This window comes from Procambarus clarkii, chromosome 62 (assembly GCF_040958095.1).
Source record: "Procambarus clarkii isolate CNS0578487 chromosome 62, FALCON_Pclarkii_2.0, whole genome shotgun sequence".
Taxonomy (NCBI): domain Eukaryota; kingdom Metazoa; phylum Arthropoda; class Malacostraca; order Decapoda; family Cambaridae; genus Procambarus; species Procambarus clarkii.
Window position 1 is genome coordinate 18,753,612 of NC_091211.1, and position 65,000 is coordinate 18,818,611.

Below are 65,000 nucleotides of genomic sequence, written 5' to 3' on the forward strand. Positions count from 1 at the left end.
GGGCCTGGAGGGACCTGGAGGGACCTGGAGGGGCCTGGGTTCACGGTGACGATTCTCAAGTCTGAAACTGACCGAATCTGAGGTCTGACTCACTCTTAACAGACTTAGAAGCACACCAGACTGTGAATATGACAGGCCGGAGGGAAGGAACGGTACCCAACCACTTGGACTCTCGGGGGATCGAACACCGACCAGCAAGAGATGATACCACCGCTGTTCCGCCCAGTTAGTGGTTGAATCCCGGTGACCTTACTCTGGAACCGTGAATTTAAAAATCAATGCTAATTACCATTACTACAAGCGCTGACGAAGATAAAGTTCGTGCAGTGACGAGACGCCCTTAACTGGATACTTGGAATTATTAAGGAATTACTCTCACAAAGAGGGTTGACAAGCTGTTTTAATTCCACTTGAAATCAGCTTTATGTTATAAGAGCTCTGTGTTCAAAGAGGACTCTTAATAAGAGCTCTGTGTTCAAAGAGGACTCTTAATCCTCCCTGAATCAATTGATGTAAAATGCTTAATAGGCTTCTTATTGGTTTGCTGCTTCAGATGTATTTTTATGTCTCATTCTATAATGTATAAGTTAATGTTCGTAAATTGTAAACAATTTATTCCACTCGGCATCATCGCTTTATTACTTAGTTTGGCAGGTATAAATATCATGATGATTAGTGCTAGGCTATTCGTATCACATTTTCTTTACCAAATGATTAATTTGAATTTGTGGTAAACTATTATAAATGCGCAGTTATTTTTACGAATTATATTATATTGAATATGTCCCACTATAAAAACATACACCAGCGAATGTAGTTTTTAATTCACTATAAATTTGTTATTGCTACTACTGTTGCCAGTACCACTACTGTTGCCAGTACCACTACTGTTGCCAGTACCACTACTGTTGCCAGTACCACTACTGTTGCCAGTACCACTACTGTTGCCAGTACTAGGCCTACTAATGTTACTATCACTACTACTATTAGTATTATCGGGAGACATCTCCCGTCACGCAGGGTGCAGTCGCACCTCCACTGATCTCCAGTATCAGCTATTGATACTGGTAATGGCTCAAAAGGGCCACCACCTACGGGCTATTCATGCCCGTGCCACCTTTTGGGTGGCTTAATCTTCATCAATCAATCAATATTAGTATTAATATTGATTGATTGATTCATATTGTCTTTCCCAACTACACGTCCAAAGGGAAAACGGTTGACACATGACTAGTGCCAGAATTAAAAGGACTAAAATATAAGGACAGGGGTTATGTGAACTCACAAAACCCTAAAGAGAAGGAACAGATAAGACATGATCACTATATACAAGATACTGATGGAATGGACAAGGCGGACAGTTTTCAAGTGGGAGAAAAAAAGAGCAAGCGCACGTAAGATGTAAATGAAAACAAATAGGTAAGATTCAATTTCTTTCTTTATTATGCACCCCATACCCATCCCGTGGGGGGGGGGGGTGTAAAGGGGTTACAGAGGCACATAATCGGTTCAGGAACTGAACCCTCTAGTTCGTTTAGCTAAGGTAATAACAATCTTTAGACGCTAGTTACACAATTATTAATGTTATATATATATATATATATATATATATATATATATATATATATATATATATATATATATATATATATATATATATATATATATATATATATATATATATATGTGTACATACAAAAGAATGGGGGTGGTAGGAGAAGATAATATTAGTGTTCAGTGAGAAACCACAAGGTCTCCTCTGAATACTTTTTATTTTCTTCTCCGAGGCTATGGGTCCCCACATTGGCACCAGAGGTGGTACCCTCACAAACTTTTATATATATATATATATATATATATATATATATATATATATATATATATATATATATAATATATATAATCACCTACACAAATCAATAATCTTTTACATCACATGTGATTCAACAAGAGGTTGACAAGTCACTAGACTAGGCGCGTGATAGGTTCACGTGAGCATGGAGTGATATCAGGAGAAAGCGCCAAGCCATTACGACTATACAGCACTGGGAAGGGGTCAGGATAAGGATTTGGGATGGGACGGGGGGAAAGGAATGGTGACCAACCACTTGTGGACGGTCGGAGATTGAACGCTGATCTGCATGAAGCGAGGCCGTCGCTCTACCGTCCACCCCAAGTGGTTGAGCGCAGGTCACAAGGAGTAACAGGTCACAGGTCAGAACACACGGGTAATGTCACCAGGTCACTGTGGCACTACTATGGGACACACCAGTTATTTTTTAAAAGTTATTTCCAGTTATTTATTTTTAAAGGTATTTTATTACACTGAACTAGTGCTCCCAACCATTTTTTATATTAACATGAACACGAAAGATAATTCTAAAATGGGACTTTGATTTAATTAGATCTGTATCAAGGCCGCTATATTAAACAAATGCTATTTGAACGTGTTTTGCTGGAATTACATGTCATTAGAGTCTTAATTCACTAAGCCGATTCGATAGCACTTTCTCACTGTGTGAAACAGTCTTAGCTATGAGCTGGCCTAGTTACGAACTGGGACCATGAGGTGTGAGGTGAACAGAAACACTGTGAGGACTCATACAGCATGGCGGAGCTGGGCGCAGACGACACCTGTTGAACGTGGCGCCTTGTCCACCACGCACACCCGCCCCGTGTCCGCATACCCTCACACAACTCTGACTTCTGCTTCACCTCCCCCCGCAATAACCCTTTATCCTAAGTTACGCTTGTTACTCTTCTATATACATGCTGGGATTAGAAATATTAGATGTCATTATTTGATATTTATCATGTCTGATGGAATTCTGAACTGAGAAAGTTAAAAATGATTGTCAAAGGGTGGAGTGTGGGGCGGGAGGAACGCAGGAGGTGCTGCCCCCACACGGTGTCTCGGGGAACTGGCGTGCGAGACGCAGTAGTCTGCATGGGAAAGTAAGCCACGGAGAATGGCGCTTGGGTCCACAGTTGCAGGAGGTGGTGCCAGTGGCCCAGACGGCCGAGCGGGGGCCACCCTGGCACCACTGGCTTGCTCCCACTGCCCTACTGACCTCCCACCCCAATGCTATGTTTACATTTTATACAATTTAAGATCGTACCAAAGAATGAATGTTCATTATTTCGTTCAGGCAAGGATAATATCCCTTAATCCGGGTCACTTCCAGGAAACACACACTTGAGAATTATTCCCCGGAGAGGTTCGCGGCTGCCTCTAATTGAGCAACAAGTGTACAGCCCAATTTACCTTGTATTACTGTCATCTTGAGGGTGAAGTCTGCAAGCGTTTGTATTAGTCTTCAACGCCTCCCCTGTCATGGCTAAGGTAAACATCTCTTCCTTCTCTCACCAAGCATTTATTCAACCACTTACGAAACCTCTCCATCTTTCCGCAATCTTGGCGGCGTTGTTTACAGTTATTAAAAAAGTTTATGAGCTCTGAAGCACTACGAGGTTGTTAATAACACTAATAACCGCGGGTTGTGAAGTTCCGAAGCTCGAATACTTTTTTAAGGTAAATAGAGCCGCTATGAACTGTGGAATGATGTACAGGTTTCGTAACTTGTTGCGTAAATGGTTGATGACTGGTGGGCGAGTAATACTGGAGCTCTACAGCCACGCGGCCATTATGGTGAGCCAACACTCACGGACCAACTCGTCTCTCTTCAAAACATGTTCAAAAATGCTCAGTAATATTAGTGAAGGATATCGGGTTTAAGCATTCACTGTTGTTCTCTGTTGACCAGTTCCTTGTAAATTGGGGGGCTTACCTGTTGTTTACCTGTTGATGATTTTGAGAGTTCTAATATCGCAGTTTAAATTGATACCTGGTTGATGGGGTTCTGGGAGTTGTTCTACTCCCCAAGCCCGGCCCGAGGCCAGGCTTGACTTGTGAGAGTTTGGTCCACCAGGCTGTTGCTTGGAGCGGCCCGCAGGCCCAAATATCCACCACAGCCCGGTTGGTCTGACACTATTTGAACTTCGGTGTTGATTATCTGGTCTCTGAGTGTGTCTCCGTAGCCATCACAGCCTAGCTGATCCGGAAACTAAGCATGCCAATGTCTCTCTTCGAAGCTACTCCAAGTTCAAGTATGTTTACTGAGATAAGAAAGAAATACATCTCAAAGGGATAGAGTAGCTTAACCTATTTCTACCCCCCGTTCGAAGCTACTCATATTCCAGCAACATTACATATATGACAGAAGAATTGTGTGCTCTGTACCTCTGGCTCCCAGACTCTTCATGTAATATATTTTCCACTTCCTGCCATGTCTCTCAACCTAGTGTGTTATAACAGTTGTGCAGGTTTGGCAGCTGACCCTCCAGTACTTCCCATGTGTATATTATTATATATCCTTCTCACCTCCGTTTGCCGCTCCTGTGCCAGATGAGTCCACTACGGGCTCACCATAGCCCGTGCTACTTGCCCCGCTCCTGTGCCAGGTAAGTTACGGGCTCACCATAGCCCGTGCTACTTGCCCCGCTCCTGTGCCAGATGAGTCCACTACGGGCTCACCATAGCCCGTGCTACTTGCCCCGCTCCTGTGCCAGATGAGTCCACTACGGGCTCACCATAGCCCGTGCTACTTGCCCCGCACCTGTGCCAGGTAAGTTACGGGCTCACCATAGCCCGTGCTACTTGCCCCGCTCCTGTGCCAGATGAGTCCACTACGGGCTCACCATAGCCCGTGCTACTTGCCCCGCTCCTGTGCCAGATGAGTCCACTACGGGCTCACCATAGCCCGTGCTACTTGCCCCGCACCTGTGCCAGGTAAGTTACGGGCTCACCATAGCCCGTGCTACTTGCCCCGCTCCTGTGCCAGGTAAGTTACGGGCTCACCATAGCCCGTGCTACTTGCCCCGCTCCTGTGCCAGGTAAGTTACGGGCTCACCATAGCCCGTGCTACTTGCCCCGCTCCTGTGCCAGGTAAGTTACGGGCTCACCATAGCCTGTGCTACTTGGAACTTGTTCCGAGTAGCTGAATCTATAACAACAACAACAACTCACCTCCGTTTCAAGAAGCACACTTTGAGTGCTGTGAGGCGGTCCGAGCAGTTAAGTTCACTTTTCTATGCGAACAGTAAATCATCTCAGGTCGGCGTTCTATCCCCGAGCGTGCAAGTGGTTGGGCACCATTCCTTTCCCCCGTCCCATCCCAAATCCTTATCCTTATCCCCTACAAGTGCTAAATAGTTGTAATGGCTTGCAGCTTTCTCCTGATAAGTTTTCCTTCCCTCAATGTTCTAGCTTTGTAACCTGCCCTACTTTGAAAGGTAACGCGAAAAACACGTTACTTTTCCCCTTCCTTGAAAGGTAACGCGAGGAACACGTTACCTTTCCCCTACCTTGAAGGGAACACGTTACCTTTCCCCTACCTTGAAGGGAACACGTTACCTTTCCCCTACCTTGAAAGGTAATGTGAGGAACAATATTGTATACATGATAACAACGTAGTGTTATACAACGCAGCTAAGAGTCCGGTTAGAGAGCAAGAGCCAGACATAGAGTCCTTACAGAGCCGTAGCAAGAGCCCCCCCCCCACCTTCCTCACACCCAGTCATCGGAGTAGTTGTTGACCAATAACTGAACTGGAAGATTCAATTGACCATCTTGCATGCAAAAATATCCAAAAGGTGCTTTGCAAAACTACAGAAAAATGTTTCATCTCTCTGACATTTCTGCATCACAGTCAGGAGTGACACACACACACACACACACACACACACACACACACACACACACACACACACACACACACACACACACACACACACACACACACAAACACACACACACACACACACACACACACACACACACACACACACACACACACACACACACACACACACACAAGGGGGTCAGTCAGGGGCTGGGGTGTGGGCGGTCAATGACCAGGGGCTGGGGGTGTGGGCGGTCAATTACCAGGGGCTGGGGGTGTGGGCGGTCAATGACCAGGGGGGGCTGCGGGTATGGGCGGTCAATGACCAGGGGCTGGGGGCGATCAATGACCAGGGGCTGGGGTGTGGGCGACAGTGACCAGGGGGCTGGGGGTGTGGGCGGTCAATTACCAGGGGCTGGGGGTGTGGGCGGTCAATTACCAGGGGGGGCTGCGGGTATGGGCGGTCAATGACCAGGGGCTGGGGGCGATCAATGACCAGGGGCTGGGGTGTGGGCGACAGTGACCAGGGGGCTGGGGGGTGTGGGCGACAGTGACCAGGGGGCTGGGGGTGTGGGCGGTCAATGACCAGGGGGCTGGGGGTGTGGGCGGTCAATGACCAGGGGGGGCTGGGGGTGTGGGCGGCGACAGTGACACAAGGCATAAAGCAGTAACGGCAGATGCTGATTCTCACAATACTGAAAATCAAGTGTTTATGCAAGATTGGGCATCCTCTTGCCAACATGTGTGTGTGGACTCACCTAGTTGTACTCGCCTAGTTGTGCTTGCGGGGGTTGAGCTCTGGCTCTTTGGTCCCGCCTCTCAACTGTTAATCAACTGGTGTACAGGTTCCTGAGCCTATTGGGCTCTATCATATCTACACTTGAAACTGTGTATGGAGTCAGCCTCCATCACATCACTGCCTAATGCATTCCATTTGTTAACTACTCTGACACTGAAATAATTCTTTCTAATGTCCCTGTGGCTCATTTTAGTACTAAGTTTCCATCTGTGTCCCCTTGTTCGTGTCCCACCCGTGCTAAAGTGTTTGTCTTTGTCCACCCTGTCAATTCCCCTGAGAATTTTGTAGGTGGTTATCATGTCTCCCCTTACTCTTCTGTTTTTCAGGGACGTGAGGTTCACCTCCAATGCCTTTCCTCGTAGCTCATTCCTCTCGGTTCCGGGACGAGCCTGGTGGCATACCGCTGAATCTTCTCTAACTTTGTCTTGTGTTTAACTAGGTATGGACTCCAGGCTGGAGCTGCATATTCCAGGGTTGGTCTGACATAAGTGGTATACAAGGTCCTGAACGATTCCTTACACAAGTTTCTAAAGACAGTTCTTATGTTGACCAACCTAGCATATGCCGCTGATGATATTCGTTTGATGTGGGCCTCTGGGGACAAGTTCTGGGGTTGGTGTGATATCAACCGTGATATCAGCCTCTCAACTATCAATCCATCAACTGTCACTAACTCCCTCCCCCCCCCCTCCCCCACATCCAGGAAGCAGCCCGTAACAGCTGTCTAACTCCCAGGTACCTATTTACTGCTACATAACAGAAGCATCAGGGTGAAAGAAACTCTGGCCATTTGTTTCCGCCGGCGCCAGGAATCGAACCCCCCGGTCCACAGGACTACGTATCCAGCGTGCTGTCCACTCAGCCACCAGCGCCCATACAGCACTGTGTATAGTTGAAGTCACCTCTAGAACTGTATGCACAAGAGGTCACCTCTAGAACTGTATGCACAGGAGGTCGCCTCTAGCGCTGTATGCACAAGAGGTCGCCTCTAGAGGTGTATGCACAAGAGGTCGCCTCTAGAGCTGTATGCACAAGAGGTCGCCTCTAGCGCTGTATGCACAAGAGGTCGCCTCTAGAGGTGTATGTACAAGAGGTCGCCTCTAGAGGTGTATGCACAAGAGGTCGCCTCTAGAGCTGTATGTACAAGAGGTCGCCTCTAGAGCTGTATGTACAAGAGGTCGCCTCTAGAGCTGTATGTACAAGAGGTCGCCTCTAGAGGTGTATGCACAAGAGGTCGCCTCTAGAGGTGTATGCACAAGAGGTCGCCTCTAGAGCTGTATGCACAAGAGGTCGCCTCTAGAGCTGTATGCACAAGAGGTCGCCTCTAGCGCTGTATGCACAAGAGGTCGCCTCTAGAGGTGTATGCACAAGAGGTCGCCTCTAGAGGTGTATGCACAAGAGGTCGCCTCTAGAGGTGTATGCACAAGAGGTCGCCTCTAGAGGTGTATGCACAAGAGGTCGCCTCTAGAGGTGTATGCACAAGAGGTCGCCTCTAGAGGTGTATGCACAAGAGGTCGCCTCTAGAGGTGTATGCACAAGAGGTCGCCTCTAGAGGTGCATGCACAAGAGGTCGCCTCTAGAGGTGTATACACAAGAGGCCGCCTCTAGGAGCTGTATACACAAGAGGTCGCCTCTAGGGCTGTATACACAAGAGGTCGCCTCGCCAACACCCTCAGGTAACCCGCTCCGCTGACTCGCTCTACTGGAGAGCCTTTCTAGGTGTGCCTCTGATGCCTTCCATCCATGGCGCTCTATCCTTCGGTATTTCCTCTTGATCAACAGGTATTGTCCCGTCCATCCTGGCGGCGTGGGGTGGTATATGTGGGGGGGGGGGAGTGGCTGGGGGGAGTGGCTGGGGGGAGTGGCTGGGGGGAGTGGCTGGGGGGAGTGGCTGGGGGGAGTGGCTAGGGGGAGTGGCTAGGGGGAGTGGCTGGGGGGAGTGGCTGGGGGGAGTGGCTGGGGGAGTGGCTGGGGGGAGTGGCTAGGGGGAGTGGCTGGGGGGAGTGGCTGGGGGGAGTGGCTGGGGGGAGTGGCTGGGGGGAGTGGCTGGGGGGAGTGGCTAGGGGGAGTGGCTGGGGGGAGTGGCTAGGGGGAGTGGCTGGGGGGAGTGGCTGGGGGGAGTGGCTGGGGGGAGTGGCTGGGGGGAGTGGCTGGGGGGAGTGGCTAGGGGGAGTGGCTGGGGGGAGTGGCTGGGGGGAGTGGCTGGGGGGAGTGGCTGGGGGGAGTGGCTAGGGGGAGTGGCTGGGGGGAGTGGCTGGGGGGAGTAGCTGGGGAGGGAGTGGCTGGGAGGGGGAAATAGACAGTAGCAAGGGGGAGAGTAGTAGTTGTGGCAGGAGGGGGGGAAGGGGCTAGGGGGAGAGGGGGAGGGGGGAGACGGGGGAGGGGAGAGACGGGGGAGCTGGGAGACGGGGGAGGGGAGAGACGGGGGAGGGGAGAGACGGGGGAGGGGGGAGACGGGGGAGGGGACAGACGCGGGAGGGGAGAGACGGGGGAGCGGGGAGACGGGGAAGCGGGGAGACGGGGGAGCGGGGAGACGGGGGCTCGGGGAGGGGGGAGGGAAAGGGGGGCTGAGAGAGGAGGCGAGGAAAGAGCTGCGTCACACCTGTCAACTTGTGTGAAGGTGTCGTACACCTGTGATCTAATGCCAGGGGGGGGAGGACATGACCTTCATAAGCCTAACCCCGTCTGTGTATGGTTTATATGAATACACACACCTGTGGTGACGGGTGGACACGTGTACACACACCTGTGGTGACGGGTGGACACTTGTACACACACCTGTGGTGACGGGTGGACACTTGTACACACACCTGTGGTGACGGGTGGACACTTGTACACACACCTGTGGTGACGGGTGGACACTTGTACATACACCTGTGGTGACGGGTGGACACTTGCACACACACCTGTGGTGACGGGTGGACACTTGTACACACACCTGTGGTGACGGGTGGACACTTGTACACACACCTGTGGTGACGGGTGGACACTTGTACACACACCTGTGGTGACGGGTGGACACTTGTACACACATACCTGTGGTGACGGGTGGACACTTGTACACACACCTGTGGTGACGGGTGGACACTTGTACACACACCTGTGGTGACGGGTGGACACTTGTACACACACCTGTGGTGACGGGTGGACACTTGTACACACACACCTGTGGTGACGGGTGGACACTTGTACACACACCTGTGGTGACGGGTGGACACTTGTACACACACACCTGTGGTGACGGGTGGACACTTGTACACACACCTGTGGTGACGGGTGGACTCTTGTACACACACACCTGTGACGGGTGGTGATGGGGGTGGATATAGGGGTCCCACATGTGATGGGGGGGGTGGATATGGGGATCCCACATGTGATGGGGGAGGATATGGGGGTCCCACATGTGATGGGAGGATATGGGGGTCCCACTTGTGATGGGGTGGATATGGGGGTCACACATGTGATGGGGGAGAATATGGGGGTCCCACATGTGATGGGGGGAGGATATGGGTGTCCCACATGTGAACATGTGAGACCCATGACAGTGGGTATCCCGCGCATGTTGAACAATAATTGCCTATTTACTCATGACGGTGAATACACCTACAGCCTTAACGGTAACAAAGGCGCCTTACACACCCTGCCACTCACACCCTGGACCCAACAATGGTCAGCTCACACCCTGGACCCAACAATGGTCCGCTCACACCCTGGACCCAACAATGGTCAGCTCACACCCTGGACCCAACAATGGTCAGCTCACACCCTGGACCCAACAATGGTCAGCTCACACCCTGGACCCAACAATGGTCCGCTCACACCCTGGACCCAACAATGGTCCGCTCACACCCTGGACCCAACAATGGTCAGCTCACACCCTGGACCCAACAATGGTCAGCTCACATCCTGGACCCAACAATGGTCAGCTCACACCCTGGACCCAACAATGGTCAGCTCACACCCTGGTCCCAACAATGGTCAGCTCACATCCTGGACCCAACAATGGTCAGCTCACACCCTGGACCCAACAATGGTCAGCTCACACCCTGGACCCAACTATGGTCAGCTCACACCCTGGACCCAACAATGGTCAGCTCACACCCTGGACCCAACTATGGTCAGCTCACACCCTGGACCCAACAATGGTCAGCTCACACCCTGGACCCAACAATGGTCAGCTCACACCCTGGACCCAACAATGGTCAGCTCACAGCCTGGACCCAACAATGGTCAGCTCACACCCTGGACCCAACAATGGTCAGCTCACCCTGGACCCAACAATGGTCAGCTCACACCCTGGACCCAACAATGGTCAGCTCACACCCTGGACCCAACAATGGTCAGCTCACACCCTGGACCCAACATAGTTTAACTCACACTGACAGTGAAAAAGTTCTTTCTAACGTCCCTGTGGCTCATTTGGGTACTAAGTTTCCACCTGTGTCCCCTTGTTCGTGTCCCACCCGTGCTAAGTAGGTTGTATCACCCGTAGATGTGCTGTGAAAATTACCCATCATTCTTGCATGATGCTTTTGCGTCCACAGTCCCTTTTTTCCTCCAATGTGGTATGATCCAGTTCCCCTCGTGACCTGGTGTTTACCTGGAGTGGGTTCCGAGAGTTATTCTACTCCCCAAGCCTGGCCTGGGGAGTAGAATAACTCCCTAGAGTTAGACCTTGTTCCTTGTTGGTAAGGAGCATTATTGTTGCAAACCTTTTCCAGCGGGGATTTATTTCTATTTATTTCTTCCTTCACTCGACGAGTGAGTCTCACTTTAGGTAGTATATAGCCTTCCAAGGCACCTTTGTCTAGGTTCTTGAAGGCTATCCGGACGTTAGCCAGCTGGGTATGTTGCGGACTTTGATTAGCTGGTGGGTTCCCAGTGTGGTGGGACAGGTGGGTTCCCAGTGTGGGGGGACAGGTTGGTTCCCAGTGTGGGGGGACAGGTGGGTTCCCAGTGTGGGGGACAGGAGGGTTCCCAGTGTGGGAGGACAGGTGGGTTCCCAGTGTGGGGGGACAGGTGGGTTCCCAGTGTGGGAGGACAGGTGGGTTCCCAGTGTGGGGGACAGGTGGATTCCCAGTGTGGGAGGACAGGTGGGTTCCCAGTGTGGGGGGACAGGTGGGTTCCCAGTGTGGGGGGGACAGGTGGGTTCCCAGTGTGGGGGGACAAGTAGGTTCCCAGTGTGGGGGGACAAGTAGGTTCCCAGTGTGGGAACAAGCGAAAGGAAACATGGCCAAACGACTTGTCCTGCCCTGGAATCAAACCCGGGACCATGTGCTTGTGAACTACCCGACTACCAACACACACACTTTCTCTGGTGCAGAAAGATATCTTCCCTTCATGCTGCACGGCTTCTGGAGTCTTCTCACTCCTGTTCTTATTAAAATAACTTTACACTGCTCTTGGATGAAGTCCAGAGTGGTAGTCCAGAGTGGTAGTCCAGAGTGGTAGTCCAGAGTGGTAATCCTGAGTGGTAGTCCAGAGTGGTAGTCCAGAGTGGTAGTCCAGAGTGGTAGTCCAGAGTGGTAGTCCAGAGTGGTAGTCCAGAGTGGTAGTCCAGAGTGGTAGTCCAGAGTGGTAGTCCAGAGTGGTAGTCCAGAGTGGTAGTCCAGAGTGGTAGTCCTGAGTGGTAGTCCAGAGTGGTAATCCTGAGTGGTAGTCCAGAGTGGTAGTCCAGAGTGGTAGTCCAGAGTGGTAGTCCAGAGTGGTAGTCCAGAGTGGTAGTCCAGAGTGGTAGTCCTGAGTGGTAGTCCAGAGTGGTAATCCTGAGTGGTAGTCCAGAGTGGTAGTCCAGAGTGGTAGTCCAGAGTGGTAGTCCAGAGTGGTAGTCCAGAGTGGTAGTCCAGAGTGGTAGTCCTGAGTGGTAGTCCAGAGTGGTAGTCCAGAGTGGTAGTCCAGAGTGGTAGTCCAGAGTGGTAGTCCAGAGTGGTAGTCCAGAGTGGTAGTCTAGAGTGGTAGTCCAGAGTGGTAGTCCTGAGTGGTAGTCCAGAGTGGTAATCCTGAGTGGTAGTCCAGAGTGGTAGTCCTGAGTGGTAGTCCAAAGTGGTAGTCCAGAGTGGTAGTCCAGAGTGGTAGTCCAGAGTGGTAGTCCAGAGTGGTAGTCCAGAGTGGTAGTCCAGAGTGGTAGTCCTGAGTGGTAGTCTAGAGTGGTAGTCCAGAGTGGTAGTCCAGAGTGGTAGTCCAGAGTGGTAGTCCTGAGTGGTAGTCCAGAGTGGTAGTCCTGAGTGGTAGTCCAGAGTGGTAGTCCAGAGTGGTAGTCCAGAGTGGTAGTCTAGAGTGGTAGTCCAGAGTGGTAGTCCTGAGTGGTAGTCCAGAGTGGTAGTCCAGAGTGGTAGTCCAGAGTGGTAGTCCAGAGTGGTAGTCCAGAGTGATAGTTCAGAGTGGTAGTCCGGAGTTCATCTTCAAGTATCCTCAACACTGGCATGAGTTTAATTGTCCGTTATGTAGTCTTAACAAACTATCGCTGAGGTAATGTACTCAGAAATCCCCTCCGTCGTCCAACATGGCAATGTTCAAAGATACGCCAACATTATGTAGCCTGTGTAGCACCTGGTTACCTGGTTGATACCTGGTTGATGGGGATCTGGGAGTTGTTCTACTCCCCAAGCCCGGCCCGAGGCCAGGCTTGACTTGTGAGAGTTTGGTCCACCAGGCTGTTGCTTGGAGCCTCTTATGAGGGACTATGTCGAGAGCTCTCTGCCAATGGAAAAAGATGCAGTCTGCCTAGCTATCTATATCTCACTTCTAGACGGCCCGGAGCATAACACGGCTAGTCGGGTCGGGTCGGGTCAGGTCAGGTCAGGTCAGGTCGGGTCGGGTCGGGTCGGGTCGAGACGAGACGGGTCGAGACGAGACGGGTCGAGACGGGTCGGGTCGGGTCGGGAGGTTCGTCGGGTCGGACTGAGTGACAAGTCCTCACCAGTCCCACAAAGGCGCCTCCGACACACACCTGCCGCCCTCATCATCATCTCCCCAGGTAAAGGATACCAGGCTTTTAAGACTTAATAACAATATCAAATTGATAATGAGCCAAATTACACCATCAACGTCAAGTAGCGAAAGACTTACGAGTTGTGGAATGTTGTGGTGTCGGCGGGTGGTGGTGGTGGGGTGTGGTGGTGGTGGAGTGGCGAGTATAACCCCACCCCGCCCACCGCAACCCACCCCCACCAACACCGGTAGTTACCGCTTGTTCACGCCCTACTCCTTAAATTCTTTCCCAATGTCCCCTCCCACGCGACGCGTAATAAAGAGGGAAGGGAAGACATGCGAAGGTATCATTGCTTCGGCTCGAGCGTCGGCGGTCGGCTCGGGCGTCGGGCGTCGGTACAGTAAGCAGACGCAAGGCGAGGCGGCCCCCAGCTCCGAGCCCCGGGATTAATTGATCTTTCATGGATGGTAATTACGATAGTTGCGGCCAATAGAGTGCAACGGGGTGAGCAGGGGTGGAGGAAGTACTACGTCATCGCGGCGGCCTGATGGCCAGGTACCCCGCTGGGCGAGTCATTAACAGCCGCTACTGTCAGCCTCCCCCCGACCTCCCCCACACTTACCACCCACTACCACAATTACCCACAATTCCCCCAAACTTTCCACATACCCCCCACAATCCCCCAAACTTACCAAATGCCCCCACAATTCACTCACCTCTCCACAATTCGTATCAATTCCTCTACGTTCCCGCTATCCCGATTGTCTAGATATCAGATACCGTCTAGATACCGTTATGGAGTGTCTAATTGTTTCTTGAATACGTTTGTTCCGGCAATATATCTTATGTTTGTTGGTAGTAAATTCAAGAGAATCTCTGATGTTCACGCAGTATTTGGCTATAACTATGGCGTCTCTAATTTTCACTGGCTCTATTCTGCACTTCCTGCCATATCATTCTCTCAAATATGTCATTTTTCTGTGCAAAATTTGCACCTGGTTTTCCAATATTTGTCCTTTATACATTATTTGATACCTCTCTCCATTCCTTTTCAGAGAGTACATTTTGAGAGCTTTGAAACGGTACTAATAATTTAGATGTTTTATATTGTCTATGTGTGTGTCGTAAATTTTCTCAGTATTGCCTCTTATTTCAGGAAACTCTCCTGTAAGTGAAGTGAGTACTGACCAGTACCTAAGTTGGACGGGTCACCAGTACCTAAGTTGGACCGGTCACCAGTACCTAAGTCGGACGGGTCACCAGTACCGTTGGACTGGTCACCAGTACTTAAGTTGGACCGGTCACCAGTACCTAAGTTGGACCGGTCACCAGTACCTAAGTTGCACCGGTCATCAGTACTGTTGCACCGATCACCAGTACCGTTGCACCGGTCACCAGTATCGTTGCACCGGTACCGTTGCAAAGTCGGTCAGCCGGTCACCAGTTCCCCGGTCACCACCAAGGCGACGGGGAAGCAGCCGAGGCTCCGGTAGTCGCCTTACTGGCCACTCTCCCGGTTCAGTAACATCTATTTGGGCCCCCTACTAATTAGCCGGATCTCTACTGACTGATTATTACATGACTAGATGTTGTCATGGCAACGGGGTGTGATGGAGGGCTAGGGGGGGGGAGGAGGAGGAGGGGTGGGGAGGGGTGGGGGGGCGAGGAGGGGGTGGGGGGCGGGGTTGCTGAAGAGGGAAGGAGACGAAGTCGGTCTACTAAGTGCAAGGAAGCGATGGAAATCTATTTAATAAGCAGCTCTCCCGGGGCTACACGACGCAGCTCTGTATCTGACTAGGCGTCTAACCAGGCTATTAGACGCAGCTTCTTGCATTCTGACGTACGAGTCACTGTCCGTGGTTGATCAGGTGTCCTCTGGGGGCGTTTCTTAACTTCTCGAATACCATGACGGATCTGCTAGCTCTTCTCCGAGGGAGGGTGTTGAAGCCTGAGCCCACAGGTGATGCTGGAATTGTCTCTTATAGTACCTGTTGCACCTCTGCTTTTCAGCGGGGATATTTTGCACTTCCTGCCGTGCCTCCTGGTCTCACCTGGAATTAGTTTTGTGCACATTTGGCATCAGCCTCTCTAATATTTTCCAAGTGTAAATTATTATGCATCTCTCTCTCGCCTGTGCTCTAGAGAATACAGATTTAAACATTTTATGCGATTACAATAATTTTGATGTTTTATAGAGGGGGATTCTGCACGTTCTCCAGGTCAGCAATTTCTCCAGCTTTGAACTGGTCCGTTAGCGTGCAACAATATACAACCCAAGAGAGCACTAGTGTTGTGAAATGGATAATTAGTGGTCTGACATCCCTTGTTTGAGAGGTTCTTGTTATCAAAAGTGTTATTTTTCTTTCAGTTGTGACGGCTACTTTATTGTGTACTTTAAAAGTAAGGTTTACCAACATGATTACTCTCAAGTCTTTAATAATGCCTTTTCTTTCAATAGTGTGATTTGATTGCGGTTATTATATGGTTTCCGCTTTTATATTTTAATTTTACCATACTTGAGGTTATCTTGAGATGATTTCGGGGCTTAGCGTCCCAGCGGTCCGGTCCTCGACCACGCCTCCACCCCCAGGAAGCAGCCCGTAGCAGCTGTCTAACTCCCAGGTACCTATTTACTGCTAGGTAACAGGGGCATCAGGGTGAAAGAAACATTTTGCCAATATGTCTCCGCCTCCACCGGGGATCGAACCCGGAACCTCAGGACTACGAATCCGAAGCGCTGTCCACCCAGCTGTCAGGCGCCCGCATACCGCAGCAGTTGGAACTTGTCGGCCAGGGAGATGACGGGGCCGGCCAGGGAGATGACGGGGCCGGCCAGGGAGATGGCGGGGCCGGCCAGGGAGATCACGGGGCCGGGCAGGGAGATGACGGGGCCGGCCATGGAGATGACGGGGCCGGCCAGGGAGATGGCGGGGCCGGCCAGGGAGATGACGGGGCCGGCCAGGGAGATGGCGGGGCCGGCCAGGGAGATGACGGGGCCGGCCAGGGAGATGACGGGGCCGGCCAGGGAGATGACGGGGCCGGCCAGGGAGATGACGGGGCCGGCCAGGGAGATGACGGGGCCGGCCAGGGAGATGACGGGGCCGGCCAGGGAGATGACGGGCCGCCCACAGAGGAAGGCGACGACAGGTCGGGCAGTAAGGGCGGTGAAGATGGCACCAATTTGCGGCTAAGGCGGAGAAACGACGTTGTCCATCACAGGTTAACGAGGAGGTGAGACGGCACCACCGTGTCTTCTTCTGCCACCCTTCATCTCCCACTACACCCTCCCCGCCCTCTACACCCTCCCCGCCCTCTACACCCTCCCCGCCCTCTACACCCTCCCCGCCCACTACACCCCTCCCCGCCCTCTACACACACACACACCAGAAAACTGTGTATCAGCTGTTATAGTGGCGGCCCAACAGGCTTCAGCACAGCGGTCCGCATTCTAGGCAGAGACGTGAAGGGGGAAGGGGGGGCAGGGCTGAAGACATGCCTGCTCACAGATGTTCTCTTTAATGTGTATTATAAGCATGGGTTAAATGTATTCGTTGCGTACTGTTTATATATATATATATATATATATATATATATATATATATATATATATATATATATATATATATATATATATATAATATTTATTTTTTGTTTTTTGTTTTGATTGGCTGGGATATTTCTTCGCGGGCCCTAAGCCTCTGGCTGGCCCACTGTGCGGGCCCTAAGCCTCTGGCTGGCCCACTAAGTGTTGCTTGTTTCTGTTTTACTTGGGCGGAGTATGAGTATTTATGACTCGTATGGTCGCTTCAGTAAGATTTTGCCATATGTGTTTAACAACTTCTGCTCTGTTGAATCTAAGTTGAAATCTTAATGGGTTTGTAACTGTGTTAGATAATGTTCCAGCGGTCTGTTGGGCATTTCTCCAGTGTTGACATATGTGGCCAGGGGGAGGGGGGGGTTCGCCGTGGGGGGGGGGGGTTGTCGCCGGGGGAGGGGGGGTTGTGTTGGGTTGTGGGTGAGGGTTGTGGGGGCACGCTGGCGGGCACAAGCGGGTCTCCTGGAGATCGCTCACAAAACGCTAGGAAAGAAGAGAATAATAATACATTATCCCCCCCCCCCCAACACCCTCTCCATAAAGACATTCCAAACGCTACTTTTCGCTGAGTTTCGGAGTCCAGGAATCACCTCTTCCGCCTTATCGACACAATTTCAATCACCTTTACGGACCTTAAAACTCCCCTCCGACCCTGCCACTCCAAGCCCTTTCCTCCTCTCCCTCCAGCCAGCCAACCTGAGGATCCCAAACTCGGTTAAGAATCCAAATTCGGTCGAATGACGTCCTTGGCTTGCATAAAAGGGGTCAATGTACCGTCTCAGAGACTCGCTGCTGAGTGGGCACCTTCCACCTTTGAGAAAATTATGCCTCAATAGAGAAGCCTCTCCCTTACCCCTCCATTTACCCCTATATTCCCTAGCCTCCTTCCCCCCCCCCCCCCGTCCTCCTCCTCCTTACCTACCTCCCCTCACTGGCGATTGCATCGAAGACGGAGCCAAGGAGCTTCAGTAATGGCTAAATCTCCGAATAGTTTATGCGGGATTTCGACTCTGTCTGCGTCGACCCCACAGTGAGTGTGTGAAGGCGAACTGTTCTATTTCTGCCTTTGGGTGTTGAGCTTCCACTCTTGGGTCCCGCCTCTCAATCGACTGGTGTACTTGTCCGCAAACCCTTGAGTTCTGTCATATCGACTTGGGAGTCCTCGCATGAGGTTTGCCTTCATTCCCGTCATCTTGAACACTTTTACTTGTTTGAGATGAAGTGAAACAGCTTCCCCAGAAGAGCCTGCAGGTCTCTGTTATTATTGTGATCTGTTTATGCCCAGCGCTCTAAACTATCAACCAAGACGTTATTCCTCCTGGGAAATCTTTTACATAAATACTGGCTCGAAGTGACCCCTCGCCCCACACGGGTGCTGGCCACCCCTCGCCCCACACGGGTGCTGGCCACCCCTCGCCCCACACGGGTGCTGGCCACTCCTCGCCCCACACGGGTGCTGGCCACTCCTCGCCCCACACGGGTGCTGGCCACCCCTCGCCCCACACGGGTGCTGGCCACTCCTCGCCCCACACGGGTGCTGGCCACTCCTCGCCCCACACGGGTGCTGGCCACTCCTCGCCCCACACGGGTGCTGGCCACCCCTCGCCCCACACGGGTGTTGGCCACTCCTCGCCCCACACGGGTGCTGGCCACTCCTCGCCCCACACGGGTGCTGGCCACAGTCACCATTGTTTAGGTAGTCCCGACACTGGTTCCTCCTGCAACTTGTTGACCAGTCTCTGGTGAGGAGACTGTGGCAGGCCTTCACGTAGCTGAAGAGTTGGGTTGCAAGCACTCTGTTCGGACAGCAAGAAATCACAATGGCGCGATATATCAATGAAAATCATTCTGATTTCCAACCCTGGTTGGGCTGAGGTTTGGGGCCTCCAGAACCTGCCAGTGAATTCTGTAGACTTCCGGGTTGGTCGACTTCTGTACCGTCGTGGGGCAAGTCTTGGAGTCACCGGAACGCGGGTTCAACTCACTTCATTGACTCAAAATGATTTTCACTATTTGGATGTTCCAATCCTCTTTTTTCTCAAGATCGTTTCCATCAACTAACATTTCAGACCTGAGACATGCATTCAAGGCAGTGAACCGGGCCTGTGGTTCACTGTCTGCTTCTCTTTGTGTATATTGGCAGTATGTTGGCTCTCTTCCAACTATCTGGTAACTTCCTCATTTATTGTAAACTACCCATATTATTTATTGTAAACTACCCATTTATTGTAAACTACCCATATTAGTGGCCAGCGCATGGCTTCTGCCTCTCCTCTTAGTGCTCACTGTGATGCCATCTGTAGTCCCATAGTATCCAGTTCCATCAGGCTCTTCAATGCTCCTTCTCTAGGCCATTAAATGTTTTACAACAATAAATTTAAGACAGCTGCCATTGCTCCATTGTGAAGACGTCTTGGAACCAAGAAACACGCCCCACACACTTCTTTACACTCTGTAATACATGAAAATAAGAAATAGTTTCCTCCTGATGTGACTGTCGGATTCAGTCACACTATATATGTCATTATCAGGTTGACTCCCCGCTCTTGAGAGTCATGATCCTGGCGTTCCTGATCCCTTCATTCTCGAGTGGTGTGTGTGTCCTGTATGTGGCGCACAAGCTCGCCTGCACGAGAGAGCTTTGCTGCCTTGTATCGCTGGCTAGCTCTGTGCTTCTGTAGTTCTCATGTGGACTCGAGAATCAAACTTTCCTGGTTCTCGGTATTTGCGGATACCAAGAATACATGTAAGATACAAGTCATCAATGTCCTGTGAAACTTTCCTGCACTTACGTGGTGTTCCTGGCCGATATCCCAGTGTTACGTGGTGGCCCTGGCCGATATCCCAGTGTTACGTGGTGTCCATGACCGATATCCCAGTGTTACGTGGTGTCCCTGGCCGATATCCCAGTGTTACGTGGTGTCCATGACCGATATCCCAGTGTTACGTGGTGTCCCTGACCGATATCCCAGTGTTACGTGGTGTCCCTGGCCGATATCCTATTACTCCATCAAAATTTCCAGCTATCTTTCCAATTTCCTTCCCCCCGTCCGCAGCACCTTGTAATAGGTAGTGGAAGGTCAGAGCACGATAACAGCTCATTCTTAAGATATCTTCAGACCCCAACGTTTATTATATAGAACTCACGCGTGAAAATTAGGAAAATATCTGGCCGAAACATCGCTTATGGAAATTTTTATGCGTGTCTTGTTGGCTCCGAAATTTCTCGCCGCTGCTTCTTATACAACCCGTTCTCGCACTTTATTACAGTCAATATTGACTTATTAAATACGTGCATATGTGACATACTAAACATACTAGTTTACCTTGAAAAGCTTCATAGAAAACACCGACCTTACCTAACCTTCTTAGTATGTTAAGATAAGCATCTTATTGCTTCGTAATTACAATTATTACTTAAGCTATACCTATAATAGGTTAAATAATAATTGTTATTACGAAGCAATAAGATGCTTATCTTAACATACTAAGAAGGTTAGGTAAGGTCGGTGTTTTCTATGAAGCTTTTCAAGGTAAACTAGTATGTTTAGTATGTCACATATGCACGTATTTAATAAGTCAATGTTGACTATACGAAAGTGCGAGAACGGGTTGTCTTATAGCTTAGCTCTCCATGTTTGTGGAGTGTGTTTCAGAGTGTGACTTTGTCTTTAAGAGTGTCTTGCCAGAGTGAGTGTACACATGCACGCAAGTGTACATACATCTGGTCTCTCGCAATTTATGCTTGCGTGTATATACACACGCACAAGATGTAACAACGGCTATAAAAACTGTTACAATTACCGCACGCACACACACACACACACACACACACACACACACACACACACACACACACACACACACACACACACACACACACACACACACACACACATTCCATTAGGTGAATTTAACTTTATCAATATCAATGAAAATATATATAATTCCTGTAGTCACTAATCACGGTCTATAAATCATAACGGTCCCCCCCCCCCATTGATCAATAAGAACCTGGGCACAAAGGGCAGTGCCCCTCACTCCCGGGGGTATGGTGGGGGGGGGGGGGGGAGGGTTCCTATGGCATCGTCCCCTCACTCTTGGTGGGTTAAGAACCCACTGAGGGCGGACCGATGTTCCCCGAACACACCCAGGACACAGAGGGAACCCATCGGATACAGGGGGCCCTCAGGGCCAGAGAGGGGCCCTCAGAGCCCAGAAAGGGGTCCTCAGGGCCGAGAAAGGGGTCCTCAGAGCCCATAAAGAGGTCCTGAGGGCCCAGAAAGGGGTTTTCAGGGCCCAGAAAGAGGTCCTCAGGGCCCAGAAAGGGTTCCTCAGGGCCCAGAAAGAGGTCCTCAGGGCCCAGAAAGGGGTCCTCAGGGCCCAGAAAGAGGTCCTCAGGGCCCAGAAAGGGGTCCTCAGGGCCCAGAAAGGGGTTCTGAGGGCCCAGAAAGGGGTCCCCTTCCCCCGGGCCCACGTGACTGCCTGGCGGCGTCTCCTTGAGCCCCGCGCGGCACGAACCCGGTATCGTGTGTAACATAATATACAAGCTCCTTAAGAAGAAAAAAGTGATAGTGCGCTTACTGATTGCTGCGTATTTCTCCTCCATCACAACCCGAGGTTTTTACTGGGGGTGAGGCAGGGACCGGCCCCTGGCCAGGGTGGGGGAGGGCTGGCACTGCAGGGGAGGGGGCCTGGCACTGCGGGGGAGGGGGCCTGGCACTGCGGGGGAGGGGGCCTGGCACTGCGGGGGAGGGGCCCTGGCACTGCGGGGGAGGGGGCCTGGCACTGCGAGGGAGGGGGCCTGGCACCGCAGGAGGGGGCCTGGCACTGCGGGGGGGGCTGGCACTGCGGGGGGGGGGCTGGCACCGCAGGAGGGGGGGGCTGGCACCGCAGGAGGGGGGGCTGGCACCGCAGGAGGGGGGGGGCTGGCACCGCAGGAGTTGGGGGCTGGCACCGCAGGAGTTGGGGGTTGGCACCGCACGAGGGGGGGCTGGCACCGCACGAGGGGGGGCTGGCACCGCACGAGGGGGGGCTGGCACCGCAGGAGGGGGGCTGGCACTGCAGGAGGGGGTTTGGCATCAGTTTGTTTATGACTCAAATTCATTTTATGTCCTCTCGTCACCGCCTCGATTATCCGCTAACGATTTCTTTGTAACCTCGCCCAGCCCTCGGCGGCCTCGCCCAGCCCTCGGCGGCCTCGCCCAGCTCTCGGCGGCCTCGCCCAGCCCTCGGCGGCCTCGCCCAGCCCTCGGCGGCCTCGCTCAGCCCTCGGGGCTATACCTGGTTGATGGGGTTCTGGGAATTCTTCTACTCCCCAAGCCCGGCCCGAGGCCAGGCTTGACTTGTGAGAGTTTGGTCCACCAGGCTGTTGCTTGGAGCGGCCCGCAGGCCCACATACCCACCACAGCCCGGTTGGTCCGGTGCTCCTTGGAGGAAACAGTCTAGTTTTCTCTTGAAGATGTCCACGGTTGTTCCGGCAATATTTCTTATACTCGCTGGGAGGACGTTGAACAACCGCGGACCTCTGATGTTTATACAATGTTCTCTGATTGTGCCTATGGCACCTCTGCTCTTCACTGGTTCTATTCTGCATCATGACCCAGCACCTCTATGATCTTACCTTCTCGTACCCACGTTATCTATTACGTAACTTAGCCTCTCCTTCACCAAGCTTCACGTTATCCCTCCCAGAGAGAGACAGAGAGACAAAAACACAGTGCCAGAGAGAGACGGACAAGAGAGACTGACAGACAGACAGACAGACGTAGATATTTAGACGTAAACTCGGGGACAGCCAGGTACCCCCATCTAGTATTATATATATATACACAGTAGATCAAAGACTGACTATGCATTGATTGATGATGATTAAGCCACCCAAGAGGTGGCACGGGCATGAATAGCCCGTAAATAGAACACTTGGTAACCAAAAAAAGGTCACCGAGTGCTGCCGGGAATTGGGGTAAGGGTCAAACGACTTCTAATTCTTATGAACAGTCAGTTGTGTCCTAATGGTTAAAGTACTGGACACGTTGAGGAGCATGGAGCCCTGGCTGTCTGGGTTCGAATCCTTCAGGGGTGTGGAGTTTTCTGTTATGTATATATGTATATTATATATAATAATTACATACATTACATATATATATATATATATATATATATATATATATATATATATATATATATATATATATATATATATATATATATATACATATATGCGATCCACATTTTTGTGTGGGATTCGAACTTTGGTCGAAAACAGTCGTTTTTGCAACTTGACTAGAATGAAAGTTAGTCATTCAGCAGTCGTATCGGCCACCTTGCCAATCAGTCTGTAGCCCAATCAGCCACAATCACTAAATACTAATCATCCCAGACAGGTACTTAACTTGCTAATGCATGTACCTAGTCCGCAACACAGCCGCCAGAGCCGTCATCACCACCCCAAGATAACAGCTACGGTACCCATGAGGTCATTCACCCCCGGCACTATCCTAGATGCCACCCATGGCACCACCCTCTGGCACCATCCATGGCACCACCCTCTGGCACCACCCTCCTCTGGCACCATCCATGGCACCATCCATGGCACCACCCTCTGGCACCATCCATGGCACCACCCTCCTCTGGCACCATGCATGGCACCACCCTCTGGCACCATCCATGGCACCACCCTCCTCTGGCACCATGCATGGCACCACCCTCCTCTGGCACCATCCATGGCACCACCCATGGCACCACCTCTGGCACCATCCATGGCACCAACCATGGCACCACCCTCCTCTCGCACCATCCATGGTACCACCCTCCTCTGGCACCACCGCCCCCGACCCAGCGGAGGTGACCATCCGTCAAACAATTTAGACGCTACTTGTAAGAACGTCTACAAATCACGCTGTAAATTGTCACAAATCGAACAATTGGTTACCTATTTCTCAGGCGGAATGTCAGCAATGGATACGAGGCGAGCGTTAGTTATGTTGAGGGGAGGGGGGAGGGGAAGGGGAGGGGGGCGAGGGGAGAGGGGAGGGGAGAGGGAAGGCAGAGGGCAGGAGACGGGGGTTCAGTCCATAACGAGGAGTGAGCCGTTTGGAGAATATCCATGTGCCTGATTAGTGGGGTGATGCCGCGGCATGTTGGGTCACGGGTACCTTAGGGGTGGGGTCAGTGGGGGGGGGGACCTGGACCTGATTGGGGGAGGGGACAGACCTGGACCTGATGGGGGGGGGGTGGGGGAGGATAGATGAGAAGAGAGAAGCATGATAGAGGATAAGCAGTGTGTTAAGTAGAGTGTGGGGTGGTAGGAGGGGGGGGGGGGGGGGTGGTTGGAAGGGGGGGTGGAGGGGGGAGGGGAGGGGGGGTTGTCTCTACCCCCCAGCAGATACACAGTGGGTGGGCTGAGGGGTGAAGAGGGGCGGTCAACACCGGAGCGTGTCATCGTGAGGTGAGGGCCTCACTCTATGGCACACCTCGCCCCCCCCTACATATATTACCCCTTCCTCACCCCCCATACCTCCTCCCCCTCACTCCTCCTCCCCCTCACCGAACCACTCAGTTGTACTTAACAGTTCGCAAAAATATAAAAGTAATGAAGGTAATGTAGGCCTTTACGGGCTATTCATGCCCATGCCACCTCTTTGGTGGCTTAATCTCCATCAGTAGGCCTACTGCGCCTACATCACAGGGTGGGTGATGGGTCAACCTGTCCTCTCACTTAATACTTCAGCTTTTTTTTTACGGAATCGACCAATCCGCTAAAATTATGACGTACAAGTACAAATTAAAATACCGTAATATGGCAACCTGTCCTCAGACCAAGTCCATTCCATCCAGCGGTCGACCCCACAGACGCATTCTTAAATTTTCACATACTGTGTATTAAAAATTGGTTAGTTCTCATATATAAATTAATATTATTATACATAAAAATTCTATGTATAGTTAGGCACTGGTTAGGTTAGGAGTTTAGGTTCTGTTGGCGATTATTTGTCTTTGTAGTACGTGGGTGAAGCATTTACAGCGATGTGGTTCGAACAAAAGTCGTCAGTGAAGCACTTGTTCCGGAAGTGTTCGGACGTCAGCAGTTGTGAGTCGTGTGTAAACCGTTTTTCATTCATAAACAGCTGGGGTTTGGCGGGTGGATGGAATGACTTTTGAGTGATTTCACTTTTGTTTGCAGCCCGTCCAGTCAGCCCGTCCTCCAAAGACCCAAAAGTGATTCTATCCACCAGCCAAACCCCAGCTGTTTATGAATGAAAACGGTTTACACACTCACAACTGCTGACGTTCGAACACTTCCGGAACAAGTGCTTCACTGACGACATTTGTTCGAACCACATCGCTATAAATGCTTCACCCACGTACTACAAATACAAATAATCGCCAACCGAACCTAAACACCTAACTTAACCTATGCCTAAATATGCACAATATGTTAATATATTATAATATTAATTTATATTTGAGAAAATTCTTGTTTTGAATGAACAGCATGTTAAAATTTATGACTGCGTCTGTGGGGTCGACCGCTGGATGTAATGGACTTGAGTCGAGGACGGGTTGGTCCAGGACAACAGTCACAGAAAACGGTAATTAGCACAAGCTGGAAGAGCTTCTAGCTGAGTACGACCACTTGTTCTGGTACTCGTACAGCCAGTATGTCTGGCGGGAAGAGTGCGGGATGTGGAGAATAATCCACGCACTTCTTCCTGGTTCCAGCTGACTTCCTCTTGAATTCCAGAAACCATTACAAAATGTGTCTTCTGTGTCTTGCATGAAACACTGTCACAGAACAGTAGTTTCCGTCTATGACAGAGCGCACTCGGATTCCTGTCAGTCTTGCACATCAAATGTCTTACCATCGACCACGTTTGTATAGGAGAGAGTCGGCAGGAAACTTCTGCCTCAGGATAAGATCAAGTCTCTTCAGAACTTGGGTCGATCCTCCTTACAAGCATTTAAACAGACAAACGTTCAAAATCTGTCCAGCACCGAGACTGAGATACCCTGACTCCATGACGTCAACAAATTGTGACATCCCAGGTGACATCCCATGCGTCCCGTTGACGAATGAAGTCATGGTGTCCTTCCATTGCCCACACCAGGTCACATGACATTTAAGACGGCGAAAAAGAGACGTAGCATCACAGCTCTACCAGACGCCATTTTGTTTGACCCAAATAACACATTGAAGTATTGATATAAACTGATATAATCGTCATTAAATATGTTTATTTATTCCAATATAAATATAATATTTACCAGGAGCCCTTAATGCTGGTTGTGGGTGAGTATGGTGGACTGTGGGTGAGTATGGTGGACTGTGGGTGAGTATGGTGGACTGTGGGTGAGTATGGTGGACTGTGGGTGAGCATGGTGGACTGTGGGTGAGTATGGTGGACTGTGGGTGAGTATGGTGGACTGTGGGTGAGTATGGTGGACTGTGGGTGAGTATGGTGGACTGTGGGTGAGCATGGTGGACTGTGGGTGAGTATGGTGGACTGTGGGTGAGCATGGTGGACTGTGGGTGAGTATGGTGGACTGTGGGTGAGCATGGTGGACTGTGGGTGAGTATGGTGGACTGTGGGTGAGCATGGTGGACTGTGGGTGAGTATGGTGGACTGTGGGTGAGCATGGTGGACTGTGGGTGAGTATGGTGGACTGTGGGTGAGTATGGTGGACTGTGGGTGAGCATGGTGGACTGTGGGTGAGCATGGTGGACTGTGGGTGAGCATGGTGGCCTGTGGGTGAGCATGGTGGCCTGTGGGTGAGTATGGTGGACTGTGGGTGAGTATGGTGGCCTGTGGGTGAGCATGGTGGCCTGTGGGTGAGCATGGTGGACTGTGGGTGAGTATGGTGGACTGTGGGTGAGTATGGTGGACTGTGGGTGAGCATGGTGGACTGTGGGTGAGCATGGTGGACTGTGGGTGAGCATGGTGGACTGTGGGTGAGTATGATGGACTGTGGGTGAGCATGGTGGACTGTGGGTGAGTATGGTGGACTGTGGGTGAGCATGGTGGACTGTGGGTGAGTATGGTGGACTGTGGGTGAGTATGGTGGACTGTGGGTGAGCATGGTGGACTGTGGGTGAGTATGGTGGACTGTGGGTGAGTATGGTGGACTGTGGGTGTCTTAACAGTCTAATAGGGGTGGACCACTCACAAACATCCCCCCCCCCCCACCTACACACACAGGACAGGGCAAAGACAATCTTATTTAGCACGGGTGGAACACGAATTAGAAGACACAGGTGGTGACTGAGTACCTAAATGAGCCACAGAGACATTAGAAACAACTTTTTCAGTGTCAGAGTAGTTAACAGATGGAATGCACTAGGCAGTGATGTGGTGGAGGCTGACTCCATACACAGTTTCAAATATAGATATGATAAGAGCCCAGTAGGCTCAGGAACCTGTACACCAGTTGATTAACGGTTGAGAAGCCGGACCAAAAAGCTAAAGCTCAACCCCCGCCAGCACAACTAAGTGAGTACAACCAGGCGAGTACCCAACAGTTTAGTGAGGTGGGAGGTTGTGTGGTGGGAGGGGGGGGGGCGGGGCTCCCTTGCACACCCCAGCAAGGACCCAGAGAGCGTGATCTTGGCTACATCTCCCACAAGTTTCACCCGGTGGCTCCTCCCACAGTGCCTCTCACCTCTCCCTACGGTACACCCCCTCCCTCCCTCTCTCCTTCTTTCCTTCCCTCCCTCTCTTCCTCCCTCTCTCCCTCCCTCTCTCCCTCCCTGCCTGCCATCACCCCCAACAATGACGAGGGTGGAGGGGTAGGTGGGGCGGTTGAGGGAGAGAGAAGGGAGGGTTATGGGCGCACCTGGCCTGGGTATTGACTAGCTGGGTGGGAGCTACGTGGGTCTGCATCACCCACCTAGATTATCCCACCTAACCCACCACTCCGGCCATATACACTCTCACAACCCACACATATTCCTCCACTCTGGCGGGATATTCCTCCACTATGGCGGGATATTCCTCCACTCTGGCGGGATATTCCTCCACTCTGGCGGGATATTCCTCCACTCTGGCGGGATATTCCTCCACTCTGGCGGGATATTCCTCCACTCTGGCGGGATATTCCTCCACTGGCGGGATATTCCTCCACTCTGGCGGGATATTCCTCCACTATGGCGGGATATTCCTCCACTCTGGCGGGATATTCCTCCACTCTGGCGGGATATTCCTCCACTCTGGCGGGATATTCCTCCACTCTGGCGGGATATTCCTCCACTCTGGCGGGATATTCCTCCACTCTGGCGGGATATTCCTCCACTCTGGCGGGATATTCCTCCACTGGCGGGATATTCCTCCACTCTGGCGGGATATTCCTCCACTATGGCGGGATATTCCTCCACTATGGCGGGATATTCCTCCACTATGGCGGGATATTCCTCCACTGGCGGGATATTCCTCCACTCTGGCGGGATATTCCTCCACTCTGGCGGGATATTCCTCCACTATGGCGGGATATTCCTCCACTATGGCGGGATAATCCTCCACTATGGCGGGATATTCCTCCACTATGGCGGGATATTCCTCCACTCTGGCGGGATATTCCTCCACTATGGCGGGATATTCCTCCACTCTGGCGGGATATTCCTCCACTATGGCGGGATATTCCTCCACTATGGCGGGATATTCCTCCACTCTGGCGGGATATTCCTCCACTATGGCGGGATATTCCTCCACTATGGCGGGATATTCCTCCACTATGGCGGGATATCCCTCCACTATGGCGGGATATCCCTCCACTATGGCGGGATATCCCTCCACTATGGCGGGATATTCCTCCACTATGGCGGGATATTCCTCCACTCTGGCGGGATATTCCTCCACTCTGGCGGGATATTCCTCCACTATGGCGGGATATTCCTCCACTATGGCGGGATATTCCTCCACTATGGCAGGATATCCCTCCACTATGGCGGGATATCCCTCCACTATGGCGGGATATTCCTCCACTATGGCGGGATATTCCTCCACTATGGCGGGATAACCCTCCAAAATGTAACATTCAAAATGACACACAGTGAAATAATTCCTATTGCTGATGATCACTAATAATTTTAATACCAATCAAATTATTCCTTTTGAGCAACGATACAATTAACGTTGCAACGTTTCCGAATTTGAATTTGATTTTCCCGCCACAGCCGTGACGTAGTAGCCCTACTGGCCACTGCCATCGGCGCCGTCAACCAATGGCGGCCGTTTGTTATCTTATCACACGCAAATAACTGCGTTTCCACTGGAGATAATTAAATAGTTAAGATATAAAATTACATTGTGTTAAAATGAAATTAAATTGTGTGTACACACACAACCCCACACTGTATACACACAACCCCACACTGTACACACACAACCCCACACTGTACACTCACAACACCACACTGTACACACACAACCCCACACTATACACACACAACCCCACACTGTACACTCACAACCCCCACACTGTACACACACAACACCACACTGTACACACACAACACCACACTGTACACTCACAACCCCACACTGTACACACACAACACCACACTGTACACACACAACCCCACACTGTACACTCACAACACCACACTGTACACTCACAACCCCCACACTGTACACACACAACCCCACACTGTACACACACAACCCCACACTGTACACTCACAACCCCACACTGTACACTCACAACCCCACACTGTACACTCACAACCCCACACTGTACACTCACAACCCCCACACTGTACACACACAACCCCACACTGTACACACACAACCCCACACTGTACACACACAACACCACACTGTACACTCACAACACCACACTGTACACTCACAACCCCACACTGTACACACACAACCCCACACTGTACACACACAACACCACACTGTACACTCACAACCCCACACTGTACACACACAACACCACACTGTACACACACAACACCACACTGTACACACACAACACCACACTGTACACACACAACACCACACTGTACACTCACAACCCCACACTGTACACACACAACACCACACTGTACACACACAACACCACACTGTACACACACAACACCACACTGTACACACACAACACCACACTGTACACACACAACACCACACTGTACACTCACAACCCCACACTGTACACACACAACACCACACTGTACACACACAACACCACACTGTACACACACAACACCACACTGTACACACACAACACCACACTGTACACTCACAACCCCACACTGTACACACACAACACCACACTGTACACACACAACACCACACTGTACACACACAACACCACACTGTACACACACAACACCACACTGTACACTCACAACCCCACACTGTACACACACAACCCCACACTGTACACACACAACACCACACTGTACACTCACAACCCCACACTGTACACACACACCACCACACTGTACACACACAACCCCACACTGTACACACACAACACCACACTGTACACACACAACACCACACTGTATACTCACAACACCACACTGTACACACACAACCCCACACTGTACACACACAACACCACACTGTACACTCACAACCCCACACTGTACACACACAACACCACACTGTACACTCACAACCCCCACACTGTACACTCACAACCCCACACTGTACACTCACAACCCCACACTGTACACTCACAACCCCACACTGTACACTCACAACCCCACACTGTACACTCACAACCCCACACTGTACACACACAACCCCACACTGTACACTCACAACCCCCACACTGTACGCTCACAACCCCCACACTGTACACTCACAACCCCACACTGTACACACACAACACCACACTGTACACTCACAACCCCACACTGTACACTCACAACACCACACTGTACACTCACAACCCCACACTGTACACTCACAACACCACACTGTACACTCACAACCCCACACTGTACACTCACAACCCCACACTGTACACTCACAACCCCACACGGTGTTGAGTAAGCCTTCGTTACTCACCGTGGGTCTGTAATGGCGAGGAAGACGAGAGTAGTTTGAAAGTCGTCCAGTATGTCTCAGTTGGGGAAGTGAACCTTGTCACATAGGTGACATGACATGAGGGGTCACTCACTGTCAGCTGCTTGCGGTGAGGTGCTCATTGTGAGGTGCTCATTGTGAGGTGCTCATTGTGAGGTGCTCATTGTGAGGTCCTCATTGTGAGGTGCTCATTATGAGGTGCTCATAACGTTGAGTCTCTGTGTTGCCGGTATTGCTGTGCCTCGATTCATGTTGATCACGGATTGCAACTATTCGTCAAGGTATATACGGAGCGGTGCTTCCTGTGGGGCTCTGGTGGGTGGTGGAGGCCTCGGGTGGGTGGCGGAGGCCTCTGGTGGGTGGCAGGGGCGGCGGAGGCCTGAGGTGGGTGGCAGGGGCGGCCACCTCAGACAAACACTAGTGTACAGAAGGCGCCGGGGAGGATTACCCTCAGGTCTCTCCTCCGGCGTGTATCATTTAAATGACCCGTTAAATGGCCCCCAGCGCATTCACTCGTAATGACAGTTAAGCTTGCAAGCAGCATCCATCAGGGCGACGAACAACACCAGATCATCCTCTCTAAGCCCCCCCCCCCTCCCGGAAGTCTCGAACTAGCCCGCCTGCCACATCTAATCATCCCGACTCTAACCAACTCTTTAACACGTGGAACATTCATTGTATGTACGTGGGTTAAGACGCTGGCTTCACTCTAAGACTCATCATGTGGTGTACTATAGGGGTGACATGATCCTTGTATCACAGATACTGCGCCTCAGCTTCTGCTGGGGTTATGTGGAGCGGTACAGGAATGTAACCTAAATGAGTGTCCGACACAACATTACCTGGTTGATACCTGGTTGATGGGGTCCTGGGAGTTGTTCTACTCCCCAAGCCCGGCCCGAGGCCAGGCTTGACTTGTGAGAGTTTGGTCCACCAGGCTGGTGCTTGGAGCGGCCCGCAGGCCCACATACCCACCACAGCCCGGTTGGTCCGGCACTCCTTGGAGGAATAAATCTAGTTTCCTCTTGAAGATGTCCACGGTTGTTCCGGTAATATTTCTTATGCTCGCTGGGAGGACGTTGAACAACCGCGGACCTCTGATGTTTATACAGTGTTCTCTGATTGTGCCTATGGCACCTCTGCTGTTCACTGGTTCTATTCTACATTTTCTTCCATATCGTTCACTCCAGTACGTTGTTATTTTACTGTGTAGATTTTTTGCATTGCAACGTTATCAAGCACAATAAGGTTACCACTCGGATTTAACGGAACATGTGACCTTACTCAGGCCAAGACCCCCAGTCATAAAACTCATACACCGCCTGAGTAAGACTGAAATGAGTGACACTCATCGGGCGAACCAGAGGCTTAGGACCCGCGTAGACCCTGTGTCTTCCCCCCGTCACCCTGTGACGTCCATGACACCTCTGTGTCTCTATCCTTAAGAACCGCCTCTTGTCATATCTGTACCTGGAGCATACCTTTAAGAGGGTTCTGGGAGTTCTACTACTCCCCGAGCCCGGCCTGAGGCCAGGCCCGACTTGTGATAACTTGGTCCAACAGGCTGTTGCTTGGAGCGGCCCGCAGGCTCACGTATCCACTACAGCCTGGTTGGTCCGGCAATCCTTGCAAGAACTTATCTAAGTGCCTCTTGAATACATCCACCTTTGTTCCATCAAAATTTCTAATGCTTGCTGGGAGGGTGTTGAACAGCTGTGGACCTCAGATGTTCAGTGTTTTCTGACTGTGCCTATGGCACCTCTACTCATCACTGGTTCTATTCTGCATTTCCTTCCGTACCCTTCACTCCAGTATGTTGTTATTCTACTGTGCAAATTTGGGACCTGGCCTTCAAGTATCTCCCATGTATATATTACTTATACCTTTCTCGTCTCCTTTCCAAAGAGTACATTTTGAGAGCCTTGAGACGGTCCCAATAATTTTGATATTTTATCGTGTCTATGCGAGCCGTATATGTGTTATGTATTCCCTCTAATTTAGAAATATTTTAATATTTTAGAAGAACATCGCAGCACAGGCCAGCCGGTTCAAACTCAAGGAAGGTCCTAACCCTACACTAAAACCACTCCAACTCATACTCATTCTCTCTCTCTCCCTCTCTCTCTCTCTCTCTCTCTCTCTCTCTCTCTCTCTCTCTTGCTTCCCACTCGATCGCTTCTCCTCCGTCTCCTACGAGACCTTCCTGAACAGACCTAATACATTGTACTCTAAAGAACTGATGTTTCAGTAGGAGAGGCCGTGACGAATCATAGGTGGGGGTAGCGGTATTGGTCCCTGGTGACCTCGGTTGACCTTTGACCTGGTGACCCCTACCTGCGACAGCTGCGGGGTCATTTGAGGACTAAGTGAACGGTCACGGTCACTTCTGGTCGTGTCTGGGGGTCACCTGCATCGTTCATCCCACTTGTGTCGCCTGGGGTCACAACTCCTCGATAATGGGGTCACATACACCGCTTGGGGGTCACAACTCCTCGATAATGGGGTCACACACACCGCCTGGGGTCACAACTCCTCGATAATGGGGTCACATACACCGCCTGGGGTCACAACTCCCCGATAATGGGGTCACATACACCACCTGGGGTCACAACTCCTCGAGAATGGGGTCACATACACCACCTGGGGTCACAACTCCTCGAGAATGGGGTCACATACACCGCCTGGGGTCACAACTCCTCGAGAATGGGGTCACATACACCGCCTGGGGTCACAACTCCTCGAGAATGGGGTCACATACACCGCCTGGGGTCACAACTCCTCGAGAATGGGGTCACATACACCGCCTGGGGTCACAACTCCTCGAGAATGGGGTCACATACACTGCTAATTATTAAAATTATTATTGTTATTATCATATATCTGGTAACACTTATAGTCTGCAAGTACTAAAATGAAGAGTGAAGCCTTGTGAAGCAGGTACGTGAGGCAGGTACGTGAGGGAGATGTGTGAGGCAGGTTACGTGAGGCAGGTACGTGAGGCTGGTACGTGAGGCAGGTACATGAGGCAGGTACGTGAGGGAGATATGTGATGGTAGAGAGATTTAGTACCATCAGCGGCGCCTCGAAGCTTAACCCACTTGGCTCTGGTACAAATCTTGTTGTAAACATTTGTTGTAAAAGCTATCTTTTCAATTTTGGTTTTATGCTTCACAAAGTGCGGATTCCACGCAGGTGCTGCATATTCCAGCATTGGTCTAACAGCTGTTGTGTATTTCATTCACTTGGACCATAGAATCCTCGAACCCGGGACCATAACAAGCAGAAGCCCTTTTGATGCACAACGGCTTCCGTTTTTGTGGCCCATAGTTCCAGGGTCTGATAGTGAATGATATGTTATTACACATATTGTAATATGTGTTGTAGAGTGCCTTGCAGGAGTACGGATTAGGTCTCTAAACGATGTTCTTATATTTGCCAGCGTCCCATGTGCTGCTGATGTTATCCTGTTTATGTGTGCCTCCGGTGTTGGAATTATATGCACTCTCAACTCACTCTCTATAATTCCTATAGTTGCCCCTTCCCTGAGGGGGTAAAGCTATCCTAAGCTTCCTAGCATTACGTAAGTAATGAAGCACTATGATATATTTACTCACTATAATGTTAGCTGAATGTAGAACATGAAAAAAAATATTTTTACTCTGAAATAATATCATTCTACAGCGAAATTGAGTCCATCTATTTACCCAGCCACAACATTGTCGCTTGGATCGTCGACTTCCTATGGCGTCACCTGCCATTTCCTTTCTTCTAATTTCGTTATAAAATGATATTTCAGAGTAAAAATATGTCTGTTTATATTATACATTCAGCACCAACATTATAATGAGTAAATATGTCATAGTTCTTCATCACTTACGTAATGCTGGGAAGCTTTGGGTAGCTTTGGGTAATTAGACGGACCGCTTGTCAATAACACTTGTCTGTAATTTAATGCCTCCTTTCTATCCCCTTTTTTGAATACTGGGACTACGTGTGGATTTTTGTCCAGACTTCTGGGAGATTTCTTGTCTCAAGCATTTTATTACAAATTTTAGATAACAGGTGACAAAGTACTTCTGCAGCCTCCTTCAGCAGCTTTGGTGAAATTAGGTTTGGCTCCATTGATTTTGTCATATATACTTCCTTCGGATATTTTTACCTCTCCTGCAGTGATTACAAGGTCATCCATTGTTTCTTCCAGCCTTTTATCTCACAATCTTGGTCTGCATGCTGGTTCTATTGTAAAGACCTCCTGAAATATTTTAAGTTCCTCACATACCTCATTACCATTTTCTGTGAGAATTCTCCCTTGTCTCCTTAGTCTGAGTAAATGGTTTAGCACTGATATTTTGTCTCCTTATATTGCCAATCTCCCTAGTTTGTCCTTAGCTTTTGCAGCAATGTAATTTTCAAATTGCTTCTCGAATTCATCCGAGTTAGGACAGAGGCCATTTAGGGTTCTCTTTAGTGCCTCTCCATTGTCCGCTGTTCCTAGTTCTCTGTGATTTAAGGTTTTTGGGCCTTTCCTTGGCTTTCCTGGAGTGTCTATTGAACCAGGGGTTTATTTCTCTCGTCCACCTTCTTGAGAGGTATGAACTGCTCCGTTGCAGCGGCACAGCTGCCAGCACTGAATTCCACCATCTAATGTGGTGTCTTCCCTTCCATTACTCTTTCCCGGAGCATTTCACGCAGAAGATCCTTCATCTTATTGTTGTTAACACGTCTGTAATCTCTCATCTCCTTCAACAGATTTGTGTGTGTGTGTAAGCAACTCCTCCAGCTTCAGACGCAAGCGACAGTGAGACAGACGAAAGCCATCAGACAGGCAGCACGACAGGATAATGAGGGCAGGAGGAGGAGGAGAAGAAGGAGGACGAGGACGAGGACGAGAGCGAGGAGCAGGAGGACGACGAGGACGAGGAGCAGGGGGTGACGGCGGCGTGATATCTGATGTGAGAAAAGGACCCCCCATCATTGCGTTTTAAAACAATTATGTATGATCTTTTCCAGGCAGACTGGCACATGACGCAAAGCATCATGCAATGCCAGGATGTATGAGATCAATAACAGTCGTGTGAGCGTAGAAACAGAGCGGGAGCTCGAAGCGTGGGCCAGAAGCTCTCTCACTGCTGACCAGAACATGTTGAAACATCATCTGGCGAACACAAACTGACAACCTCAAACACACAGTAAAGACCATAAACGGAGTTTATAAACCTAAATAAAGATACTGGAGTATTGGGGCATTTAACAACATTTGTGACAGCACTAGGAGTACACAGGTTGAAGGATACGTTGAGAAAAGTAAATTTTCACAACTCTAGAGAAAGAGAACAGATGGGGTATGATCGCAACATACAAGATACTGAGGAGAATACACAAGGTGGACAAGGACAGCTTTTTTTTTTTAAATTGAGAGAAAGTAGGTTAGAAGGGCATACGTGGAAGCTGGACACGCAAATGAATCGAAGAAATGAAAATAAATACTCATACCCCGGAAGGGTGGTCAATAAGTGGAATACCCTCAAAGAGGAAGTTGTAGAAGCCACCTCCATCCCCACCTTTAGGACCAAGTTCGAAAAAAAACTAACCTTCGGAGAAGTTGTAACGCCAGAGGCTGAGCAAGACAAGTACCCGGGTAACACAGAGGTAGACCTCACTCCCCAGAGGACAGTGTCAGCAAAGCTGTGGTGACAAGGAGCCGGTGGCGGAGACTCCTGCAGGAGCCTCTTTGTCCACCTGGTCACGTCACGGCCAGGAAGGGGAAGGGAGAAGGCGAAAAGCCATTACCACTATATAGCACTGGGAAGGGGTCAGGATAAGGATTTGGGATGAGACGGGGTGAAGGAATGGTGCCCGACCACTTGGACGATCGGAGATTCAACGCCCACCTGCATGAAGCGAGATCGTCGTCCTACCGTCCAGCCCAAGTGGTTGGGCATTGACCAGGAGAGTATATTTGAGGCATCACAGGGAAAAATAACAGCATTGCAACCCGGTAATGGCTTAATAGTCCAAGTATCTGACTCAGTTGAAGGAACATACGGCATCGGAGTAGATGAAGCATCTATTGAGGTTTGGGAAACAAAGGTCAAAGTAGTATAAAAGTTGCTTCAATAGACATGAAGGAAAACTATGTGTGCAGTAGACGAGCATGGAAGAGCTGCCGAAGAATGCTGGTAACCTTTTAAGCATTAAGAAAGGGAAGAAACAGAAGTATCATTATAGACATTTCACTGCGGCCCAAAACAGCACCTACGACACTGGTCCACAAACCAAAATGTCTGCAGGGAGCACAGAACACACTACTAAGTTCAACTGGATACCTTCACACATTCCAGACGGTGCCTACACAACTAGACAAATGAGCAACTTAAGAGAGTATGTAAACATTACTTTCTATCCAAGAAAGTCAACCCACAAGGGTAATGTTACTGGTGCCAGTAACAACACCGACGACAAGGGGACCAGGCCGGGGTATGAGCTTCGAGGAGAGACTACGGGAATTAAACCTCACTTCGCTGGAAGACAGAGGAGTTAGGGGGGGCATGATCACCACATTCAAGATTCTGAAGGGAATTGATAGGGTAGATAAAGTCAGGCTATTTAACACACGGGGCACACGCACAAGGGGACACAGGTGGAAACTGAGTGCCCAAATGAGCCACAGAGATATTAGAAAGAGTTTTTTTAGTGTCAGAGTGGTTGACAAATGGAATGCATTAGGGGGTGATGTGGTGGAGGCTGACTCCATACACAGTTTCAAATGTAGATATGATAGAGCCCAGTAGGCTCAGGAATCTGTACACCAGTTGATTGACGGTTGAGAGGCGGGACCAAAGAGCCAGAGTTCAACCCCCACAAACACAACTAGGTGAGTACAACCAGGTGAGCACACACACACACACACACACACACACACACACACACACACACACACACACACACACACACACACACTATCGCACTTCTGAGCTCTCGAGTGCCATTTTATTTCATTAGAGATAACCCAAACAGTGCTTTAAACTCCTCCCCCAAGTCTGTCGACCCTCACCAAACAATCAGACAACCTTCCCTCATAACAGAACACCAAACAATCAGACAACCTTCCCTCATAACAGAACACCAAACAATCAGACAACCTTCCCTCATAACAGAACACCAAACACCTAAAAATCCTATACTAATGACCTCTCAGGTCAGTCAAATATAACACCTATACGTGATATTAAGACACAGTCTGGCGCAGAATGTTCTCCTTAACTCCCTCGTGGAAACTGTAGCACAAGAATTTTACCTTTATGCACACACCCTGTACAGGATCTGAGGGTGTGTCCAATAAATAAGATCACTGTATATGCGACTGAGACTGTTACAGTAGACTGTTGTTACATACGATACCTGTCCATTACACAGAGGAGCAACGTTACCACTGCCGGGGCTGTGACCACGCCTCGTGACGAGACAGACTGTTCCAGTAGACTATTGTGTCTATGAGAGATGGGCCCAAGTCCAGAGTAACTGACCAAGTGTTGAGCACATACTGGTGGTCTCCCAGCATTACAACAAATATCTTCCTTAATACTCATCAACAACAATGAATGTCAACGACTCCTGTAATCTGGTTCAGATTGGGTTTGGAAAATGCTGATGGAAATGACCTTGAGGGGGGGGGGGGGTGAGCACTCAGGATCTGGCCACTCAGGGGCGCGTCCCCATCAGAGTAGCACGGAGAGATAACCAGTCTAAATCTTCCTGTGTCACCAATACGTCGATAACATAATTCTCGTCAATGTTCTTCACGCAATACTAATAATCTCGAGTATTGACAGGCAAGGCGGGGGTGGTCTCTGGGATGCTGCTGCTCCTTCCCCAACAGTCACTCCCAGCCTCCCCCAGTCACTCCCAGCCTCCCCCAGTCACTCCCAGTCTCCCCCAGTCACTCCCAGCCTCCCCCAGTCACCACCAGCCTTCCCCAGTCACCACCACCCTCCCCCAGCCTCCCCCAGTCACCACCAGCCTTCCCCCAGTCACTCCCAGCCTCCCACAGTCACTCCCAGCCTCCCCCAGCCTCCCCCTGTCACCCCAAGCCTCCCCCAGTCACTCCCAGCCTCCCCCTGTCACCCCAAGCCTCCCCCAGTCACTCCCAGCCTCCCCCAGTCAGCACAACCCTCCCCCAGTCACTCGCAGCCTTCCCCAGTCTCCACCACCCTCCCCCAAGACCAGTCATCACCAGCCTCCGCCAGTCACCACACTCACCACGAGGCAAAATGAAGCAGGGTGTTCAGAGCCTCAAGCACAGCACCAGGCTCCAAGCATGGTGAAAAGGTATACGTCTGAGGTCATTGTCACGCGATGAAGCGCTTCCAAGTGTCGCTAAGACTCGCTCACACACACAAGACGCGGAACCTTGCTGGCAAGGGCTCAGGCTGGACCAATGTTTGGTGGGCTGTGTGAACACAGCTGGACACGTGTTTGGTGGCCAGGTGTGTGTGTGTGGAGGGCTGGTGGCCAGGTGTGTGTGTGTGTGGAGGGCTGGTGGCCAGGTGTGTGGAGGGCTGGTGGCCAGGTGTGTGTGTGTGGAGGGCTGGTGGCCAGGTGTGTGTGTGTGGAGGGCTGGTGGCCAGGTGTGTGTGTGTGGAGGGCTGGTGGCCAGGTGTGTGTGTGTGGAGGGCTGGTGGCCAGGTGTGTGTGTGTGGAGGGCTGGTGGCCAGGTGTGTGTGTGTGGAGGGCTGGTGGCCAGGTGTGTGTGTGTGGAGGACTGGTGGCCAGGTGTGTGTGGAGGGCTGGTGGCCAGGTGTGTGTGGAGGGCTGGTGGCCAGGTGTGTGTGGAGGGCTGGTGGCCAGGTGTGTGGAGGACTGGTGGCCAGGTGTGTGTGTGGAGGGCTGGTGCCCAGGTGTGTGTGGAGGGCTGGTGGCCAGGTGTGTGTGTGTGGAGGGCTGGTGGCCAGGTGTGTGTGTGTGGAGGACTGGTGGCCAGGTGTGTGTGTGGAGGGCTGGTGGCCAGGTGTGTGTGGAGGGCTGGTGGCCAGGTGTGTGTGGAGGGCTGGTGGCCAGGTGTGTGGAGGACTGGTGGCCAGGTGTGTGTGTGGAGGGCTGGTGCCCAGGTGTGTGTGGAGGGCTGGTGGCCAGGTGTGTGTGTGTGGAGGACTGGTGCCCAGGTGTGTGTGGAGGGCTGGTGGCCAGGTGTGTGTGTGTGGAGGACTGGTGGCCAGGTGTGTGTGTGGAGGGCTGGTGCCCAGGTGTGTGTGTGTGGAGGGCTGGTGGCCAGGTGTGTGTGGAGGGCTGGTGGCCAGGTGTGTGGAGGGCTGGTGGCCAGGTGTGTGGAGGGCTGGTGGCCAGGTGTGTGTGGAGGGCTGGTGGCCAGGTGTGTGGAGGGCTGGTGGCCAGGTGTGGTCTATATGGTCCTTCCGTCTGACGTGGGAAGTTTGTGAAAAAGAAGTTTTGTAATAGAAAGCAAGCAAAGAACACGCCATAGTAAAGGTGTGTGGAGGCAGGGGGTGCGGGTGTGTGGAAGTGACTCGGTGACTCCACACTATATACTGTGGGGAGTATACCTCCACACTGTGGAGAGTACCCACCCCACACTGTACACTGTACACCTATACCGTAGCACCGACACACACTAGCGCACAAGGCATCCAGATAATCCTGGGAGAGGCAAGCTGTCCCCGTACACCAGCTGCCTTGACCTGACCTGCCACCACCCTCCCCTCCCACTCACCCCCCCTCTCTCTGCCTCTCCCACTACACTCTCCCAGCCAGCATGGCGGCCTCACCCCACACAAACACACCACACGAACAACACACAACTATGACCCGTCACACACACACAGCTCACTACTTGATATTATCATCATATTAAAGTACATCTGCATTTATACAGCTGTTGAAGACTATATACAATGTCTTAATATAGACTATACACAGTGTCTTATTAATATCCAACCTGTCCTAATGGAACGTCGTTTTTTTGACGTATACTCTATCTACGGCCAAATATCGTCGGACTAGAAAATGGAAGCGGCTGGCGAAATTGACACACTGTCCCGTTTTCTGTTTTGGGTCCTCTGGTAGGTTAGGATAAGGGCACTTTAGTCCGACAGTTTCTTGACGTTGGGATAGCTTAAGCGGACGGGCTGCATGTTCTAGCTATGTGATACTAAGTATGATACCCCCCCCCCCCCGCATCTCCCACAATGATGTCATGAGTCCATCAGTTTTCCTGCGGTTTGTGTTCCCTGTCTGATGGGTCCCATCAGACAGGGACCCATTATGGGTCCCATCAGTCTGTACACGGGTCCCATCCATAAATCGACCATACGTGCACATATTTTGAAATAATATAAATACAAATAATTAACTCAAATATTTACGAAACAATATGATGCGCATCAACAACACATATTGGACAGGATAACGTCCACCAGCTAGTTAGTGTTGTGACCCTTATATCCGGTATTAGCCACGACAGTTAGAGCCAGTTGGGCCCTCCACACCTTGATACCCTGCGGTGACCCTCCACATGTCTTGTTTCCTATAATAACATTATTTAAAATTTAGTATATAGAATTGGAAAATGGGAGAGAGAGAGAGAGAGAGAGAGAGGGGGGGGGGGGAAGAGTGTACTCACCTATTTGTGCTTGCGGGGGTTGAGCTTTGCTCTTTCGGCCCGCCTCTCAACTGTCAATCAACTGTTTACTAACTACTTTTTTTCCACACCACATACACACACACACCCCCCAGGAAGCAGCCTGTGACAGCTGACTAACTCCCAGGTACCTATTTACTGCTAGGTAACAGGGGCATTCAGGGTGAAAAAAACTTTGCCCATTTGTTTCTGCCTGGTGCGGGAATCGAACCCGCGCCACAGAATTACGAGTCCTGCGCGCTATCCACCAGGCTACCAGGCCCCCCCCAGTGAGTGTGTGTGTGTGTGTGTGTGTGTGTGTGTGTGTGTGTGTGATGGGGGGGGGCAGATGCAGGTCGATGAATGTAGAGTTAGACTGGGCCGACATCATGCAAGTTTCGATCACCTGTTAGCCGCCCCTCTACCCCCCCCCCAACCCCTCCTCTCACCCCCCCCCCCACCACCTCCAACCCCCCCACCATCTCCAACACCCCCCCCCCTAACACCTCCAACACCCCTCCCCAACACCCCACTCCCAGCAAGGTGTGTCCAGCAGGTGATTGGAATCCAATACATTTGATGCATACGGCACTTACTGTGGTTTTTATGGTGATTGAAAGAACGTAATGGATTGGTTAGCCGGACACGTTAGAAATAGGAGCACGGAGAAATATGAAGGGGTAGTAGACCTGGCACCCTGGGACGGTACTGGCACCCCCTGGGACGGTACTGGCACCCTGGGACGGCATTGGCACTCTGGGACGGTACTGGCACCCCCCTGGGACGGCACTGGCACCCTGGGACGGCACTGGCACCCTCTAGGACGACACTGGCACCCCCTGGGACGGCACTGGCTCCCTGGGACGGCACTGGCCACCCTGGGACGGCACTGGCTCCCTGGGATGGCACTGGCACCCCCTGGGACGGTACTGCACCCTGGGACGGCACTGGCACCCTGGGACGGCACTGGCACCCCCCTGGGACAGCACTGTCACCCTGGGACGGCACTGGTACCCTCTGGGACGGCACTGGCACCCCCCTGGGACAGCACTGTCACCCTGGGACGGCACTGGTACCCTCTGGGACGGCACTGGCACCCTCTGGGAAGCTACTGGCCACCCTGGGACGGCACTGGCCCCCCTGGGACGGCACTGGCCACCCTGGGACGGCACTGGCACCCCCTGGGACGGTACTGCACCCTGGGACGGCACTGGCACCCTGGGACGGCACTGGCACCCCCCTGGGACAGCACTGTCACCCTGGGACGGCACTGGTACCCTCTGGGACGGTACTGGCACCCCCCTGGGACAGCACTGTCACCCTGGGACGGCACTGGTACCCTCTGGGACGGCACTGGCACCCTCTGGGACGGTACTGGCCACCCTGGGACGGCACTGGCCCCCCTGGGACGGCACTGGCCACCCTGGGACGGCACTGGCACCCTCTGGGACGGCACTGGCACCCCCTGGGACGGCACTGGCCATCCTGGGATGGCACTGTCACCTTGAGACGGCAGCACCAATAGGCGTTAAGGAACCTAAACCGCCTACAAAAGGCCTGTTGGAATAAGCGAACCAGCTCAGTACTGTAGGGATGGGGCGCGTCCTTATACAGTACTGAGTGTGGTCCGGGCCTCGTGAAGGTAACCTTTGGTAACCTTACGAAGCTTCGTGCTGTAAGGTTCGTATTCTTACAGTCAAGACGTGTGTGTGTGTGTGCGTACACACACACACACACACACACGTCTTGACCGTGACGTCGTACACATTACCGTCACACATTTTATTCCATTACAAGATAATCCAGCTCTCATCTGCGTCTCCCTTCTCCTCTCCCCCACTCTCTTCCCTTCCAATTACCTCTCCCTCTCACCACCTCCACATCAATGTGCAATCTCCTTTCCCTTCACTGTGGCATCTCCTCCCCCTCTCCCCTCATTGTGGTGCCTTCTCCCCCTCTCCCCCCCACTGTGGTGCCTTCTCCCCCTCTCCCCCCCACTGTGGTGCCTTCTCCCCCTCTCCAATGTGGCATCTCCTCCCCCTCTCCTCCCACTGTGGTGCTTTCTCCCCCTCTCCAATGTGGCAGCTCCTCCCCCTCTCCCCACACTGTGGAGCCTTCTCCCCCTCTCCCCACACTGTGGAGCCTTCTCCCCCTCTCCCCAACAACTACCTCAACAACCACCCATCCTCACACCTAACCAACCCCCAACCACAATTACCCCATACAAATTACCAGTCAACAACCACGCTCACTTCTAGGCCTACCTTAGGATTTTGAGTGACCGGGCGCAGGGATTTTTTTTTAGGTTCTCAAGAGGCCATTGAAGGTCCGCATAGGGAAGATTATCACGTAAATCTCAGAGGGATTATCAGGAACCAATTCACTCTCTGTACATCTTGTAAGCTGTAAGTATCTAATAGAGCACAACACAAAAGGAAGGGGGTGGTAGGAGAAAAGCGTGCTTGTGTGTGCTTTTCTCCGAGGCTAAGGGTCCCCTTCTTCCAGCCAGAGGTGATACGCCCTTCCCTATATTATATATATGTATATTTGATGGACCATATCCTTCCAGGCAAGTGAATGAACAAAGCATTCAATATTCGTCCACTTTCTACATAATATTATATTATATATATATATATATATATATATATATATATTATATATATATATATATATATATATATATATATATATATATATATATATATATATATATATATATATATATATATATAAATACAAAGAGAGAGAGAGAGAGAGAGAGAGAGAGAGAGAGAGAGAGAGAGAGAGAGAGAGAGAGAGAGAGAGAGAGAGAGAGAGAGAGAGAGAGAGAGTAATGTAAGGTTTGTGGCAGCAGTGATGCCATAAATGGGAGGTGAGAGGGGTAGGGGCGGCGCCCCCTCCCCCCACACAGGAGTGCCAGGGACCCCAGCTACACCCCCCCCCCACTACCCACGCCCAGCTAATCACCTACCATTCACACCAAGCAAAGAATACCCTCGTTCCCCCTCATATCTGGTTCATACGAGCTATCATGTGGCAGAACTATTGGAGAGTGGAGAGAGAGAGAGAGGAAGAGAGCAAGAGAGGGAGATGCGTAGGGAGTGTGTGTGTGTACACCTTTTGGGGAATAAGTATTACTTAATATTGCAGAGGCAAACGCAACATTGTGATACCATTGTGACTGGGCGGCCCACACTCAAGGGCGGCCCCACACTCAAGGGCGGCCCACAGCTACGGACGGGTAGAAGGCACTCACCTGCACGCCACAGCAACACACAACACTCACCTGTGGACCAAGACAATGCCATGTGAGAGAAACAGTTACATATCACCTGTAAATGTTGACATATTCTTCCAACGTTAGTGATTCACAAGGCGTATCAAATCTCTTTACTAAAGCTCTTTTTATTAACACATTTTTATACAGCAAAATGTTAGGTTTTATATCATAAACAAATTGAATATATATATATATATATTTCATTGATTACATAGAAATAGGACAACAGCGTTTATTCCGGGACAAAACTTAGGTTTTGGAAGTAAATATGGTTGCAACAATTGTGTTGATGATGCAACAATCACTCAATGTGCATCAAAATCATTACTGTGCAACCCTTGATGTGTTCATGCTCAGGATATTGGTAATGTAGTCACTACACATACTACCATATTATAGTGACGTGGGGGCCCCCAGCCATGGAGAAGACGACCAACACCTCGTGACGTGGGGGCCCTCAGCCCTGGTGAAGACGACCATCACCTCGTGACGTGGGGGCCCCAGCCCTGGTGAGGACTACCAACACCTCGTGACGTGGGGGCCCCAGCCCTGGTGAAGACGACCAACACCTCGTGACGTGGGGGCCCTCAGCCCTGGTGAAGACGACCATCACCTCGTGACGTGGGGGCCCCAGCCCTGGTTAGGACTACCAACACCTCGTGACGTGGGGGCCCCAGCCCTGGTGAAGACGACCAACACCTCGTGACGTGGGGGCCCTCAGCCCTGGTGAGGACTACCAACACCTCGTGACGTGGGGGCCCTCAGCCCTGGTGAGGACTACCAACACCTCGTGACGTGGGGCCCCCCAGCCATGGTGAAGACGACCAACACCTTGTGACGTGGGGGCCCCAGCCCTGGTGAGGACTACCAACACCTCGTGACGTGGGGGCCCTCAGCCCTGGTGAAGACGACCAACACCTCGTGACGTGGGGGCCCCAGCCCTGGTGAAGACGACCAACACCTCGTGACGTGGGGCCCCCCAGCCATGGTGAGGACGACCAACACCTCGTGACGTGGGGCCCCCAGCCCTGGTGAGGACGAGGAACACCTCCTGACGTAGGGCCCCCAGCCATGGTGAGGACGAGGAACACCTCGTGACGTGGGGCCCCCAGCCATGGTGAGGACGACCAACACCTCGTGACGTGGGGCCCCCCAGCCATGGTGAGGACGACCAACACCTCGTGACGTGGCTGAATCAATTATCTTGTCACATTTGACCTGCTCATTACCGCCATTATGATCTTGACGGCGGTATAGTCTCTCAGTGGCGCTGCCTTCAAGACGTCACCTTCTCCGAGTCCACCGCCTCAACCCGCCAAAACCTTCACCTAAGTCTCGCCGCTTGGCATTCAACAGCGCTAGAAACGATTTCCATTGACAGGTTCATACTGTTTCAAACTACGAGTCTGAAGAACTGGAGATGAAGAGTGAGGCAGGTTGAGGCGCCGGGGGAGTCAGAAGGCAGGGACCCGGACAAGGCCATGATGACTCGCTATTAAGCACTGTGGAAGAGGGACGGTGGAAGCTTTTGTGCCAAGATTTTCATGACGTAATTATATTTTCATAAATGTATCGGAATGAAAAGATACGAGGCGAATGTTTTCGTCCAATGGGGAGGGGAGGGGTGGGGGGGGGGCGTCCCCTCCCAGGCACCCTTGTGGCTACACATAGGTGTCCTCCCACGCACGCTTTTCTGTCTTCCCCCACACCCTCACCCCCCCCCCCCCAGCCTCCACCCCCACTACAAGGGTGACCAACTTGTTCCAGCTGTTTCCAGCCATAACCATATTACTCTCAGAGAATTAATTCTCCAAGATACAGTGCCTTTTGAGGACATCTCAACCTGGACTCTTATATCGTGTGAAAGAGAATACGAGGTACGATTTATCATCATGTTCAGACTTGAGGATCCTTAGGGGGCACTCTGCGGTTAGTCATAGTATAGTGAGACACGCTGCTGCTGCTGCTGCATCCTCACCTGTCTCACCATCAACCTGTCTCACCATCCTCACCTGTCTCACCATCAACCTGTCCCCCCTACCAAGAACGTCACTTTTCGTATGCGTTATACAATGCCGAAAAATTGTCGTACAGGAACATGGAAGCGGCTCGCGAATGTGACGTACTGTCCCAGTGTGTGTATAACCAAAACCAGCCTAACCAATCCACCATAATCCTGCCTAACCAATCCACCATAATCCTGCCTAACCAATCCACCATAATCCTGCCTAACCAATCCACCATAATCCTGCCTAACCAATCCACCATAATCCTGCCTAACCAACCCACCATAAGCTAACCTAACTAACCTCAGGTACCCAACCTCACCTACTGTAACCTATTCTACGTCAACCATAAACGTTTCTGTGACGGTTTCAACAAATCAACCTAAGTTAACCAACTTTAACATTTTTAACTTCAGTAAAACAATCCCTTTGCCTCTTTCCTGGTTATACCACAAGTGTACCATTATACCACAGGTAACACAGGTGTACCACTGTACCACCAAAAACGCTGGAGTATCGGTGTACAACTGGTAATGCTCTTGCACCGTTGTACCACTAGTAACGCAGGTGTCCCGTTGTACAAGGGATAACTTACGTTTACCGTTGTACTGGTGGTGTACCGTTGTACCACCTGGTGTACCTGGTGATGCTGTGGGTGACATCATTCTGGACTTGACCCCCGTCGGCGGCTGTTCCATCTCCCTCCCCATATATGGTGTGCATGACTCCCCGGACTCCACCACTCCTTCACCCCAGACACTCCCCCAAGCCCCGTCATGCCCGCCAGACACTCCCCCAAGCCCCACCATGCCCGCCAGACACTCCCCCAAGCCCCGTCATGCCCCCCAGACACTCCCCCAAGCCCCGTCATGCCCCCCAGACACTCCCCCAAGCCCCGTCATGCCCCCCAGACACTCCCCCAAGCCCCACCATGCCCCCCAGACACTCCCCCAAGCCCCACCATGCCCGCCAGACACTCCCCCAACCAGCCCCGTTACCTTGATGTGGTTCCGAGGATCAATATCTCCATGGCCCAGTCTCAGACCAGACCTCCCTGTTGATGGTCTGATCAATCAGGCTGTTAGAGGTCGTTGCACGTAGTCTGACGATTAGTCACAGCTTTGTTGATAAGGTACCATTTGTAGGTGTTATCACGTTCTCTTTCAAACACACAAAGATTTTGGATAGTTGTGCCTTTTTCATTTAGATGAGTTCATACTTTTTGTACCTCAATTGAACCTGGTTGATGGGGTTATGGGAGTTGTTCTACTCCCCAAGCCCGGCCCGAGGCCAGGCATGGCTTGTGAGAGTTTGGTCCACCAGGCTGTTGCTTGGAGCGGCCCGCAGGCCCACATACCCACCACAGCCTGGTTGGTCCGGCACTCCTTGGAGAAAATTGTCTAGTTCTCTCTTGAAGTTGTCAACTGTTGTTCCGGCAATATTTCTTATGCTCGCTGGGAGGACGTTGAACAACCGCGGACCTCTGATGTTTATACAGTGTTCTCTGATTGTGCCTATGGCACCTCTGCTCTTCACTGGTTCTATTCTGCATTTTCTTCCATATCGTTCACTCCAGTATGCTGTTATTTTACTGTGTAGATTTGGGACTTGGCCCTCCAGTACTTTCCACGTGTATATTATTTGGTATCTCTCCCGTCTCCTTTCTACCGTGTACATTTGGAGAACTTTGAGACGATCCCAATAATTTAGGTGCTTTGGGTCTAGGGTTTTTAATGCTTATAGAGTTGTCTTCTAAGATAACCTACTGTACTCCGACTTTGCACGTTGGTTCATGCTTCCTGGTCTCCTTAGGTGTTATTTCCTTGTGAAGATTTCGAACCAATTCCTCAAATATTTTACGTGTACAAAATTATGTATCTCTTGCGATTGCGCTCATAGGAGTTTAGTTTAGGAGATTTAAGACGGTTCCAATAATGTTGACGTTGTATTGATTCTGCAATAAATTCAAAGTTCTCCAGGTTAGCAACTTCTCCAGCCTTGAATAGGGCTGTTAAAAGTGCAGCAATATTTCCACCCTAGAGAGCACTAGTGTCTTATAACGTACCCTAACTGGTTTGGTATCTTCTGTTTGAAAGGTTCTCGTTATCCCGCGTGTCATTTGGCCCGTTGTTGCTGCTGTTGTGCGTGTTCCGATAGCGAGGTCCTATGACACGCCCACACCCAATGATGTGGGTTTTTTTACAGAATGTGTTTTATATTTGGACTTGCTTTGATGTCTTCGTTTTTGCCAAGGTGCAATGTTGTGTACGCATGCCAGACTCGCCTCCATACTGACGCCTCACGCATGCCAGACTCGCCTCCATACTGACGCATCACGCATGCCAGACTCGCCTCCATACGGACGCGTCACGCATGCCAGACTCGCCTCCATACGGACGCGTCACGCATGCCAGACTCGCCTCCATACTGACGCATCACGCATGCCAGACTCGCCTCCATACTGACGCGTCACGCATGCCAGACACGACACCATACTGACGCCTCACGCATGCCAGACTCGCCTCCATACTGACGCGTCACGCATGCCAGACTCCACCATACTGACGCCTCACGCATGCCAGACTCGCCTCCATACTGACGCATCACGCATGCCAGACTCGCCTCCATACGGACGCGTCACGCATGCCAGACTCGCCTCCATACTGACGCATCACGCATGCCAGACTCGCCTCCATACTGACGCATCACGCATGCCAGACTCGCCTCCATACTGACGCATCACGCATGCCAGACTCGCCTCCATACGGACGCGTCACGCATGCCAGACTCGCCTCCATACTGACGCATCACGCATGCCAGACTCGCCTCCATACTGACGCCTCACGCATGCCAGACTCGCCTCCATACTGACGCATCACGCATGCCAGACACGCCACCATACTGACGCATCACGCATGCCAGACTCGCCTCCATACTGACGCATCACGCATGCCAGACTCGCCTCCATACTGACGCATCACGCATGCCAGACTCGCCTCCATACTGACGCGTCACGCATGCCAGACACGACACCATACTGACGCGTCACGCATGCCAGACACCACCATACTGACGCGTCACGCATGCCAGACTCCACCATACTGACGCGTCACGCATGCCAGACTCTCCACCACACTGACGCGTCACGCATGCCAGACACGTCACCACCTTCAGACAGTCTGGTCATGCACGGCAGACACCCTTCACACTCCAGACATGAACGCCACTCGGCCGCATTACCATAACGTCCCTTCCCGTCCCCCCCCCCCACGACCAGCCCCGCCCGCCATGCACTAGACAGCGTCGTCATATATATACGCCACGCGCCTAGGCGGCATGCACGCCACTCGCATCACCCCCGAGCGGGAAAACAAGTGCTTGTGTCGTCATTTTAATCAGGCGTTCATGAGTATTGACGGGGCTGTGGAGCCCAGGCCTCGGCCTGTAGAGCGGAAGACATAATTTGCATGGCTCTCGTGTTTGTGTCATGCAGAGAAACTCGAGCAATTTGTGCAGACTGTTTGGGTGTGAGGTGTTTACCCTTAACAGTGAGGGTGGGGCTCCCAGGAGTGCCCGCCGCCCCCGCCTCCTCCCCGCCCCTTGATTGGATGGATATGTAAATGTGTGTGTGTGTGTGTGTGTGTGTGTGTGTGTGTGTGTGTGTGTGTGTGTGTGTGTGTGTGCGCGTGTGCGTGTGTGTGTGTGTGCGTGTGTGTGCGTGTGTGTGTGTGTGTGTGTGTGTGTGTGTGTGTGTGTGTGTGTGTGTGTGTGTGTGCGTGCGTGTGCGTGTGTGTGTGTGTGTGTGTGTGTGTGTGTGTGTGTGTGTGTGTGTGTGTGTGTGTGTGTGTGTGTGTGTGTGTGTGTGTGTGTGTGTGTGTGTGTGTGTGTGCATGGCGCCTCCTCCTCCTGTATCACACTCTTGCTAGCCTTACATTGCCTTGTTTCCTTGTTTGTTAGGCACCAGTGACGCTACAGGATTACTTCCATCTTCCTATCACTCTACACAGGACACTCCCCACTCTACACAGGACTCATCCCACCACTCTACACAGGACACTCCCCACTCTACACAGGACTCATCCCACCACTCTACACAGGACACTCCCCACTCTACACAGGACTCATCCCACCACTCTACACAGGACACTCCCCACTCTACACAGGACTCATCCCACCACTCTACACAGGACTCATCCCACCACTCTACACAGGACTCATCCCACCACTCTACACAGGACTCATCCCACCACTCTACACAGGACTCATCCCACCACTCTACACAGGACTCATCCCACCACTCTACACAGGACACTCGGAAATATCCGACATCATTTATTAACCATTTACATAATACACAAGACACGAGTCGCTGTTTTACGTTAAATATTAAACACAATTATCAAATACCTTAGTTAACGCTACTAAGAAAATTGCGTATGTGGCGTCTCTACCAGACAACTAGTTAATTACCACGTCACTAAAATTAAATAAATCCACTGCGGGCTCACCATAGCCCGTGCTACTTGGAACTTTGTGTTCCTGGTAGCGAATCTTAAACAACAACCAAAATTAAAATCATCCACGATTAATTGTAATAAATAACCTTTAATACAACAGTTTGTGGACTATAATGAACATAAAAGTGTTTACCAACACTAAACTTAATTATCAATTAAATAAAATAAATTCCTCCTTCTAATTGTTGATAAAAAAAAAAACATAAATGCGTTACACACAGAGATCACACTATCGTTATGCATCAAATGAACAAATCCACAAGGGCCGCGACGAGGATTCGAACCTGCGTCCGGGACGCAGTGTCTGGGATGCTCCCGGACGCAGGTTCGAATCCTCGTCACGGCCCTTGTGGATTTGTTCAAAGTAATGCGTGTTGGTTCGTCATCCCGAACATTGTGACATTACAAGTTGTCCTGGTGGAGTTGACCGGCCAGGATCACCACCACAAGTTTCTGGCAAGTGATCCTGGTTGATACCTGGTTGATGGGGTTCTGGGAGTTCTTCTACTCCCCAAGCCCGGCCAGAAGCCAGGCTTGACTTGTGAGAGTTTGGTCCACCAGGCTGTTGCTTGGAGCGGCCCGTTCACTCATTAATGTTTGAGGTTTTTCACTACACATGTACCGCAGCAGTTACGAGGCAAGCCCTGTAACACCCAAGGGTGAGCACATTTAATATCATATCTTACTCCACTGTTATTTCAACTACATACACATATAATTTAATATTATGAGGGTAGATGTCATTGGGGTGTAATTCGTTGGGAAGTGAATGAGACGAGTGGAGGAGTCAGAGAGAGAGAGAGACTGTCAGCTGAACCGACTGTCAGTCTGATTGTCAGTCTGATTGTCAGTCTGATTGTCAGTCTAACTGTCACTGTTAGTTTGATCCTGTACACCAACGACGCCATCACCGCCTGACTGTCATGAGTCCCACTTGGCACTAACTACACTACTACTACTAAACTGTGCCCTTTCAATATTAATTTGAAGTAATAGGAGTTTTAAATAATCTAAATTTGTTATAAATAATAATAATATAAATACGGATTAATTTCCGTGTAGTAAAATATACTCCCCCCCCCCCCTAACCATTGTTGTGAAGTGCATCAGATACACCACAACAACACTGAGACGAGTGTATTATATTCACTGTAACTATGTTAGCAATCATCACCTTTATCAATATATAATATATATATATATATATATATATATATATATATATATATATATATATATATATATATATATATATATACATATTAGTGCACAAATGTAAGTGATTGGTGATGGAGACAAATAAGGATGCCCCCCATCACCAGACCCCAGAGACTTGTATATCCTTCCAGCCGGCAATGTGAATACTGTGTAGCACAAGCTCCTCACACCCTGCCCCCCCTCTCTCATCCCCCCCCACACCCTGCCCCCCCCCCCTTTCTCATTCCCCACACCCCCACACGCTGCCCCCCTCTCTCATCCCCCAACACCCCCCCCCCCTCTCTTCCAATAACTGAGACGCCTGAGTGGGAATGAACTCTCACCAGTTCCCCTCTTCTAACACAACAAGGAGCCGTTGCATCACCCGCGACAACTTTCCCCTGAATGAACTAGCGAGAGACGGGAGGGGCCCCACAAGGCAGCAGGCGACGCGTCCACAGGTTCCAGTACGCCACACTCCCCCCCACAGCGGCCAGCCCACACATGGCACCACCACCACCCCCCTGGAGGAGGAGGAGGGAGGGTGCTACTTGTCGCCCCCCGACAAGTAGCACTGTAACAGGACCTCTGTATAAAAAAAAATACTCTCGTCGCCTCTGTGATATACTCCTGGGGCTATTAAAAGTTTGGCAGGAATGCGCAAGGCGGACTTTAAGTAGGGCTTGGGTGAGATAGGAGAGGGAGGAGAGAGAGAGAGAGAGACGTAAGCGGCGACACTGCCGCCAGACATGGGCGGCGTAGCACACACACTGATGTCCTCGACAACTGCGTCGCCTGTCCCCGTCTCTCTCTGTCTCTCTCTCTCTCTCTCTCTCTCTCTCTCTCTCTCTCTCTCTCTCTCTCTCTCTCTCTCTCTCTCTCTCTCTCTCTCTCTGCCTTTCACTACACCTTCATCAGCCTCCTCTCATGTGCCTCTTCACGCGGATCTACGTAGAGTCGTGACACCTTACTCAGTATTGTGTGAATTGAGAGAGGGTCATATGCACTGGGAAAAGGTCTGTGAGGGCCGCACCCCCTACACACGGTGGGCCGCACCCCTACACACGGTGGGCCGCACCCCCTACACACGGTGGGCCGCACCCCCTGCACACGGTGGGCCGCACCCCCTGCACACGGTGGGCCGCACCCCTACACACGGTGGGCCGCACCCCCTACACACGGTGGGCCGCACCCCTACACACGGTGGGCCGCACCCCCTACACACGGTGGGCCGCACCCCCTGCACACGGTGGGCCGCACCCCCTGCACACGGTGGGCCGCACCCCTACACACGGTGGGCCGCACCCCCTACACACGGTGCGCCGCACCCCTACACACGGTGGGCCGCACCCCCTACACACGGTGGGCCGCACCCCCTGCACACGGTGGGCCGCACCCCCTGCACACGGTGGGCCGCACCCCTACACACGGTGGGCCGCACCCCTACACACGGTGGGCCGCACCCTCTACACACGGTGGGCCGCACCCCCTACACACGGTGGGCCGCACCCTCTACACACGGTGGGCCGCACCCCCTACACACGGTGGGCCGCACCCTCTACACACGGTGGGCCGCACCCCTACACACGGTGGGCCGCACCCCCTGCACACGGTGGGCCGCACCCTCTACACACGGTGGGCCGCACCCCCTACACACGGTGGGCCGCACCCCTACACACGGTGGGCCGCACCCCCTGCACAAGGTGGGCCGCACCCTCTACACACGGTGGGCCGCACCCCCTACACACGGTGGGCCGCACCCCCTGCACACGGTGGGCCGCACCCTCTACACACGGTGGGCCGCACCCCCTACACACGGTGGGCCGCACCCCCTACACACGGTGGGCCGCCAACCGCCTGGCGACTCCCGGTATCCACCAACTCATCGTTGCAAAGTTTAAAATGCAATAAGAGGAGCGTAAACGGCGCTGTTTGAGCAACACCGGCGTAAGAGGTGGAGACGGGGTGAGGGAGTGAGGGAGAAGGGGGAGGGCGGGAGAAGGGGGGAGGGAGGGAGGGAGGGAGAGAGGATGCGCAGAAGACAGGCAACAGGTGTTTCGTCTTCTCTCTCACAGTGGCACTACTCCCCCCCACTCTCACAGTGGCACTACTCCCCCCCACTCTCACTGTGGCACTACTCCCCCCCCACTCTCACAGTGGCACTACTCCCCCCCACTCTCACAGTGGCACTACTCCCCCCCACTCTCACAGTGGCACTACTCCCCACCCACTCACAGTGGCACTACTTCCCCCCCACTCTCACAGTGGCACTACTCCCCCCCCCCACTCTCACAGTGGCACTACTCCCCCCACTCTCACAGTGGCACTACTCCCCCCCACTCTCACAGTGGCACTACTCCCCCCCCACTCTCACAGTGGCACTCCCCCCCCCACTCTCACAGTGGCACTACTCCCCCCCCCCGCCACTCTCACAGTGGCACCACTCCCCCCGCCACTCTCACAGTGGCACTACTCCCCCGCCACTCTCACAGTGGCACTACTCCCCCCCACTCTCACAGTGGCACTATTCCCCCCCACTCTCACAGTGGCACTACTCCCCCCCCCACTCTCACAGTGGCACTACTCCCCCCCCACTCTCACAGTGGCACTACTCCCCCCCACTCTCACAGTGGCACTACTCCCCCCCCACTCTCACAGTGGCACTACTCCCCCCCACTCTCACAGTGGCACTACTCCCCCCCCACTCTCACAGTGGCACTCCCCCCCCACCCTCACAGTGGGGGAAGTACAATGTCTGCTTTGTGTACCTGCTGCTGCCACGTAGCCGGCCACGTTAGGTAGCCGGTCGGCCGAGCAGACAGCACGCTGGACTTGTGATCCTGTGGTCCTGGGTTCGATCCTAGGCGCCGGCGAGAAACAATGGGCAGAGTTTCTTTCACCCTATGCCCCGCCCCTGTTACCTAGCAGTAAAATAGGTACCTGGGTGTTAGTCAGCTGTCACGGGCTGCTTCCTGGGGGGTGGAGGCCTGGTCGAGGACCGGGCCGCGGGGACACTAAAAAAAGGCCCCGAAATCATCTCAAGATAACCTCAAGATAACGTGCTGCCATCCACGTGGTGCTGCCATCCACGTGCTGCTGCCCATCCACGTGCTGCTGCCCATCCACGTGGTGCTGCCATCCACGTGGTGCTGCCATCCACGTGGTGCTGCCATCCACGTGCTGCTGCCCATCCACGTGCTGCTGCCACCCACGTGGTACTGCCATCCACGTGCTGCTGCCCATCCACGTGCTGCTGCCCATCCACGTGCTGCTGCCATCCACGTGGTACTGTCATCCACGTGGTGCAGCCATCCACGTGGTGCAGCCATCCACGTGGTGCTGCAATCCACGTGGTGCTGCCATCCACGTGGTGCTGCCATCCACGTGGTGCAGCCATCCACGTGGTGCAGCCATCCACGTGCTGCTGCCATCCACGTGCTGCTGCCATCCACGTGGTACTGCCATCCACGTGGTGCAGCCATCCACGTGGTGCAGCCATCCACGTGGTGCTGCCATCCACGTGGTGCTGCCATCCACGTGGTGCTGCCATCCACGTGGTGCTGCCATCCACGTGGTGCTGCAGCTGCCTTGTGCTAACTGCTCATGCCGCTAAAGCTAGTGGCGCTGCCCCGCGGGTCCCCAGCGACCCATCACTCAGGCGGGACGCCGCGCCTCCTCCAAACAACTTGTTTTCTGGAGTGCAGGCTGCACCCGCCCGCCGCCTGGACCGCCCCGGGGAACATCATTCTGTTGGAGGTGTTGACACTGCTGCGTCGTCGTCGTCGTCCCCGTCGCCAGGCACTTCACACTCGTTATACACGGGATAACAAACTACATCGCAGCAGCGAGCCATTCCTTGCAGACGACAACGGGTTTTCACAGGTGGATAACTGTGAATGAGGGTAGATGCCTCTTCAGAGGGTTGTTGGCGTAGCGACGAGGCAGCGAGGAGGCAGCGGACCTCTCCACACACTGACCCACAAGTTGCCTCAGCCAGCAGAGCAGCACATCAAAGGTGTGTTCACTAGGGCGTGTCTGGCCTCTTGTCTGCAGTCTCCCGGGGCTCCCAATGGGCGCCTTCCACCGTGTGATGCGCTCCTCCGCAACGCAAACTCAGCAGCCTCATGTACAATAGCATTTATTTATTTTCATAAAAAATAAAGGAATTAGTTTAGTGCATGGGTTTATTGGTGGGTGTGGAGCACGGGTGTACCCCAGGTGTGGAGCACGGTGCACGGGTCTACCCCAGGTGTGGAGCACGGTGCACGGGTCTACCCCAGGTGTGGAGCACGGTGTACGGGTCTACCTCAGGTGTGGAGCACGGTGTACGGGTCTACCCCAGGTGTGGAGCACGGTGTACGGGTCTACCCCAGGTGTGGAGCACGGTGCACGGGTCTACCCCAGGTGTGGAGCACGGTGTACGGGTCTACCCCAGGTGTGGAGCACGGTGCACGGGTCTACCCCAGGTGTGGAGCACGGTGTACGGGTCTACCCCAGGTGTGGAGCACGGTGCACGGGTCTACCCCAGGTGTGGAGCACGGTGTACGGGTCTACCCCAGGTGTGGAGCACGGTGCACGGGTCTACCCCAGGTGTGGAGCACGGTGCACGGGTCTACCCCAGGTGTGGAGCACGGTGCACGGGTCTACCCCAGGTGTGGAGCACGGTGTACGGGTCTACCCCAGGTGTGGAGCACGGTGCACGGGTCTACCCCAGGTGTGGAGCACGGTGCACGGGTCTACCCCAGGTGTGGAGCACGGTGCACGGGTCTACCCCAGGTGTGGAGCACGGTGCACGGGTCTACCCCAGGTGTGGAGCACCAAACTAACCTGTTGAGGTCGATGCTCCAACAGTCCCAAGTAGCGTCTGTGTTCTACCCTCGGCATTCTAACACACCGCGTAATACACCATTAAGTGTGAGGACAGGCTGAAGTCATTCTCCCCCACACAACGACACTCCAGGATCCACCAACTGCCACACTAGCGAGCTGGATCTTCGACGGATAATACGGCAATTACGCAGTGTATAACGAGGCGGTTATACACCATATAACGAGAAATATGATCAAAAGGAAAGGTGGCTAGGCAGCGCCCTATGATTCCTCAGAACAAAAGCGAGAAAGGGAACATGATAAACGGAAAGTATTACATGAAAAAGGTTTATCAACGTCACTGGACCTATTTTAAGGTAACCTTGAGGTGCTTCCGGGGCTTAGCGTCCTCGCGGCCCGGTCGTCGACCAGGCCTATGTGGACCTGTCACCAGACCTTGATAGAACGCCATTAGAACACTAACACTACTCAATTAAAACGCTGAGAATTGTTCACTGAAACACAGCAACAGTGAGACCAGTAAACAGTTACCAGGGACACAGCCACGTGTAGTGCAGGTAACGCCACCAGAGAGCAGCTCGAGTACAAACTAACGAAATGTGGGTTTAAAAACCATAGAGTTTTGTGTTGGTGGAGGATGGGCTGCCCAAATGACTTGCCTTTTCGTTATTCAATCTTGTGTTGATGATGTCCTCAAGATGCTTCTGGAGTCTGCCAGTGCAGACTGCCCATCACATGCCTCTGTATGACTAACCATCCTGTGTGATGGGGATTTTTTTAGCATCACGTAGTTAGCTTTTTGACACACTGTGCTCCCCTTCATATAGTCTAGGGCAGCTGCACTAATGCAGATGTACCTCCTGTATTAATAACAAACAATTGCCTTTTCGTGTGTGCGCGTGCGTGTGTGTGTATTTAATATCTGTATCTGCAGAATCGAGCTATTAGCTCTGGGACCCAGCCTTTCTAACCAATTAATTTTTCCTCTATTATATCTACTACATATATTTGTCTCTTAACGCACGTGCGAGTTTATACACACACACATCCCCAAGAAGCAGGCCATAGCAGCTGTCTAACTCCCAGGTACCTATTTACTGCTAGGTAACAGGGGCCTCAGGGTGAAAGAAACTCTGCCCATTTGATTCTGCTTCTGCCGGGAATCGAACCCGGGCCATAAGGACTACGACCCTCGAGCGCGGTCCACTCAGCTGCGAGGCCAGAGTGTACTCACCTATTTGTGCTTGCGGGGGTTGAGCTTTGGCTCTTTGGTTCCGCCTCTCAACCGTCAATCAACTGGTGTACAGGTTCCTGAGCCTACTGGGCTCTATCATATCTACACTTGAAACTGTGTATGGAGTCAGCCTCCACCACATCACTGCCTAATGCACTCCATCTGTTAACTACTCTGACACTGAAAAAGTTCTTTCTAACGTCCCTTTGGCCCATTTGGGTACTCAGTTTCCACCTGTGTCCTCTTGTTCGCGTACCACCAGAGTTGAATAGTTTATCCTTGTCTACCCGGTCGATTCCCCTGAGGATTTTGAAGGTTGTGATCATGTCTCCCATACTCTTGTCTTCCAGTGTCGTATGGTGCATTTCCCGCAGCCTTTCCTCGTAACTCATGCCTCTTAGTTTTGGGACTAGTCTAGTGGCATACCTTTGAACTTTTTCCAGCTTCGTCTTGTGCTTGACAAGGTACGGGCTCCATGCTGGGGCCGCATATTCCAGGATTGGTCTTACATATGTGGTATACAAGATTCTGAATGATTCCTTACACAGGTTCCTGAAGGGTGTTCTGATGTTAGCCAGCCTCGCATATGCCGCAGATGTTATTCTATTTATGTGGGCTTCAGGAGACAGGTTTGGTGTGATATCAACTCCTAGATCTTTCTCTCTGTCCATTTCATTAAGTACTTCATCTCCTATTCTGTATCCTGTGTCTGGTCTTCTGTTTCCATCACCTAGTTTTATTAATTTACATTTACTCGGGTTGAACTTCAACAGCCATTTGTTGGACCATTCACTCAGTCTGTCTAGGTCATCTTGTAGCCTCCTACTATCATCCTATGTTTCAATCCTCCTCATAATTTTTGCCTCATCAGCAAACATTGAGAGAAACGAGTCTATACCCTCTGGTAGATCATTAACATATATCAGAAACAATATAGGTCCAAGGACTGACCGCTGCGGGAATCCACTGGTAACGTCTCGCCAATCTGAGACCTCACCCCTCACATTGACTCGTTGTCTCCTGTTGCTTTGGTACTCCTTTATCCAATGGAGTACCTTCCCTTTCACTCCAGCCTTCATCTCTGGATAAGTTAATGGTCCTCTGATAGGTTAGGTGGGCAGGAAATTCTCATTTAGTTTCAAAACGTTATGAAAAATGTAAATTGAAAGTTTCCTCTTCCAACCTTACCGAGTAAGCCGGACGACTCAAACAGAAAACGGGACAGTACGTCACTTTTGTGAGTCAATTTCATTTCAAATTACGTCCAAATTTGGCCGTAGCGCGCATACGAAGCAAAAGTGACGTTACTTTTAAGAGGACGGGTTGGGGAGAAAGAACGAAAGAAAAGCGTGGAAAGAAAACGGGATACCGAGATTATTGACAATGAAGGTGAGTGGCAAGCATCGTCGACCTGCGGACAAGCACGACACCCTCGTAGCCGAACATTAGGAGAGGAAATGGCGGGAAGTGAGTGACGGAGCGAAATCTGGGGAAGGGAGAGAAGGGGAGTCTTGGGAGACGAGAAGAACTGGAAGTGGTCAGGAGAGGGAGGAGGAGGAGAGGGTTTCCAGAAAGAGGAGGAAGGAGAGAGAAGTCTGGGGGAAGGAGGAGAGTAATCTGGGGGAGTGGACTAGCGTCTGGGGAAGGGGGGAGCAGTGGTGGCCGCCATCGGGGTCAAATGTCGCAGTTGGTGGTGTAATTGCTTTTAACCTTCGCGGCGGCCCGCAACTCAATACCCCGCCCTCACTAATTGTCACAAATTAAAGTGATTTTTGTATTTTTCACAAAATGGGATAACCAATTCCCTTAAGTTTTTCCCTCTCCTAAGGGTCTGTGATTGTTCCGTTTCTTGGAAAGCGAATTTTACCCAAGTTTAAGACTTATTTACTTTTGTAAATAATATGAGAAAGAAGGCAGCTTCGTGTCTGGACACTCCGGTGGTTGGCTGTGTTCACGATGGTGATTGGTAGATGTAGGCCATTTAGGACAGGGGTTCCGGATCCTCCCTGGGGCTTCACAGCCTATGTCAGGGGTTCCGGATACTCCCTGGGGCTCTACAGTCTATGTCAGGGGTTCCGGATCCTCCCTGGGGCTTCACAGCCTATGTCAGGGGTTCCGGATACTCCCTGGGGCTCTACAGTCTATGTCAGGGGTTCCGGATCCTCCCTGGGGCTCCACAGCCTGTCAGGGGTTCCGGATCCTCCCTGGGGGCTCCACAGGCTACGTCAGGGGTTACGTCAGGAGTTCCGGATCCTCCCTGGGGCTCCACAGCCTATGTCAGGGGTTCCAGATCCTCCCTGGGGCTCCACAGCCTATGTCAGGGGGTTTCAGATCCTCCCTGGGGCTCCACAGCCAATGTCAGGGGTACCGGATCCTCCCTGGGGCTCCACAGCCTATGTCAGGGGTTGCGGATCCTCCCTGGGGCTCCACAGCCTATGTCAGGGGTTCCGGATCCTCCCTGGGGCTCCACAGCCAATGTCAGGGGTTTCGGATCCTCCCTGGGGCTCCACTGCCTATATCAGGGGTTCAAGATCCTCCCTGCGGCTCCAGAGCCAATGTCAGGGGTACCGGATCCTCCCTGGGGCTCCACTGCCTATATCAGGGGTTCAAGATCCTCCCTGGGGCTCCAGAGCCAATGTCAGGGGTACCGGATCCTCCCTGGGGCTCCACAGCCAATGTCAGGGGTACCGGATCCTCCCTGGGGCTCCACAGCCTGTCAGGGGTTCCGGATCCTCCCTGGGGCTCCACAGCCAATGTCAGGGGTACCGGATCCTCCCTGGGGCTCCACAGGCTACGTCAGGAGTTCCGGATCCTGTTTATTCTTGCCGCAGCGGCTTGTCAGTCAGAATGAGTGTAAACACCTGGGGCATTTTCGTCTTTATTTCTAAAATATATCCGTATTTACAAGTATACGGACGCGTATCTAGCTAGTGAGTGAGAGAGGCGAAGGCTCGTCCTGGGCACTCTTGGTCTACAGGTTGTTGGCACTCCTAGGACGAGTGAACGAGTGCCTTGTACTCAAGACTGCTGGCACTGCGGGGGGGGGGGGGAATCGACGCCACAAGGCATACCAACGGAGTTCAACAAGCCTCCCCGGGCTCCACAAACAGGTGTTCATGAGTTCCTGAATTCCCCATGAAAAAAGTCACAACTCTACTTAACAGAAATTTTTTTTCAGCAAGAGAAAAATGTGAAGACTTTACCATTAAATCTGTCAAATGCTTGCCAGGGCACAACCACAATGGCACCCCTCCAAGACTGCTTATTTTTACACCAAGAAAAACAATCTTAGAAAAACTAAAAAACTGTGCTTGCTGTGCTTGCATGAGCACTAATCTCACTGTCTTGTCGAACACATAGACAAACATAAACAATAATGAGGGAGGGAATCATCAGGGAAAAAGCGCCAAGCCGTTACGACTATATAGCACTTGGAAGGGACCAGGATAAGGATTTGGGATGGGATGAAGGGAAAGGAATGGTGCCCAACCACTTGTGGACGGCCGGGGATTGAACGCCGACCTGTATGAAACGAGACCGTCGCTCTACCGTCCAGCCCAAGTTGTTGGACTAAACAATAATGAGAAAATCCGTAGGAGCCGTGAAGGGGGTTCGAACCTATGCGGTGGGTGTTCCCACGCACTAACGACTACGGATTTTCTCATTGATGTAGTCACGTTAGTGTGAGTACTCTGTGTATAAACAATAGCACTGTATCATACACTGTACATGACACTAACTAGGATGTGTATTAGATTATTAACTGCAGGAGACAAGAGTAAAATTACAAACTGGAGTAAATCAGTTCCAGGTCCTACGTATCGTAAAATAACGAAACCAAAAAACAAACAAACAGGAACCATCTATACACCGCAGTAAAACCACGCCACAGAAAAATAATATAATCATGTCGAAAGATTTTACTTTTAAAGTACACAACAAAAGTGCCGTCACAGCTGTAATAAACAACACAGGAACCTGTCAAACAAGAGATGTCGAACCAATGATGGAACTTTTTAAAACCAGTGCTAACTATAGTAGAACACTACTGCACTAACAACCCAATTCAAAGCTGGACAAGTGCTGACCTGAAGCACGTGCAGAGAGGTTTTAATACCCGAATACATTAAACAATGTCTATATTATTGGGACAGCTTTAAAACGTTCTCGTTTTCTCTAAAATCTCTAAAATCCTCTACAAGTTCTCTAAAATCGTTCTCCCAGGATCCCTGGCGAGAGGTACATCGTAATCTACACCTGGCGCACATTAAGAGGGTCTGGCTACACATCTCCACACTGGAATAATTCCTTGCAAGACCAGGAGACGTGGCCTAATGTGTGAAGTAAGTGAAGCCTGGTCAGCCACACATACACGGATCACCATCATCACCTCAAGCTAACATTACAGTCTACCAGCCCTCCATTATTGTATCTACCAGCAGTCCCTGAGGTGTAGTGGTAAGACTCGCGCCTGGCGTTTCGCGAACACTTTGTCCTGGGTTCGTATCCTGGCCGGGGAAGATTGACCGGGCGCCAATCCTTAACTGTAGCCTCTGTTCACCCAGCAGTGACAGGGTACCTGGTTGTTAAACGATTTGGCGGGTCGTATTGCGGGGAATATAGGCTTAAGGACCTGCCCGAAACTGTGCGTTCTAGTGGCTGCACAAGAATGTAACAACTCGTATATATCAATAAATAAAAACAAAAATAACAAAACTATTTGCGTGTGCACAATTCGCTACAGATATTTTATATTTCCCCCCTCCTTCGCTACAGATATTTTATATTTCCCCCCTCCTTCGCTACAGATATTTTCTATTTCCCCCCTCCTTCGCTACAGATATTTTCTATTTCCCCCCTCCTTCGCTACAGATATTTTATATTTCCCCCCTCCTTCGCTACAGATATTTTCTATTTCCCCCCTCCTTCGCTACAGATATTTTATATTTCCCCCCTCCTTCGCTACAGATATTTTATATTTCCCCCCTCCTTCGCTACAGATATTTTCTATTTCCCCCCTCCTTCGCTACAGATATTTTCTATTTCCCCCCTCCTTCGCTACAGATATTTTATATTTCCCCCCTCCTTCGCTACAGATATTTTCTATTTCCCCCCTCCTTCGCTACAGATATTTTCTATTTCCCCCCTCCTTCGCTACAGATATTTTCTATTTCGCCCCTCCTTCGCTACAGATAAAGCTATACAACACTAGAGATCACAAACTTAAATGGTCTCCTAAAATGTGTAATTGACACAGTTTGTGGTAAGGATAATTACGAGGAACACGCATTAGTGCGCCTCACGCGCCTCCCAAACACGCCCCACGCGCGTGCCGCCAGCACGTACACGGACACGCCGGGATTAGCAAGAGGTGCTACAATTTGTGACATGTTTATGGCCACATATATTCTTGTGTTAGTGAGGCAGGGTGGAGGTGAGCCACCAGGGACACGGCTTCTTCCACACACTTACACCAACACTTACTACCTTATTTTGGAAAAATAGTGACAGCATAGGGGCAAAATCAGTCAGATAAGTTTGAGTCGACATTCTGCTCGACGTTGAGGAAAACTGCAGTGTGTCAGATAATGTACCTGTGTATTATGTACCAGTGTATTATGTGTGTATGTACCAGTGTATTATGTGTACACCAGGCCCCGTGCCCCGGTACACCGGGCCCCGTGCACCGGTACACAGGGCCCCGTGCCCCGGTACACCGGGCCCCGTGCCCCGGTACACCGGGCCCCGTGCACCGGTACACAGGGCCCCGTGCCCCGGTACACCGGGCCCCGTGCACCGGTACACCGGACCCCGTGCACCGGTACACCGGGCCCCGTGCACCGGTACACCGGGCCCCGTGCAGGAGGAGTGTGTATGACACGAGAGGCTACGCACCACCACCACCATCCACCTCACCGAGTGCGTCTTGTCTCCCTGTTTAAGTATTTCTGCGTGCGGCTCGCGGACCATTTACGCATCTGCGTACGTCTATAAATGTCCCCCCGACCATTATGGTGAGGCTGCTGCCTCCTCCCTCACCACTCATCATCAGATGACGCATTTCTCATTATTTTCCCCATCCCACTCTTACACCTCTGGCTACCTCTCATATCCCACTATACTCACTCACTCACTCACTCACTCACCTTAACCGTTAGAGCTCTACAGTATTCCCAGCTTCCTGCTGAGTCCTCCTCTCTAACACTCCTGCCAAACAACCTTCTCACTTCTGCTCCACCTTCTCCTACTCATTTACAATTA

General features: G+C 51.7%; 1 protein-coding gene across 1 annotated transcript; it reads right to left on the bottom strand.

The window, feature by feature from the left end:
- Positions 1 to 16,163: 16,163 nt before the first annotated feature.
- LOC138354334 (cuticle protein 16.5-like) lies at positions 16,164 to 49,565 on the bottom strand. The gene is made up of 2 exons (XM_069308490.1): positions 49,458 to 49,565; positions 16,164 to 16,598 (listed from the first exon to the last, which is right to left on the bottom strand). Exons 1-2 carry the CDS (start codon positions 49,563 to 49,565, stop codon positions 16,164 to 16,166), a joined length of 543 nt encoding a protein of 180 aa, XP_069164591.1.
- Between the last annotated feature and the right edge of the window lie 15,435 nt (positions 49,566 to 65,000).

Coding starts and splice junctions, on each gene's coding strand:
- LOC138354334 (XM_069308490.1), bottom strand. CDS start 49,565: ATGCGTCAGTATGGAGGCGAGTCTGGCATGCGTGAGGCGTCAGTATGG. Junction 16,599..49,457: donor CTGGCATGCGTGAGGCGTCA/GTATGGTGTCGT, acceptor TCTCCGCCTTAG/CCGCAAATTGGTGCCATCTT.